The 72,089-nt window shown below is 32.9% G+C and overlaps 3 protein-coding genes across 7 annotated transcripts; 1 reads left to right on the top strand and 2 right to left on the bottom strand.

The window, feature by feature from the left end:
• The first annotated feature begins 7,443 nt into the window (after nucleotides 1–7,443).
• LOC132624814 (uncharacterized) lies at nucleotides 7,444–10,844 on the top strand. 3 transcript variants are annotated; one of them, XM_060339546.1, is made up of 9 exons: nucleotides 7,444–7,674; nucleotides 7,772–7,817; nucleotides 8,218–8,265; nucleotides 8,480–8,523; nucleotides 8,623–8,667; nucleotides 8,788–8,975; nucleotides 9,824–10,106; nucleotides 10,216–10,293; nucleotides 10,486–10,844. In XM_060339546.1, exons 6-9 carry the CDS (start codon nucleotides 8,800–8,802, stop codon nucleotides 10,534–10,536), a joined length of 588 nt encoding a protein of 195 aa, XP_060195529.1. In that variant the 5' UTR covers nucleotides 7,444–7,674; nucleotides 7,772–7,817; nucleotides 8,218–8,265; nucleotides 8,480–8,523; nucleotides 8,623–8,667; nucleotides 8,788–8,799; the 3' UTR covers nucleotides 10,537–10,844. The 3 variants fall into 3 exon arrangements, with proteins under 3 accessions (XP_060195529.1, XP_060195537.1, XP_060195521.1); XM_060339538.1 differs by lacking the exon at nucleotides 8,480–8,523 and having other exon boundaries at nucleotides 7,445–7,674; XM_060339554.1 differs by lacking the exons at nucleotides 8,218–8,265; nucleotides 8,480–8,523.
• Nucleotides 10,845–27,510: 16,666 nt separating this feature from the next.
• Nucleotides 27,511–37,395, bottom strand: LOC132624788 (isocitrate dehydrogenase [NADP]). Of its 3 annotated transcripts, none has more exons than XM_060339522.1 (16): nucleotides 37,243–37,395; nucleotides 35,810–35,853; nucleotides 35,595–35,704; nucleotides 35,351–35,388; nucleotides 35,166–35,243; nucleotides 35,017–35,070; nucleotides 34,819–34,920; nucleotides 34,624–34,715; nucleotides 34,415–34,518; nucleotides 34,243–34,311; nucleotides 34,045–34,160; nucleotides 33,859–33,893; nucleotides 33,529–33,671; nucleotides 33,282–33,404; nucleotides 33,084–33,176; nucleotides 27,511–27,570 (listed from the first exon to the last, which is right to left on the bottom strand). In XM_060339522.1, exons 1-15 carry the CDS (start codon nucleotides 37,289–37,291, stop codon nucleotides 33,086–33,088), a joined length of 1,248 nt encoding a protein of 415 aa, XP_060195505.1. In that variant the 5' UTR covers nucleotides 37,292–37,395; the 3' UTR covers nucleotides 27,511–27,570; nucleotides 33,084–33,085. The 3 variants fall into 3 exon arrangements, with proteins under 3 accessions (XP_060195505.1, XP_060195499.1, XP_060195512.1); XM_060339516.1 differs by lacking the exon at nucleotides 27,511–27,570 and adding an exon at nucleotides 32,699–32,974; XM_060339529.1 differs by lacking the exons at nucleotides 27,511–27,570; nucleotides 37,243–37,395 and adding exons at nucleotides 32,699–32,974; nucleotides 36,002–36,244.
• Nucleotides 37,396–55,007: 17,612 nt separating this feature from the next.
• On the bottom strand, nucleotides 55,008–59,158 carry LOC132624779 (protein neprosin-like). The gene is made up of 7 exons (XM_060339507.1): nucleotides 58,676–59,158; nucleotides 58,079–58,165; nucleotides 57,714–57,971; nucleotides 57,466–57,630; nucleotides 56,866–56,919; nucleotides 56,617–56,763; nucleotides 55,008–55,773 (listed from the first exon to the last, which is right to left on the bottom strand). Exons 1-7 carry the CDS (start codon nucleotides 58,835–58,837, stop codon nucleotides 55,396–55,398), a joined length of 1,251 nt encoding a protein of 416 aa, XP_060195490.1. The 5' UTR covers nucleotides 58,838–59,158; the 3' UTR covers nucleotides 55,008–55,395.
• Between the last annotated feature and the right edge of the window lie 12,931 nt (nucleotides 59,159–72,089).

Genomic DNA, 72,089 nt, shown 5'->3' with positions numbered 1-72,089 from the left:
GGTTCGGTTTGGGTCGGTTATTGGTTAAAACCATAACCAAACCAATTTAATCGGTTTTTAAATGTCTAAAACCATAACCAAACCAAGTAAAATAATAACTACCGGTTTATTGTCGGTTTGGTTCGGTTTTTCGATTTATGACTAGCCGTGACAATTCAAATATTCTCTCTCTACATTCTTCAAATTTCTTATGAAGATTTTTTTTCCTCATGGCCCACAAGGGTGAACTTTGCTGCATATTGAGGGAAAGACACGCTGTTGACAAATCAGGTGGACTAAACTTGCAACGCAGTTTAGATTCAAAAGAACAAGTCAAACAGAGGTTTCAAAATACAAACAACCCTTATGCTTACGACTTATTAGAGTTGGACTTGAATTGTTGGACATATTCTTTTAAGACATGGGCCTTAAAAATAAGTAGACCAAAATTAAATTAATAATTAAAAGGTATAAAATATCTTTAATTATTTATGAAAAGCTAATATTATACATATAAATAATTATAAATTTATGTATATAATTATCGGTTTGGTTCGGTTATTTATTCGGTTATTTTTTACTATAACCATAACCAAACCAAATATTATCGGTGTTTCAAATTTAAAACCAAACCAAACCAAACTAAACTAAATGTCCGTTATTTTATTCGATTTGGTTTTGGTTTTAACCAAAACTGTGAACAGCCCTAGTTTTGAGTGTCTCTGATAAAGACTGTGTGAACAGTTCATGCGCATGCCAGGTGATAATTTTAAATAGAAAAGATGGACAATTAAAAATATGGGAATGTGAGCGATAAGTTCAACAGTATAAGAAAAATTTGTCCTTTAATAGGTCAAGAAAATATCTGTGGTGTAAGAGTTGCAGTCTTACTGATTGGAATTTTGTCTATGAGTTGTCAAATAATTATTAGTGAAGATTAGCGCAAGAACTACCAATATTGTTACTTGGTCGTTTTCTAGATTTGAATGCTTTGAATTTTTACCAAAAATATTGTGGAAATGTCTAATATAAAAATAGAAAAGTCATAATGTATCATCACGCAATACTTTGAAAGCAAACCTTAAATTAAATCGTTGGACTGTAACATCAAATCTTTTTACTAATGAAAATTGGAGTGTTAATATTTATCAAAGACCAATCAAAAAAAATATTGTATCAAACTTAGACAATGAGGGGACCATGTGTTAAAAGCTGGATTGGTATAAATATCTCCATTTCACATCATTCCAGATTAATTATCTTCAATATCGCCTTAATTTTGGGATTTTCAAAAGACTATTTGTCTTATCATACCGGTCAATATTGTTGATTCATATATACAAGTTGTATTGTTATCAGTACAAATACTATCAAATAAAATCACAAAAACAAAAGCTCATTGTTTAATATGAAGTTATTAACACTTACGCTAACTAGGCTTTATTTGTAAAGAATTTCGTTTGAACTATTTTAATGCTATGAAAATCATGACTAAAAGGACCAGGTTTGCTTAAACTTTAAAATTAAATATTTCCCTTCATTTTTTTTCATCTTTATTGGCATGCAATGGTATTCACTAAAAGTTTTAAGCATGTAAACGCCACTTTCATTTATAAAGCTTAATAGAATATGTTTTTTTTTTAATCATAAAATAAAGTAGCATGAGCAATTTAGTAACCCAATTTTCCTCTTCTTTACTTAGAGCAAACCCCTTTGTGCAATTTACTCATAAGGCAACCTTTCAAAAAATACTTTTTTTTTCTTTTGGTTGAACTAAAAATACTGTTGTTTGCTTTATCAAACAAAAGGGTAACGGGTAGTTAGGAAATGACACGAAAGTTGCAATTAATGCTCCAAATTTTTCAAAAAAAGAAGGGCTCCCACTCTACGCAATTATATATGTTTCTTGATGTTTGTTTCCCCTGCCCACTTAAGCATCTAATGTATATAGAGTTCCATGGTTAGTTTACCTAATAAGAATTATTCTTGTTGTCTTTTTATCACTAGTTTACCTAATGATTAATTAGTTTGAAATTACTACTAATTAATGGTTGCGGTGGAAAGGTAATAATCCCTCCTTCCTTAATCAGATGTTTCTGATTTGAGTCCCGAGAATTGAATCATCTTTGCTAGGGAGTGTTTTACTCCCAAATTAAAATTTATTCCCGATGCAACTCCTGATTACTTGGGCCTCAGAGAGAATAACATGTAACAATAATTCTTGATTTCGAGTCCAAATTTGAGCTTGTAACCAAGTGATATTTCATGTTTCATGAACTTATGATATATTTGTTCGAGATCATTCAAGAGATTTCGCAAGCTAAGAGCTATGGAGTTCTAGGATGAGAAAGTAGTCTAATTTTGAATATATCTTTTGGGCGATTTTAGATAAAAATTTACCCAAATATCTTACCACTCTTGTTTAAAATCATGTCATCACATTATCAATGATAATGTTGAGCAAAGGTAAGATGATTGCATATGACAAAGTGTTTTAACATGTTAAACATAATAATTACAATCATGTCAAATTCTGAATGATAACTTTTGATCAAATTAACAGTCATCCTTAATAATTCCTTTTTCAACTTTCTTTTTCATTCCTTTAATTCTATGAAAGATATATTCATGAAAAAAACTTGGTGGGTCAATTTGCTTTCTTTTTGTGTTCAAAGATTAATCTTTTATTTGTTTTCTCTCCTTTTAAAAGTTTCAACAATAAAGGCTTTTCCACTCTCCTCCACTTTTTGTCAATTTACAAATTAAAGTTGGCTCAATTATAAAGTTTTGTGTACTTCCAAGACTAACTTGACCGTTGAAAAATAGAATGCAAACTTACTATCGTGGATTTACTAAATTTTTGTTAAAAAGGAGTTTCTATACATTAGTTAATTTTAGAATTTTATTAAAATGAGAGCAGTTTTCATACTGTCATCAAAATATACACTAAAATTGATATATTTTTTCAACGGAATTCGTTGGAAATGTGCCCGTCGGAAACTCTTTCTTTACTAGATTCTGACAATCGAGGGACAGCACATCACAATCAACGAGTTCTAAAATTTATAAGCAGATCTTGCTGTGACAATTTCGTTAGCATAAGTTCAAAAGTAGTGTAGTTTCTTTTTTCTTCCTACATCACTATGATTGTTGAAAGTTTTCACATTTGGATATATATATATATATATATATATATATATACTAGTTATGTGAGGCCCGGGCTTACTCAAGATATAAAAGTAGATGCTTTAATTAAAGAAATATAATTTGTGTTAGTACAAGTGTACAACAACAACAATCATATACCCATTGTAGTCCCACAAGTGGGTAGTTATATGAAAGCAAAATTTTCATTCCACTCCTTTAATATTTTAACTTCCATTTTGATGAAATTATTTACTTCAAATCAAATGTGGAGCCAGAATTTGACATTTATAACTTATGTATCCTAATTTTCTGAAGTTATTTAGTTCTAAATAAATAATTTATACATAATTAATGAACTTTTAAGACAAATACATAATTTAACTTGTGCAGCGGATGGAGCTGCTCCTCTCTTAATTAGGGATTAGGGGTTCGAACATGAATATGGAAAAAATCTTTGGAGGAAGCGCTCCCCCCGAATAGGCGCGATATAGTGCGAATTATCTGGATTAATTTGGCTCAAATGCGGATATCGAACACCAACCAGAAAACCAAAGAACATGAAAAATGAGGTAGGAGGTTCGATAGCTTTTCAAAAGTAGACCTTAAAAACAAAAAACAAAAAATTGACTTAAATAAATAAGATTAGGACCTAAAAGTAATTAATTAAAAAGTTTTAAAAAAAATTAAAAATTATTGTGAGGACTACAAAAGTCCCCAGGTTCAATAGCTTTTGAAAAATAGACCTTAAAAACAAAAAATAAAAAAATTGACTTAAATAAATAAGATTATAACCTAAAAGTAATTAATTAAAAAGTTTTAAAAAAATTGAGAAATTATTGTGAGGACTACAAAAGTTCCCACATTTGCTCTTATTACTATTAAAATATTGTGAGGACTACAAAAGTCCCCACATTTGCTCTTATATATAATAGTAATATATTCATTCGCATGTTCCTACATATGGAAATTTTAATTTTTGTTCCATGCAATCTGCATGATTAGTTTACCTAACGAGGGACCAAAATTGTGTTTAATTGCAAGTCAAGTTTGTACCAAACACTCCAAATTTCTCCTCTCATGCTGATTTATATCCACAGGTCAATAATATAAAGAGTCAGTTTTACGTAGGATAATGACCCCCTAGCTAAATCTTCCACACCACATTTTTATAATATATTCTTTTTGTAATACAAACCGTAATATTGTATAGAGTTTCGATTTAGTTTCCCCCTCCGATCCTTCATGTTTTTACCTTTTGGATGTTTATGTACATGGTAGGAGCAGTGGTGGATCTAGCATGCTAGGTGGGGGTTCTATTGAACTCCCAACTTTTGACGCGAAACATAAATTTATGGGTAAAAATTTATTAAAACTGCAATAAATAGTAGACATGAACCCATAACTTTTAAAACAGCACGGGTTTACACTGAAAATATTAAGATTGAACCCATAGAGTTTAAATCTTGAATCCGTCTCTAGGTAGGAGTCTATGTCAAACTCCTACCTATGTTGTCATTACAAGACAACATAATTAAAAGTAATACAAACGTCCCTAAAGGCTAACTTTACACATTCATTTTGTTCATCAATATATAGACAATTTTGAGAGAATTACACTAATAACCATTAGGGCTTGATGAACAAATTACCCTGACAGCCCCTCTTCATTTGAAAGTGAATATTATTAAGTTCTTATTATACTTTGCCCGAATATAAAGCCTTATTCACAAAACGTCAACGTTCCAAATCCTATAATAAGGCAAGAGGAGATATGCAACTTATGTTCCATGTAGATACTTTATTGCATAACTAGAAGAACAATATCATATGTACCCGTTAAACGAAGTTTGAGAAACAACCAACTGAAATAATGAATACAACAAAGACCTGCATGCGTATTCATTAAAAGGTCCCCCTATCACTATTATCACCACGTATCTTCTAAGTAGTAGTACTATTTTGTGTTCTTTATTCTCCTTTTTGTGGGGTCTAGGATTTGGTTGGGGGTCCCGTGTGCGTGGGGGTTGGGCACTTTGTGGTTTCATCAGCCAATTCCTGGAAATTGGTTTTCTCTTCTAAGGTATATATAAAACTCGTATAAATTGCACATGGGGTGCTTGTAGGAAACCATTTCCTTGAAATTCTAAATCTTTTCTCTTTGTTGGTAATTCAAGTCGTTTTTAAGATTTTATTTCCCGTAGAGTATCACGCATATGAATTGAGAAACTAACAAAATTGTACATTAGTGGACTAATATTATTGGAGTGATCTATCGGTAGAGATAACTTTCTAATTAATGGGTTGGGCAAAACTAAACTGCATGGGATCAATCCTTCTTTAATGATTCTGATTAATCAATATCGATCATTGGTTCATGAGAAGAAGTTACTAATGATCGGCTAAACCAAGGACAGGTGAATAGAAAGAAATTCAATTCCAAAAAAGTGACTACATTTTTTTTTATCCCACCCCATCCTATGAGGAGGATTAATAGTGTTATTCTCACTTATCTTTTCGCGTGACTTGACCCTTCAACCTACTGGTTGATGATGGAGACGCGCAATCACTAAAACTAGCCTCACTTGTCACAATGACAATACAACATGTGTATAAACTAGTATTATATATATAGTGTACAAACTTATTGATATAATAAGGGTTGAACTTCGATGATGTTCGTGTTCACTCAGCCAAAAACTTACTTTCTTCTCTTGCCTTAGCTTAAGCGAACCGAACACTCTCGCATGATGCCCGTCATCATACATAGGTAAGCTGCTCAATATGATCTTGTTTTTGGGGGCAACTTTTCATCCACAGACCAAAACAATGCATTCCATAAGGACCAAAATAAGAAGGACAATTTGCATTAGTGCCCTTATTTTGGGTAGGTCTTTATTTTTTTCCCATCAAATGAAAGTATTTAACTTTTGTTTTTCACCTAAAACCTCAGGGTTCCGGGTTCGAATTCCTATTCAGGCAAAAATTTTAAAAAAAATTCGCTAGGCAAAGGTTGCCTACATACAAATTATGCCGGATGGGCAGCGTTGTCGGCAAAACTTTACCTTAAGGAAGAGTTTGCAGCAAATTATGCCCGATGGGGCAAAGTTTGCCTGCAAACTATGCCTTAAGATAGAGTTTTGCAGGCAAATTATGCCTTAGCAAACTCTGTTTTGGCCAAAGTTCTGCCTTAAGGCATAATTTTACCTTTAGGCAGAATTCTGCATTTTGCCTTGCGAATCCAAGTTCTACCTAGCGATTTTTTTTTTAATTTTTAACTGAGCAGGGGTTCGAATCTGGAACCTAAGAGTTTTAGGTGAAGGACAAATATTAAAGATCAGTAATTTGAGGGACAAAAATTAAAGACCAGTGCATTTGAAGGGCACTCCGCACAAAAAAAAAAAAGAAATAACATAGCCTTAATACTGGTTTGAGGCTTTGAGCTAAGAAACCCTAAGCCCAAATATCATTTTCTCATAATAAGTAGCCCAAGACCAACAAAACATTTAGGCCCGGCCCATTTTCAAGATTCATCTAATCTTCTGGATTACCATATTTGTTGTCAGCAAAGTTTGAGTGCACGTGAGAGTCACGTGCCTTCTTTATCCGCAGACTCCCAAAAGTCTCCATCGATCACTTGGAGGGAAACTCATCCATCCGTCCATTCAACATTCAACGGCCAAGATTTGCCCCACTTAAATCTACTCAAATTGCCTCACTTAAATCTACTCAAACATTCTATCCGTCTCATATTACTTGTCTACTTTTCACTTTACTCGTCTTTTAAAAAATTATACTTCATCTATTTTAATATATGTGAACCTATTACTATTTAAAGAGTCTTCGAAGTGATTTTTTGATCACATTTTTTCTAAATAATTTAAATTAAAAATTATCATGATTTATAATACCTTTTATGTAACTTTTAAATATATAAATTTTATTTTTACAAACTTAAAAAATCTATGTCTTATTTTTACAAACTTAAAAAATCTATGTCAAAATTTAAAGTTAAAGTTATAAAGTTTGACTTTCATACTCAAAAAATTCACATAAATTGAAATAAAGGGAGCAAATAAAAATGTATTTTTATAACATTATCCTTATCTCTCTAATTAATTATATTCTAATTAATATTAATTATTTTAAAAAATAGTCAATTTTAAGAGGAAGGCAAGAAAAACTTAATTAATTCTTTCTTGATTTTATAAATGTATAAGTATTTTGGGATGAATATTTATAATAATTGTGGACAAGTAATATGAGACGGAGTGAGTATACCCAAAAATAAAAATAAAAGAAATTATTTTACTAAAACCACAAAACTGTGGGAGGGTGCAAAGAAAAGGTAAAGAAAGACAGAAAGAAATCACTCTGAAGAAGAAACTGTGCCTTTTATGATAAAAATTCAAGAACCCCATTTCATTTAAGGGTCAAAAGTTATGATCTTTGGCTATTTATTAGAAAAAATTCAATAAAAGTATCATCTTTTTACAGTTTTTGGAAGTTTTTTGCTGCTAAAGAAGAAGAAGAAGAAAAGCTTATCTCCTTGTAATTTTACTATCTTTTGTTTGTTTAAATCTTTGTGTTTTTTCAGTTCTTGTATAAGAATTTGGTTAATTAGTTTTCAATATTTTTTGCTTTGCAGAGTTTTTTGACATAATCTGGAGGAGTATTTAAGCATAGATCTTGAGGTTAGTCTTTCTTTTCTGCTTTTTGTGCTTTTTTGTTGTTTCAAATCTTTGTTTTATTTAGTTTTTTCTTCAGTTTCTGGTTAAATATCTCAAGTAGCCTAATTTGTTCACTCTTAAGAAGAAACTGTGCCTTTTATGAGGAAAATTCAAGGACCCCATTTCATATTAAGGGAAAAAGATATGATCTTTCGATATTTATTGGAATTTTATTAGGAAAAAATCAATAAAAATCTCATCTTTTTACAGTTTTTGGGAGTTTTTTGCTGCTAAAGATTAAGGATAAGAAGAAAGCTTATCTCTTTGTAATTTTACTATCTTTTATTTGTTTAAATCTTTGTGTTTTTTCAGTTCTTGTATTAGTTTTTGGTTAATTGGTTTTCAATATTTTTTGCTGTTGCAGTATTTTTTTTGACATAATCTGGTGGAGTATCTAAGCATAGATCTTGAGGTTAGTCTTTCTTTTCTACCATTTTTTTTTTGTTGTTTCAAAATCTTTGTTTGTTTAGTTTTTGTTCAATATCTGGTTTATATATCTAGTAGGGTAATGAATATATGGCCTTATTTTACATATCAGGGGAAAAAGAGATGATCTTTGGCTGTTTATTGGAATTTTATTAGGAAAAAATCATTGATTTTTCATTAAAAATCTCTTCTTTTTACAGTTTTTGGGATTCTCTGCTACTAAAGAAGAAAAGCTTATCTCTTTGTAATTTTACGACTCTTGTATTTATTTAAATCTTTGTGTCTTTTCAGTACTTGCATGAAATTTTGGTTAATGGATTTTCAATATTTTTTGCTGTTACAGAGTCTTTTGACATAATCTGGTGGAGTATCTAAGCATAGATCTGAGGTCAGTCTTTCTTTTCTGCTCTTTGTGCTTTTTTGTTTGTTGTTTCAAAGAAATGGTTTGTTTAGTTTTTGTTCAATATCTGGTTTATGGGCTTATTGTTCATTTTTGTGGGTGTTGCAGATAAAGAAAGATATGGATAAGTTACAGTGGGGAAACAGAAAAAGACTAAGGTGTTTCAAGGTTAAAGATTCGAGTTCAAATGGGAAATCTGATGGAGTTGTGAAGAAGAAAATAACATCTAGAGTTGTTGATAATAACAAGGAATCTAGTCTTCTTCCTCCTATGTCTTCTCCTCATCGTCTTAACAGGTAATTAGGATTAAATTTTAATTTTTTTTGTTTTGGCTGTTGATGTATGTGTCAGTTTTGTTTGATTGTTAAGAAAACTTAGAGTGAAGATTGAGAAAGATGCCTCATTTGTGTTAAAGATTTGTTTTTTTTTTATTTAATGTTTTGGTGTTGATGTATGTGTTGTGTTGATAGTGATAGTGTTTTGTTTGATTATTAAGAAAACTTATATTGAAGATTGAAAGATGCCTCATTTGTGTTAAAGATTTGATTTTTATGTCAGATTATGAGTAGTTTTGGTTTCTAAGATGGTGTTGGTAGAGATTTCATGGAAGCTGCCTTGTATATTTCCATATATTTCCAGATTTTGAAGCAAAGAATCATTCTTTGATTGCATAGGGGTTTTAATAAGTCCATTGTATGAGAAATAATTGGTGGGTTCTTTTTGTATATCAAAGGAAATACAGCAAATTATTGCTCAATTTGATGAGGTATCTGCCCTGGATTACGTTAAGGTGATTTTGATTTGATGTCTTACCTGTACATTAGAAGGAAATGAAGTTCATTAGGTTTTGTTGGGGTTCGTTTGTAAACTCATTAGATCTGAAGTTAGAGAAGCATCGATTATTATGGAGACCAAATTGAATTGTTTCTGGTGAAGCTTTTGCTTCGAATTTCAGTGATTGATTTGCAGATTTTCCTAGTTTTGCAAGGGATTTTGAGGTTTTAGCTGTTGTTGTGTTTTACCTTTCTGCACAATATTGCAGTTTCTTGAAGATTCCAAGTCCTGAAACAGGAAAAAAAAAGGATTTGGTTACCCAAAAAGTAAAAGATTGTAATACTAAATTTGGTGGTTCCTGTTTTGGCAGGGATTTGGGTGTGAATAGATCTAACACAAACGAGCATCGTAAGACGTCAGCTTCGTCCCCCGAAAAGGAGGACAGATATTATACGACAAGAGGGTCGGTAGGCGTCGACGATAGTAGCAAGTTATTCATTGATTCAAGGGAGGAAAAGAAAAAGATGGTTTGGCCAAAATTGCTTGTTACATTGTCCAGTAAAGAGAAAGAAGAAGATTTTATGGCCATGAAAGGTTGCAAGCTTCCTCAAAGGCCCAAGAAAAGGGCTAAGTTGATACAAAGAACCATACTTGTAAGTCTCTTTATTCCAAAGTCAGATATGTTATCCAAGACTTGAACTTTTTGTCATTTAAATATTTCTTGATTCCCTCTAAATTGCTACCTATCTTGTTGTGTGCCAGTTGGTGCAACCAGGTACATGGTTGCAAGATTTGTGCCAAGAAAGGTATGAAGTGAGAGAGAAGAAGACCTCTAAGAAGGTACCTTCATTTTGCTCTTTTTGATTCTTTGACCTATATTTGCTCGGACTCTCCAAAAATGTTGTCGTATCCATGTCGGATCTTCCAAAAAGGCACTAGTTTTGGATGATCTGACATGCACACGTCATTTTTGAAGAGTTGGAGCAACATAGTTCTTGGTGTATTTTAATTGAGTAACATATTATGATGCAGAAACCAAGAGGATTGAAAGCTATGGGAAGCATGGAAAGTGATTCAGAATGAAATCTGTTGAAGATAAAGAGTGAGAGACTAGACAAGGACAGAGCCAGAGATGCCAAGATAGATTTTGGGACTTTTTCTGGGATAGTTGCATTTCAAGATGATGGGCAAAAGATAGAAAGATTTGTATTTTCATTTTTTGGGGGCAAGGAGAGAGAAGAGGAGGAAAGAAAATGGTGTATTTTGGCATCTTATTATTATTATATTCTTAATTTTAGCTCATCTTGGAAAAATGAATGCTTTTTTTTTTTGGACTTATTATGATGCATACACTGTATGTGTTCTGTTCAATGATGCTTTCCTTCTTTTGAGCTTTTCCTTTCCCTTTATGTTTTCCTGTTTTTCCTCTTCCTATTTCTTCCCTTCCACTAGTCTTTCTTCTCATTTTTTAGATTTTAAAATCTCTATGAGCACTTACAAAATTTCAATGATTTTGGTATTCATGCCAAAACTTGCGTTTATATATAACTATACTTAACTAATTTGGTTCCTTATTCTATTTAAAGAAATGGCACCTTTATATATTTTGAAAATATTTAATTTTATATTTTAATTTTACCCTTGATGAGACACTGTTATAGTCAAATAATATAAACGTTATGACATGTTTAAAATCATAAGTTTACAAATATCATAATATACTAACGAATCCACTGGGAGGACTCTTTCTAGAAAATTTAAAGAACAATTATAAATATCATCCATTTTATCATGTATATGTGATGGTTGGATTAATAAACTATCCAAGAGTGTGAGAAATATGTGAAAAGATTATTTGGTGGAAGTAATGAACATGCATTAAAGGAATCATCTTAAATTTGTGACTTTATGTTACTTTTTATTCTTTTAACATAAATGTCATTACCTTCCATGTAGTGTAAAATAAAGAGAAATAATGGGGAAAAGGAGTAATGGTTAGGCATGATATATATATAGTTTTGGTAATTACAAAAAAAAAAAAAAAATCAATTGCATTTTACATTTTCTCAGGGTTATTAGTGTAAGAGTCCCTTTTCTGAAATATTTTCTTGTGCGCGTGTGTATTGGGCCAACTGGTTTTTTCTTCAATTTTTGCACGGATTTCACTTCAAAGGCACTGGTCGTTAATTTTTTCCCTTCGCTTAAAAAGGTGGCCGAAAATACCCCAAGATTCTGGGTTCGAACTCCCGCTCAGTAAAAAAAAAAAATCGCAAGGCAAAGCTTTGCAAAATGTCTGCCTTATGCGGCAAAGTTTGTCTTAAGGCTAAAAGGCCACTATTTATAGGCCATTCTTCACTCACTTTTTTCTACATATTTTAAACTATTTCGTCTGTTTATTGATAAATTTGTATGGTCCATACATAGACCATACTTGATCCTCCCATATCATCATTGATATCAATTATTATTTCTTTTCTTTTTCTTTCTAATAAAAGACAAATTAAACTAAGACAAGTTTAAAGGAGTTCAGTTCGTTAAAGAACTGGTCATGGTGACTTATTTCCCAAATAGCCTTTACGAAAAGTATAATAGTATCGCCTTCAACTAAATTATATATACGAATCTTAGGCCTTCCCATAGCTTGTTTAATGAATCTGCCATCATATTAGCCTCCCGATAAATATGACGTTTATGTGGATGATCATCTCTTCAAATAGAAACTTGCAATCATTCAACATATATATATATGAATAATGCATTTGTAAGTATGAGGATTGAGGACATTAGATCTTTTCAATAACTGAGAACTCAAATAAGCTAGTTGATGCAAACCTAGACGATGATTGGCATTATTGTAAGAAACCTCTATCTAAGGTTGTGGTAAATGAAAAGATGGAGAGAACATCAACCTTAATTAGTTTATAGAAACAAATGAATTTGGGAGAGTCTTAAGGACAATCACCTACAAGCTAGCAAGGATAAGGAATTTCAATTGAAGCAACTAATTCAGTCTTTCAAAGTAGCAAGATGGGGTCAAAACCTATAGATGAATACATAAAAGAATTCAAATGAAGTTGTGATAGTCTCACTTCTATACACAAACTGTTAGACGAAGATCAGAGCAATGTTATAAACTTTGCTAAAGGTTTTGAAATTAAAAAAAAAAATATATATATATATATATAAACCTTTGAGGACTTTTATGTTGGGTAACGCTTCATACTCAACCTTCACTCAGATTGTTAATGCACTGAGAGAGGGTACGATATGAGAGAAAAGAGATAGCGAGAAGGATCATGTTGTTCAAGTAATGGCTTTTCAAGCCTAGAAAACATGTATAAGGAATAGGTCAATTCATACCCAGTTAAGTTCAACACATACACCACTTGTGGACAGTTTGAGAGGAAATATGATTTGCAAAATAATCAAAAAACCTCTTAAACACAGACAAATTCATGTCAAATTAATGGGAAAAACAATCACACTTCTATCTCTTGCTTTTATAGGTGGGATTACTCCTCTTGATCTCAACTGGAAACTCACAAGCTCTTTACAGTAACATCAATGAACCATTAGACAACAATCTTTACATGAACTCTAGAGCAAACTTGGATCGACTATCATTGCCAACGTCTAGCTTGAGAGGGATGACAGAAAGAACGTGTAGGATTAGAGTCTAATTAGCTAGGATTAGTATTTAAACATTAACATAGCTTAGAGTTAGTTATATTACTAAGATTTGATAGGGTGAAATCTCAATCTAAATAGAAGAGGCATGGCTATATGTATGATTAAGCCACAACCTCACGTAGAAGCAAGAAGAGAAAACACAAAGAGTTGTATTTGTACATTCAATATTATTCTATAATCTTCTTCAATATATGTGCTGACAATATAAATATTTCTATATATACTATCATTATATGCTGATAATATAAATATTTTCTATATATACGTACTATCATTATAAGTTAATTTATGATGGCAGGTTAATTAACATTTTTATTAGGTTGTCACTCAATATTTATCACAGAGCAATTGTTACGTGTATAGCTACCTTATAAATTACCTGATTGTAATTTTTTTCATATCATCGATGCATAGAGCTTGAACTCATTTTTCTTAGTTACTTTTCACCTCATCTTTGTCCCATCAATAACGTAAATATTATTTTCTTCATTAATATTTCTCTGAGGATTCACTTTTCGAGACAACTTTCCAATCTTTTTCTAAAAGTAAAAAACATAATCTTTTAATTTGTAGTTTGTGAGGAATATAAATATATTATATTTTCTATCTAATCTAGAATAAAAATATTTTTATTATAGCGTTGTAGTATTTCTTTTTCCTAGTGGCTCAAGTTTATCAAATAAGCCGCGAAACGTAATAAATAATCGGACCAGTGGAATAATAATTGAAAAAATTAAACAATAGACAGAAGATATAAGATTTGGTCTGCCCTTTTTCAATAAGTTCATTCTTATTTTATAGTTCGCAATATAAATGAATATATCCAAAAAATTTTTTGTCAGAAATGGATAAATTACAAAATAAACAAAGAGAAGACCTCATAAATCAGATCATTAAACTAACAAATTAAAAAAATGTTAAAAAAAAAGTTTTAGAGCTAGCTAGCATTTATTTTACGAGTAATAGTCATGTATTAGCTATGTTTTATTTGTAATTATACAAAGAATGGTTCAATAATTATATACATAAAGAATAATGTAAATGATTGAGGAAACACTAGTTTGTAATACAAAACGACACGAGCATTTTATTACTAATTCTCATGACAATCAACAGACACATATCCTTCTTTAGAGTATATATTTATTTATTTTTGTCCACACTATTCTTTAATATTAATTGATATAAGCTATAATGTAATTTTCCGCTAACATCTACTTGGAAGAATGAGGAGACCCTCAACGTGGACGTATACAGTATACTATGCACATACCTGGAAAGGCAGATCTAGAGTATTGCTCTCTTCGTTTTATTTTACGTGTCTCAGTTTAACTAGACACGAAATTAAACGATTTTATTTTTATTTTGTGATCTTATATAATATAATTCACACTACCGTGTCAAGCTATATTACATTGAAACTCAATCTTAAAGCGTAAAAAATACCTATGAAGATAAACTTCTCCACAATCATTGATCATTTTGGGGTAAAATAACCAAATAATTTAATGGTTAGTTTCCTATATTATCAAAAATTCATATTGGTGGATATTAGTTTCCATAAATTCATAAGAGTTTTGTTTGGTTAAAGTTCTGTCTTGAAGTTGTAGGTTTCCATCTCGCTAAAAGTTTAATGCAAAAAGAAACTATATATGTAGTTGAATGTTTTTAAACAAGCAGAATACACCGGGTAGCCTATACATGTACTTGTCATAATTTTTTTTAGACACTTGAACTAAAAGTGAATATTTATTGATAATTTGACTTATATATACTCGAATATTACTTATTAGACACACACTTAACTGTATGGTATTTGTGTGTAGCACATCTATATATTTTGAGATCGAGAAAAGCCAAGAAGAATTTTCTCTTTCTCCTTCCTCTTTCAGCCATCAACTCCCCCATCTGCCCTTCCCCACCCCGGCACCTCTCTTTCTCTCCGCCACTAGTGTCACATTCATTCAAGAAAAAAAAAATTGTTTAGTGAGGTGACAGAAGTTGATTCGTTGGGGGTATGAACTCGCACACATACATAATTTAGCTAAATATTAAATACGTGTTCAATAGGTACAATATTGACCATCAGAAAACCCCATCCTTTATTCTCGAACTACATTTGACCTGATTTCTGTCTCAATAGAATACGTGCGTAGGCGCCTCATCGGCTTTCATATCTCTCAAAATTTCTCACAAACATAAAATTATGGATTCTATCATGTGTGATGTCGTGAAACTATACATCTGCCACATGTACCTATCTGTAAAAGTAAGAATATTGTTGAGTAAGGGATATATACATATATTATGGTGAAAATGCTTTTTTGCAAGGCCTACAAATACTACTCTCTTCAAGCTATGCAAATTAAATTAAAATGGCCACGGCGTTTTCAGTATTTAAGTTTGCTTTCGTCTTAGCTACTCTTCTTTTTACTGGTAAGTTACTTAATACTCATATTTTCATAAAATTGTTTGATTGGGTTCCACAGGAAATAGTGTCCATGAGAAAGTATCATCTTCTTTTTTTATTCTAGTCCGGCAGGGGCATGTTTGAAAATCACACTATAATTACCAATTTACTTTTTTCGAGAAAATACGAGATATTTGAAGTCATACAAGTAAAGAGATATATTCATTTCAAAAATAAAATAAAATATTATATATATATATATATATATATATATATATATATATATATATATATATACGAGATTTTGATTGATGATAAAATAGAATCTTGGGTCGCGAACAGTAACTCTGTTGAGGACAAGGAAATGGATATTTTTAACTCAGTTCTCCACCTTAACGATAGAAAATAGAATTGATCAAATTCTATTGAGGGTGACTCATAGTGATCCTTCATCAAAGAATGACTCTAGTTATCTAATGATTGAATAATCAGGAGCAAAATTTTACTATTTACATACTCACAGATGGATGCATCTAGGTGTTCACGTATATATAATTTAAAGAGAGGGTAAATGTAATTTAAAGAAGGAAATTAAAGATAGCATTCATTTTATCATGTATATGTGGTGGTTGGATTAATAACCTATCCAAGAATGTGAGAAAAGATTATTTGGTGAAATTAATGAGCATGCTTTAAAGGGATCATCTTAAATTTGTGACTTTATGTTACTCCCTCCCTCTCATATTAGTTAGTCACATTACTAAAAATATATGTATCAAAATATTCGTCCATTTATAAAATTAAGATAGAATTAATTAAGTTTTTCCTACTTTGCCTTAATTGTTTTTTAAAATAATCAATATTGATTAGAGCACAATTAATTGAAAAGAAAAAAAAGTATATAGTAAAAAACTTTTTTTTTTTAGTTCTTAAAGAGCGTGTAAAGAAAAAAATTGACAAGTAACATGGACAAGGGATTACCTTTTATTCTCTTAACATAAATGTCGTCTACGTTCTACTGCATACAACTGAATAAAAAAAAACTAAATGCATACCCTAATAATAGGTGTGCGTGCTTGTGTTGGGCCAACTGAGTTTTTCTTGTTCTTTGGGCCAACTTGTTTTAAACAGGGCAATTTGCAGGATTATCCTTCCCTGGGGATGGTCAACTTAGGTCCCTCAAATTGGTGGTCTTTAATTTTTATCCTCTGCCTTAAGGTAGAATTTGCACTTTAAGACAGAATTTGCAAAACTGTTCATACAAATGCAACTTCTGCCTTAAGGCCCAAATTCTGCCTTAATACATAGACAGTTTTGCAAATTCTGTCGCCAATTTGAGGGTCAAAACTTAAATACCACCGATTTAAAAAGGAAAAAAAAATTAAAGACCACCCCAAATGAAGGACAATCCGCGCAACAATAACATATACAATTTTGGATGGGGTGGCAGGGAGGGTGTTGTTGCACTTTTGGCCCAATTTTGTGCTTGTATTTAATTTTGGCCCTAAATGCAAATAACTTTTTTCGCGGAGCATAAATTTTATTTTCGCATCATAATATTCCATAAGTTATGACCCGCCCCTTAAAGAACTTATGTCCCGCTAGGCATGAGTTCAATTTTAATGGCCAAAAATTAAAGATCAAATGTGAAGGAAAACCATGCAATTAAATGATTAGGGGGATTCCATGGCCCATTTATAGACTGGCCTCTTTGGCAATTTAACATTTGTGTAAGTAGAGAGTTTATGTCATGCACACTTCGAGAAAAATAAAAAAATTATATTGTCAGGTTAACTTTATCTATTATACCAGCCAATTTATCTTATTTTCAAAAATTTAAACTGCAAATTTGAAGAAGGTTTATATGTAGATATCTATTGAATAACCTGATAGTACTATAAAAATTATTTGCAGTACCTATGTATATAACTTAAACTCATACGTAAATTAATGTTTCATCTTTCTATGTTGTCTTTTCGTTTCCGTGGAGCAGGGGCGGACCCACGTACAAAATACCCGTGCTCGAGCACCCATTAATCCCGACATAAGTCACGTATATTTGTATAGAAACTTTTCAAAATTGGGTTATATTAAGTCATCAGCACCCAATGGACAAAATGGCTGGTGGGTGCTATGGTTGGGGCGTCGAAATAAAGGTCCCCTGGGGAGATGGACGAGGGTTTGATACCTCACTGCTGCATCACTGTTAATTTTTCATTTTTTCTTGCTTTGAAGTCAAATGTTTTCCTTCTTTTACTCCTATACAGGTTCTTCATTCCTTTTCTTATATTTGATTTATGGCTTTTCCTTTTAGTTTTGGTCTCAACTTAGTGATTCCTCCTCCTCCGTTTATACTTTATTTATCTACTTCACATTTAGTTTTGTTAGATTTTTTCTTTTTTTAATGTAATTTCTTGTGACAAAGAAAGAGAGAAAAAAATCATCCTCTTGTTTTTGTTGTGAAATGTTCGCTGGCTAAGAAAATCCTGTTGACACCCAATTTTGTCCCACCTTTTCTCCAAAATACCTATTTTTCGCTTCTAATATTTTGGCAACTTTTAAGAAATAATTATTCGCATTTTTACTATAATTAGCTTTTATTAATACCGGCATTTCATTATCCTGTCATTATCTTTTACTACCGTCATTACTACCATTATTATTATTATTACTATTATTATTATTATTATTATTATTATTATTATTATTATTATTATTATTATTATTATCATCATCATTTTGTTACTATTATTATTATTATTAGGATTATCACAATTATCATTTCAGCATTTTTTACCGTCTTACGCACACGCATCGCATTTATCATCGCATAATTAAATAACAGCATTTACTTACTGTTGAATTTCAAATATTATTGCACTGCTATTATGACGGCATATAATTTATTATCCGAGTATTAATAATTGCACATTTTATATTAAGTAATTTTAATTGGTCTTTTGTTTAAATGTAGTAGCCCAATCAACTCATACTATTTTCAGGCCAATTCATAAAATCGGCCCACATTTATTCCTAGCCCACATTTTCATCCACTCAGTCCATTCTTTTAAACCCAATACCCAGTCCGCTAATCCAAACCAACCCGACCCGACCCGCTGTTTAAGAAAAGGAACCACTAGGGTTCCATTTCTTCTTGAGCCGCACACCCCTCGCCCCTTTCTCTCTGTTCTCCTCTGCTCCCCCACGTTACCTCCATTTCCCTTCTCCCTCCATCCATGCTCCTCTCCGCCCCTCCACTTTCGCCTGTCCCCGCGCCACTGTCACCCCACTCCTTCCTGTTCCCCCACGTCTTCTGCCATTTCCACTACCCTTGTTCCCCACGCTTTTCCCTCTCTCGCTTCCTTCAAACAACTATAAAGAAAGGGGAGAGATTGGAAAGAGGGAGGATTTTCGGATTAGTGAAAACCCCCAAGAACCTGGAGATTTTTCATGAAATTCCCCAAGAACTAAGTTCTCAGCCGCACAAAACCCCCTAAAAATTGAGTCCTTTAGACTGAATTCCACAGAAATTGAAAGCTTGCGTTTTGTCGCTAAAAATCCCTTAAGCAAAAAATTTTAATATTAGCAGTCTTGTTTACTTCTGGATATTGAGTTTAAAAGTGTTCGAGCGGATATCGAAGCCCTGCCCCACTTCGCTGCACCCGAAGAAGGTAATTCTCCATTCCCTTTTTTTATTTCTGCTGTATTTTCTGCTGCCCTGTGTTATTTAGTTATCGTTCTGTGATTCAAGCGTGTTAGGTAAGCTATTTTAGTTTGATAGATAAGCCTGGGCTGGTTTATTTGTGCGATTAAGCATGTTTAAGTATGATAATATAGTTTGGTTTGCTTAAGTATGTGAGCTACACTTCCTTTAGTGGATTTCAGTTTTAACGGTTTAATGCGTGGTCGTGTGTTTATAGGCTAAGTTCGAGTCATGTTTAGCTAGATATGCTTCCGCGTATGGTTAATTCATTTTTATACAGTTTAAACCATGTTCTGTGCAGTTCAGTTTCCTGTTTTAGTTCTAGCATTTTTAGTTATGGTTTATTCATTGAGTTTCAGCATGAATTAATCTTGTTCCATAGTGGCTCTAGCCGAATCTTGGCCTTTTCCTGCGAAGCACGAATAGTTTATGGATTTTCTTAATACTCCATATAAGTTTAAAAAATGAGTTTAGTTTAAGTGGACAAACTTATTCCAAAGATTATGGGTTGTCGATCAGGTATTCAACAGTATGATCTCATGTTAGCCGCTTAAATGGTTTGCCTCCATGTTTCGTGTTAATGTTTTAAGGTAGTTTGAATTGTTAGTTTCTTGCATATTTCGCCGCTAGTCCTTATCCCATTATGTATGTGATTCAAGTATAGTAGTGTAGTTCAGAGCGACTTGAAATTTGATCTTTATTTGTTTGAAGTATTAATCTGTCAGCAAGTAGATCTATGTAGTATGTTCTGTGTCTATCGTTAGCCACATTTATCGATTACATACTAATCTTTTTTCTTTTGTTTTTATGCATGACCACCGCGTGCGAGTCCGAGGAACTCATCTTCTTCCGCATTCGATGTTGGGCCAAAACCCAACGAAACACTCTATCGAGTCAGCCCCATCAGTTGTGTAAAATGATTTTGGGCCGAGGCCCATAACCGCAGCAACAATGCACAACAATTGGCCTGAAATGGGCCGATCCATTTAATTCCTCTCCTCCTCTATTTTATGCTCCGTTGAGCATTTTGCTTTGGTATTGAATGACTAACGCTTTGCCTTGTTTCGTTTTCTTAATATTAGATGAATCCAAGCAGATTAGTGGGGATGATGTTAGTAGTAACGGATAGTTAAATTAAAGGAGAAACCAATAGTTAGTTCCCTAGTTTTAAGTTCTTATGTTAAAATTATTTAAAGTTTTCTTTTATACAAATTATTATATTTTCCCTAAATCTGATTTTAAGTAATATTCTTATATCTTCTTTAAAACCTTAACAACCTTTCCTAGCCCCCTTTTCTTAAAATTATAAGTACCTTCTTTAGCATTAATTAATTAACCTAAGTTTGACCGGATAACCGTAGTTAAACGGATTCTAAAGGATGCCTAACCCCTTCCCTTTAGGATAATATAGAACCCTTACTCAGAATCACATTGGTTAAGCAAACTATTAACAGAGGTTTAGTTTTAACTTTGCCTTAGTTAACCTCTAGGTGTCCTAATTCACCGTTAAATTAATTAGGTGGCGACTCCTTAAAACAAAGCATAATAGGAATCTCCAATATGTTGTACTCCGCTTCAATCAGGTTAAAATGGGGTATAACAAATCCTTCAAGCTAATTCATTTTTTACTAAGAAAAGAACATTTTTTTTTTGGAATAATAATATAAATTGCGTTTTCTCATTCACTTTTTTAAAACTATCATGTTTAATAGTTGTGCATTTACACTATGTGATTTGTACTAACTTTATATTAAAAAAGTGAGCACCCACGAGCTTAAATTTCTGGATCCGCCAGGAGTCAAATGAATATAACTGATATGGTCGTTCAGAGTCAGTTGAATGACGGAGGGAGTATATAGTAGTAGTAATTATATGTTCTACATGCATGTAGCTCAGTACTTGGACTCAAGTAAATGTCACTGCAAGAAAAAAGATTTGCGAATAACCTTTTTTGTAGCCATAGTATTTATTATTATTGTAAAAAGGTAATTTGGCAACAAACTTTTTATGTGCAATAACTTTTTTATTGTTGACAAATGTACTTTTTGCAACAATAATCAGTACTACGACAATAACATTAAATTGTTTGGCAACAAAAAAAGTTCATTTGCCAATAATAAAACTAAGTTTTTATCATATATTGATTTTTGCCAACAATATTATTTTTGTTGTTAAAGAGTTATTGCCATTTCTGTACTTTCTTGTAGTATGTTACGAGAGACATATATGATGAATGCGAACAAGACTATAACCAAATTCTTATCTGAATGGTGGAGTAACTGGTGCTACACAATGAAATTACGATGAAGACTGCAGTGACGGTTGGGCTTAAATAATACTATGTGATGGAATAAGTTGCATGGTACCTTCAACCTCGCATGCAATATTATATTGCAAGCTTAAATAAGAGTTCTAAATTAAAATCGTATATGGTTTTTGTGAATCTTTCGAATTAAATACTAGCTGTCTATATATTAAGCTAGAATATATAGTGTAAAATCGTTATCAGCATGATATGTAACTTTTTATGATCAGAGAAATCAAAGTACTATATAGTAGTATGTATTATCTATAAACTAGTGAATTTATCCGCGCTTCGCGCGAATTTGCCTTTCAAATATTAAACTTCTTAGCTTTTTATTTTTCAAAGTTAAATAAATTAAATTATAACCAATTATATTATAAGCGCTTAATATATATATTTTTATGTGATTTCCGTCACTTAAGAGTTTTAAGTCTTGAATAATTACTTGTATAGTCTAAGTACAAGTGAAACAATTTTTTTGTTTTTCTTAAAATAAAGTAAAGAAATAAAGTATTCAACAAAAACCAATCTATTTTTGTGCATATATATTCAAACTTTAAAATATTTAACTATCTAATTATATGAATCTCTTATGTAATTCTTAGCTTATTCTTTTCCCATTTTTAACCTTTATATCTATTTTTCTTTTTCCTTTTTGACCTTTTTACTTCCCTACACAATCACTCATTTTTTAAAAATAAAAAATCAAATTTAATTTTCTTTCTCTTTTAACTTCCTAACAATAAAAATAAGAAACCGAAATATATTATTCTCAAATCTGAACATGAACTATAAGAAACTATATTAAATAAATATTGCATAAATATATATCATAAAATATCGATAACCATGGATATTATTACGCATTATTTATTCAATTTAATTAGAGAATATGAAATAACCGATACAGTTAGAAACAGAAAAAGAATAAACAATTTAATTGGTGAACAAATCATTAGGAATACGAAAAGAACCCAACAAAATATGAGAAATTAGTTTAATGACTTTTCTTCTTGATCATTAAATATTAATATAACAAATTTTCTTAAAATTCTAATATTAATCCGGAGGTCTTCTTCGTGTTGGTAGCCGCTTCCTTCTTTTAAAAATTTTTGATTTACCATAAGCTTATGTCTTTTTAATTGCTATGCAATTGTGACTTATGTTTGGTTGATGATTATTGAGATTCACACATTAATATTAGGCAAATCATCATTTATTGTTAAGAAATTAGATTTTCCCTCTTTTTTTCATATATTAAGTTTCAAAATAGATTTAAAATTACATTGTGTCAATTTTTGAACAGATCTAATTAATCATATCCACAACATATCTAATCGGAAAAAATTGTTCTTTGTAAAAGAAATTATAGCAAACTAAGAAGTAGAAAAAATTATGAATTTAAAGAGTATATAATTACCTTAGAAGAAATGCATCCAATGTTGAGGTAGATACCATCGAGCCTGCTCCTCGATGTAGATGGCATAGCACAAATAATTTAGCAAATGTTGAGTAAGATTAATTATGAGAGTCAAAAGAGTAAAATTTTCAACCAAAATGTTGCATACCTTTCACGTGAATCTCACAAAACAAATTGTGATTATGTAAAATAAAAAGTAAAATACACTGACCATGCCAAGTAAAGATCAACATTCTTCCTTTGACTTCCCTATCTTAGTGAACATAATATACATAATCTTATCTCAATCTAACACAAAATAATAACAAATCAAATAATTTATTGAAACGACTACATACACTTTGCCATACATTAATAATAATATAGAACGAACTTATTACAAAATTAAACTTGGGAAAGGCCTAAACATTCACGTGATCAAACTGCTGAAGAAGAAGAACAAAAAAATGACTACTAAACTTCATATTGCACTTCTTGTTTTCTCTTTTGGCAGCCATGCAGCTCCCTCTTACTCACTCTTGTCCGAAAACCTCTCCGTTTTTACCCTCAGACACAATCTTTTCCTTCTTCAATATATCACAATCCAACACCTCAATCTTCTCCACAATTTCAAATCAAGAAAACATTAAAATATAAAATGTTGCGTTTGAGATGGTGTCATAGAAGGCAGTGCCACCCCTTTTGGGCGTGAAGCCAAATGAATGAAAAATGTGAGGAGAAACTAAAATGAAAGAATATAAAAAGCATAGACATTAAACTGTATTAATTGCTCAATTTAATTGAAGATTAAAATGGTTGTTGAATGTTGACCCATGAACCAAAAACAAAAAGAGCAAAACGGATGAAATGAAAAGGCATAGACTTGAATATGTATTAAATGTTCAGTTTAATTAGAAAAATAAAAATGATTGTGGATGTTTTAAATAAGCTAAATTAATAGGATGAAGGAGGAAAAAATTGCAAAAAAAAAGAGAAAAAAAATAAATAGGTTTCTTGGCTTTAGAGAGTGTCACATTACCGTTTTTATGCCTAGCTTTATATTATATATAGATGTGTGTGTAATATTGGTTGGGCTAGATATTGTGAAATGTTTTATTATGACCGGTACTCTATTCTGCACTTGATCATGACTACTATAGCATGTTTTATTTGAAATGATTCATTTTCTTCACCACGTTACCTTCATCCTCTTTCTCCGCCAGTGGAGTGTCCGGTGAGGTGGCAGAAGCTGGTTGGTTGTGGGTATGAACCCGCACGCATACATATTTTAGCTACCTATTAAAAGGTTTTCTTTCTTAAATTTGTCAGTACGTATATTTCATTTAGATGTTTGGACTAAAATTTATTGTAATTGAGCATCTGAACACATAATAAAATGTCACACTAGAAAAAGAGGGTTTTCCCACGGACGTTCAGTGAAAAATTTGAACTATAAAACATGATTTTCCCACCTCATTTCCACTGAACCAGCTCATTGGAAAAACGGATGGGGGTAAATAGGTTCCCATTGAAACGTTGGAAAAGTTCCTAATTTTTCCATGTGAAACACGATGATTTAAGTTTTTTCCGCCGACATTCAGTGGGAAATCCGGGGGAAAATGGAGATTTTTCAGTAGTGCGTTCATATTAGACACTTTCAGTTCAAATTTTAATTTGTTTTGCATGTGTTATCAAATGTCTATTAGCTAGGTAGTTAAGTTAACCGCATAGAAGAGATGATATATTCTAATTATTTAATTTATTTACATAATGGATGCTTGAGAACACACGAATTTTTTTAAAAAAAATTGAAACAAGAATGTCTAATGAGGACACCTTATTATTATGTGTTCAGATGCTAAATTAGAACGAATTTTAATTCGACTGTCTAAATAAAATTTGTTAACAAGTTTAGGGTTTGGCGATTAAGCCTATTAAGAACGTGTTCAATAGGCACAACATCGGCCACCCGCTAGTTAACATAAAATTATGGATTCTATCATGTGTGATGTTGTTGAAATTTTACCTCTACCACATGGACCAATCCGTAAAATTAAGAATATTGTTTGAGTAAGGGATATATATACATATGATAAAATGCTTTTTTCCGAGTGCCTATAAATACTACGTACTCTCTTTTAGCAGTGCAAATTAAATTAAAATGGCTACAGCATTTTCAGTATTTAAGTTTGTTTTCATCTTTGCTGCTCTTCTTTTTACTAGTAAGTCAATTACTACTCAATTTTCATTAAATCGTTTTTTGTAGTGTCCATGAACTGGAACACACCTTTCTGTTTTCTGTAGTCTCTACAAATTAGGGCGTGTTTGGGAGTTACAGCATAATTACTAGGTAGTATAATTATTATAGCAGTAATTACACAACCAAGTAATTATATTATTTTGTAATTATAATAATCTGTTTCATAACATAATTACAATATGATTCTCAATATATGTTTGATCTTCTTTTATTTTAAATAAAAATTAATTATAAACAAAAAAAAAACTATTAAATGCTATCAATAGAATCATTTTTCGAGAAAAATATGGGTCATCTAGTCATATAAGTAAAGAAACAAAAAACGGGAGTGACAAAATTGAATCTTGAGTCGTGAATAGTAATTCGATTGAGGATGAAGAAAGATAATTTTTGATTCAGCTCTCCACTTAATTTAACGATAAAAATAATGATTGCTTAAATTATTGAATTTGATTCTTGGTGATCATTGATCAAAAAATGATTCTGATTATCAAATGATTAGACCATTGGGACCAAATTTTAAATTTTACTATCTACACGCTCACCGGTCGATGCATGTAGGTGTTCATGTATATATCCCATGTAATATGTATTGTCATACCAATGTTAATTAATTTTATTCAAATATTTTCAGGTCAATGGACTTGGTGTCCAAAAACTTATGTAATGGCGGCTCGAGAGATTTCTTATGATGTAAAAACGGTGGAACAAAGAATATTCCCTAATAGACTTATTACGTGTGGAGGGAAATGTGAAAATGATTGTAATGATGGCTGGATTTGCACTAGCTGTGGCTTTAATAAGTATGGTGAGGGCCCAATGTGTACAAGGGACCCGTTCTAATCGTAAAACAATGATATATATATATATATATGTATGTATAGACACTATTAAATACGTCTATAATAACTTCATTAAATGTCTAATTGGCATAGGGGCGGAGCCAAGTGTAGTTGAGGGGGTTCAACCCCCTCGGCAGAAAATTACAATGTATATTGAAGGTTAAAATTATTTTTATGTATATATGATAGGTGTTGAACCCCTTAGCTTCTTGTATATTTACCTCTTTATATTTTTGAACCCTCTTACTGAAAATCCTAGCTCCGCCACTGATTGGCATATATATAGTATTGATCTAAATCAAATTTTTGAAAACGTCTTGCTCTAGCTCTAGAGGCTAGTACGTTTTCCTGGTGTTTTTGGAACAAACAACTGTTCTAATATTTGTATTTACCCTTTTCTAGGGATGGTTTTAAATGGTATGGACACTATTGCATAATCAGTAAATACTTAGTGTTTAACTGAAGTTAATTAAGTAGCCACTACATCTAATGAAAGGTTTAATTGGTAATCCTTTCATTGCATAACTAAGTGACTCTTTTAGCTCGTGCACACCCCTTAAGAAATTACTTACTCTTAGAATATTAGGAGTATTTTTACCAACTTACCCCTAATTATATTTTAAGTTAACATTGGGTATTGATCTAAATCAAATTTTTGAAAACGTCTTGCTCTGGCTCTAGAGGCTAGTACGTTTTTCTGTGTTTTTGGAACAAACAACTGTTCTAATATTTGTATTTACCCTTTTCAAGGGATGGTTTTAAATGGTATGGATACTATTGCATAATCAGTAAATACTTACTGTTTAACTGAAGTTAATTAATTAGCCACTACATCTTATGAAAGGGTTTAATCGGTAATATAAAAGCGAATTCAGGATTTAATTGGAAGTAACGTGCATCATTACCTTCAATGTAAACGTGACTAGTCATAAATACCGATATTAGGTGTAATATTCGGTTGATTCGATCTATTTTGAGATTCGGTTACCAACTTTTTTTCATTTATAAATAACCAAATCAATAAATGAACCCAAGGAACCAAATTAATCAAGTGGTAGTATATCAATGAGTTCGATCAAGCCCTTAGAATTGAAATAAAATCAGTAGCGGATTGAATTTTGATAATCTTCACTAATTAATGAATGGAGAGTTCGCTTTAAAACCATCCGCTCTGCACCCACCCGGGTACAGGCTTCAACAAGAATCTTACAAAGGTATAAAATGTTAAGACAGTTTTGCGCATAGCCTCAATCTCATAAGGCTAAAGCATTTACTTTTGTAGCCATGAAGAGCAAGATTAGAAAATTTGCATATATACCAAAAAGAAAAGCAGCAATTAATGAAGAGGGGCTTCTTCTTTTTAGCAAATTGATAAAAATAATAAGCTAAGTGTACAACTGCAAATTAGTAAACAACTTGCAGCATCATCAGGCTCTAACACCTCTTATTTCTCTTCAATATCCCTCAAACTCCCAGAGAAAAAAGACTGTCCTCTTGTCCACCCAGACCTATAACCAAACAAGATGAAAGAAAGACCGATGACGATTACATCAACGATAACAAGTTGAAAATAATAAAGTTACTAATAACCTAGCTAGATATAATTAAGCCAAAGCTATAGTCGAAAAAATATTGTACGTAATCCAAATGTAAAGATGATCAAAACATGTACAACTTTCAGAAGTCTTGCTTTGAGCTCATTGGCCACAGAAATGCTCTCTTGAGAGCCTAGTGGTGCTCCCCGGAAAAGAAAGGTTTGAACAGAATATTCTATATATTAGAAACTCTGGTCTCAACCTGTTTGTTTGCTGGCTTTCAATTTTTATTTAAGGACTTTCCGGCTTTTTGCAGATTCTAATGCAGTGTGTCCCGATATCCTTTATGGAAAAACACGTTTCCATTATAAGAGCTTATGTCTAATTTGAGCTTTGTTTGAGCAAAACAAGTAGGTGTGTAGGCTTTGTCAAATCAGTATATGATCAAGGTCTCATGAATCATACTAATTCCAATAGCCCTCGAAATGATGGACTGCTCCAGTTTCAAGCACTTAAAGTAAAGTACCATTATTTACCTCCAACCACTGAGGTAAAAGGTGGTACTGGGTTATCTTTTGTCTGACATACATTTATGTAGTCTAATATATGATCATTTTCTTTGCAAGTTTTCTTACTAATCTATCAGAAAATTAAAGTGGTTTTTTGCTGAATTGCTGTAATTTGTTTGAAACTGACAACAATAATAAAATTTTGCTGCCAACGAATTAATTATAAGGAAATATATATCGGGTCTAAGATAGCGAAATTCCTTATCGGGTAAGTTCCGACCCGTATGAAAGGACGTAACGATTTGGGTACTGTCTCGAAGAAAGGCTAACAATGATATTGTGTTGGGCCCGTGCTGGCACCAACAATTCTCACCTAGTATTTAAGAACAGAATAAGTTTTATCATGCGATAGGTTATCATATAATTAACGACATTAGAATAACCATGTTGTTGTAGCAACCGAAAAGGACAAAAAAAAATCCATATATCACAAAAATTCAAATTTTATGAGTGTGGGTGGGTATATCACAAAATTTCAAATTGAAATATCCATGTTGTTAGAAGAGTGGATGCAGTAATATATATCCACCACCCACTAAACAGAAAATTATGGATTCTATCATGTGTGATGTTGTTGAAACTCTACATCTACCACATGGACCATTTCATAGAATTAAGAATATTGTTAAGTGCCATATATATACAGATAACGAAGATACTTTTTTATAAGGCCTATAAATACTATTCTCGTTTATATAGCAGCGAAATTAAAATGGCTACGGGGTCTTCACCATTTATGTTGGTTTTCGTCTTCGCTACTCTTCTTTTCACTAGTAAGTTAATTACTACTCTCTTCTTTCATTTTTCATAAAATTGTTTGAAGTGTATAAGAAAAACAAAATTATCTTTATGATTTTAAACACCTCTTGAAAGCGAAGTGTACAACTGCAAATTGGCAAATAGTGATCATTTATCAAAAAATGATTCTAGTTATCAAATGATTTAATAATGAGGAGCAAAATTTTACTATTGCACACTCACTGGTCGATGCATCTAGGTGTTCACGTATATATACTATGCATTGTCATACTTATGTTAAATTAGTCTTATTCAAATAATTTCAGGTCAATGGACTTGGTGTCCAAAAACCTATGTAATGGCGGCTCGAGAGATTTCTTCTGATTTACAAGTGGTGGAACAAAGAATATTTCCTAATTCTATTATTACTTGTGGAGGGAAATGTTCCAGTTCCGGTGAAAATAATTGTAGTGATAGCTGGTTTTGCAATAAATGTGGCTATAATAAGTTTGGTGTTGGCCCTATGTGTACAATAAAGTTGAACTAATTGTAAAACAATGTTAAAATATATGCCTATAATAACATAGTAATAACATTAAAAGTAGTAACATGCTATATATATAGCATTCATCTATATATCAAAATATATTAAACTCCTGTTCTGCTTCTAGAGGCTAGTAAGTTTTTCTTGTGTTTTTGGTACAAACTGTTGCGATATATACCATTAACCATGTGTTTGGATATAGTATTTATTATAGAATAATTATTTATTCATTGTTTAATAAAGAATTAAATAGATCATATATTAGTATGTTTGTCCTTTACTTATATAGTAGATGATTTAGTGTATAGAGTTTAGCCTATACATGTAAGATTAAATCGTCGGTTCTTATAAGTATAAAATTTATGTTCACAATCTAAGATGGAAATTGGACAATGTCATCGGTATGATTGTAGCCCAAGATTAATATAATGTATCTTCATTATGGGAACGATATAGTTCCGTCTTCTTGTGCTAGTACATTTTGTATGTATTGAATGGACCAAGTAGAGATAAGTGTTTTTGTACTGAATATATAAAACAAATTCTCTAGTTCATTAAATGTACTTATACTCTTAATCTTGATATAATTATTATGATTAATGTGATTTGTTCATTATTTTGATTTATTAAAAGGTACGGCTCAATTGCGAGTCTATGTATTCCTGGTGAATTGGATAATGGCAAATTACATTTGTGAAATAATAATTAGTTGATAGAATCCATGTCTCGACTTTGAGATTGATGATACCCCTTTATGAATGCTTATAAGTCTCATGTGAAAACCCTGCAGGTGGATTTTGTATCTGTCACATGATATAAGTTAAGCGGAAATATAAAGGATTCAATTAGTCAATGAATTAAATTGTCAGTAATTTAATTTAATTGATTGGTATCTGTAATCTTAACATGGGGAGTTAAATAGGATTTAATGAAAGATTTCGAAATTAAACCGAGGAGTGCCGTTACGATTTTTTAGTGGAATAAGTCATAATTTATTATGGTAGGATTAATTCAGATATTTCGAATTAATTTCATAATAGGAAGCCTCGTTAATTAAATTTTGTGGTCCCTGCTGTACCCGAATAATAAAGAATTAAATGAAATATTATTTCTTGGTGGAAAATAAAGACCAAGCAGGTTTTGGAAAAGGGTAAAAAAAAAAACCCCTAAAACATGTACTTATAAAATAGGATTATTCCATAAGGAGGTGAAGGGTTTTACAAGTTTCATACACTTTTTCCATTGAAATTCGCCCACACGGATTTCACAAATTCTGGTATTATTCGGATTACACAGCAGAAGACTGTGGAACTGAAGGATGACGATCTCGTGGATGGTGTTTGTTCGTGATTGAAGATTCGATTCTTGATTGCGGTCACGCTTCAAGAGATAAGTATTAATTTTACGTTTGATTAATATCTTGAATATTTTGATTATGTGTTGTCTATATTACATGCAAATTCGATCCTGACTATTTACTTTCACTGCGTATGCCTGATTTCCATCAGAAACAACTGTTTTAATATTTGTATGCATCCATTCCAAGGGATGGTTTTAGATGGTATGGACACTGTTGTAAAAATAAGTAAATATTTACTGTTTAAGCGAAGTTATTAATAGCCACTACACCTTATGAAAGGGTTCAACCGGTAATATAAAAGCGAAGTCAGGATTTCATTAGAAGTAACACGCATCATTACCTTTAATGTGAACCTGACTAGTCATAAGTAGGGGTGTACATGGACCGGGTTGGTTCGGATTTTTTAAACATCAAACCAAACCAATTGCGTCGGGTTTTAAAATTTATATACCAAACCAAACCAATAAAATTCGGGTTTTTCAACCTCGGGTTTTCTCGGATTGTTCGGGTTGTTCGGTTTTCTCGGATTTTTCGAATTTTTTTTCGGAATAGTCTTGATACAAAACATATAACTTTTACTTTAAATATTTCTTTAGTCCTAGTAAGATACAATTATGTAATTAAAGTGTTTCTTAAGAAAATAACACAAAATGTGAGAAGAGTGATGACATTGTATTAAAATATTCAACAAAAGCTAATATAATCGGTTAAAATAAATATTGCTAATTAACAAGCCATAAAAGAAAATGACCATAATCTAAAAATACTAAGTCATGATAAAATAAGTATTAATTATATGATAAAGAAAAAAACTTAAGTTATGTATTTTTACTCTCTAAATCAATTATGCAAAACTAAAGGATAGATATCCAACATTATTGTCATTTCTAGTGGTAAATTGAATTTCTTTTGTTAGGATTAGTGTTGAGTTGGTTTTGGTTTGGACTTTATTTGAGTTACTAACATCCATAGGATATAAAACTTATTGACATTCAAAATTCTAAGTTCAAGCTTGAATAATATGATAATAGATAAAAAATTACGAAAAAATTTAAGAAATATTTATAAATTACTTTACAAATAAATATTTTTATGTATAAAATATTTTAAAAATTGAATACATGTAATGTCGGGTTGGTTTGGTTCGGTTTGACTTTTTTTAGTTAAAACCAAACCAAACCAATTATGGTCGGGTTTTTTTTTCCCAATACCAAACCAAGTCAAACCAAACCACTAGTCGGATTTTTTTCTCGGTTTGACTCGATTTATCGGTTTGGTGCGATTTGTCGGTTTACTTTGTACACCCCTAGTCAGAAGTACCGATAAGTCCGTTCCTATACCTACTATTTATGTATTTATAAAAAATAACCAAATCAATCAACGAACCCAAGGAACCAAACTAATCAAGTGGTTGAGTTCTTAGAATTGGAATAAAATCAGTAGCAGATTGCAAATTTTTGGTGATCTTCTCTAAGAAATTATGAAAAATCCACTTTAAAATAATCCGCTCTACACCCAATCCCAAATATAAGTTTGAAAAGGAATCACACATGGGTATAAAACAATAACAGACTGTTTCGCTTATAGGGTCAATCTCAAAGGCTATAGAACATTTACTTTTATAGTCTCATCAGAATTTTAACTTTTTTTTTTAATATATATCCATGGCGTCCGGGCGAGCTTGCGCGCACACCTCGACTAGTTCCACGGATACTTGCTACCTCCTACTAGCAACTAGCAACAGGTACAAGTTATTCTATCCACCAGGACTTAGACGGATGGAAAGAAATCACCTACTCCATCTGACCAAGCCTCTTGCACAGTACTTCAAAGTTTCCAGCCATGAAGAGCAAGATTAGATCATTTGCGTACCAAAAAGAAAAACAGCACTTAATGAAGAGGGGCTTCTTTTAGCCAAATGATAAAAAAACAATAAGCTAAGTGTACAACTGCAAATTGGCATATAACTTGCAGCAATATCAGCAATACAAATTCAGATTTAAATGGTTCAAATATAGTGCCTGGAGGCTGGAGGGTAACTCCCCAACCTGCAAGATAAAAACCTCTTGAAATTGAGTATACCAATAAGGCCCTAAATCCTTTTATTCTCTTCAGTATCCCTCAAACTGCCCGAGAAAAAAGACTTGTCATCTTGTCCACCCAAACCTATAACCAAACAAAACAAAAGAAAAACCGGTAATGATTACACCAACGATAACAAGTTGAATAAATATAGTTACTGTAACAAAATGTAGAAGCCAAAACGTTTACATACATTTAGGCCTTTGCTTTCAGCAGTCTTGCTTTGAGCTCATCGGCCACAGCGTCAATGAACTCTTCGGTGTTCAGGTAATGCTCTCTTGAAAGCCTATTCAAAGAAAAAAAGATTTACAAGGGATGAGAAAGAAAGCTCCATTAACAAAAACAAATGAGAGAGGAAATTATGAAAGAACTAAAAGACAATAAGGCTCACTTGGACCCATGGATGATGAGTGCAAGATCTTTGGTCATCTTTCCAGATTCCACTGCACCAATGCATGCTGCCTCTAGTTTCTCAGTAAAGTCCAAGAGCCTTTCATTGTTGTCCAACTTTGCCCTGTTCACAAACAATTTATTAAGTAATCATAATCAACCGAAACTTTTTTGAAACTTTCCAAACAGCAAATTGCACTTGTGATATCAGGCTAACGCTCAGCAGATCGAGAACTATAGTAACCTACCTGTGTGCAAGTCCACGAGTCCAGGCAAAGATCGAGGCAATGCTGTTTGTGCTGGTTTCACCACCTTTCTGGTGAACCCTGTAGTGGCGAGTAACAGTTCCATGAGCTGCTTCAGCCTCAATGGTCTTCCCATCAGGACACACCTGAACCATATATTCAGAAGATGTCAGAATCCAAAACAGCAATTTATATTAGCAATAAAAAAAATGATCCAAAGGATCCAGACGCGTAGTCATATATTCCCAAGAAAGATATAGAAATAAGATAACTTAAAAGCGGGCCTGTTAAGGAGTTGGTTGAAGCAAAAAATGCTATAGAAAATAAACATACCAGGACAGATGTCATCAACCCAAGGGATCCAAAACCTGTTCCAAGAGAAAAGGGACATTATTATTAACCTCTAGGACTATAAATTATAGGGAGAGAGACAGGAATACTTGATTCAGCTATCTTGTGTATATTCTACAGGGATCTGTTGAAATGACAGCCTTAAAGCTACAAACACATGTCAAATACCTTGTGCTAAGAAATCACTTTGTACATCACCATCATAATTCTTGCAGGCCCATACATAACCACCTTCACTCTTTAAAGCATAAGCAACCATATCGTCGATAAGACGGTGTTCGTACCTATGAAATATCACTAAAGAGTCAATGTTGTTGTACTTGTGATAGTAGAACCATGCTTACCAAGTGAACTGTGGAAACTCACCAAATTCCAGCTTCCTCATACTTGGACTTCCAATTTGCTTCATAAACTTCTTGGAAGATGTCCTTGAACCTTTATAAGAGTATTAATGGTAGCTCAGAGAAACAGAATATATACGAACACCACAAGTGAAGGCCAAACAGAAAACAGAAAGATCAACAGTTTGGCTGCTCACCTCCCATCATATTTCTTCAGAATGGTATTCTTTGTACTAAGATAGAGGGGCCATTTCTTTTGGTATGCCATGTTCATTGACGCCTCAGCAAATGCGCGAACAGACTGCATCACATCAAGAAAGTGAAGGCAAAAGAACTTAAAATATATAAGTCTGCAGCAATTTAATATTCCAAATTTGAAAAGGAAACCAAACTTTTGTAAGCAAACCTCGTCTGTGTTGTACATGGATAAAGCTACTCCACCAGCACCAGTAAAGTTGTAAACTTCAAATTCAGTCTTCTCGTCTGATCCTTCTGGCACTGATAAAGTATTAAAAACAACATTTCAGTAAACATATTCTAAGCGAGTAAGCATTGCTATCTAATAGGATCACATCAAGTAAAGCAACCAACAAAAATTTACCAAACACCAATTTGAGTTTTCCAGCTCCTTTAATAACTGTATCAGTAGCTCGGTATTGATCTCCAAACGCATGTCTACCAATGCATATTGGTTTAGTCCAGCCTGGTTTAAGAAGCATATTTTGCTCAATGACACTACTAAATTAACTTGAGGGAATGTCAATACGCAAAAGCAGAAAGCACAAGAAATCTGGGATACCTGGGACAAGTCGGGGAATATTTTTGCACATAATTGGTTCTCTAAAGACCGTTCCTGCAGTCAATGCCAATGAGTGCAATGAACTATAACAAGCAAGCTATAACTAGGAAACAATATGATCCAGAAATGAGAAAGAAATGCAGGTGTACCATTTAGGATGTTTCTGATTGTCCCATTTGGGCTCCTCCACATGGATTTCAAGTTAAACTCCGTCATACGGGTCTCATCTGCAAAATAGCACTTTCTAAGAATGACAGCTTAACACAAAGGACTTACTTTTGCTGAAAATATGAGCAACCGAGCTCAGCAAAAAGGAGCACCGAAATATAAGTACCTGGAGTAATGGTTGCACACTTAATAGCTACGTTGTACCTGCAGTTAGACCATACAATAGACATTAAGAAACCAGAATAAGGCTGAAAAGTTACACATAATGGACATGAGAGATCCCGTAATCTAAAGAAATTAATAAATACATGTGCATAGAGGAACGGATAGCAAATGAATTTGCTCCAACAAATGGATATTCTTCCCCGATAATTGTAAACTAGGAATTAAAGATGGAAAAAAAAACGTACTTTTGAGTGGCTTCCGCACTTTCAACTGTAACTTTATCATCTGTGGCATCACGGTGGGGAAGGCCAAGGTCAAAGTATTTTATATCCAACTCCAGAAAGGGAAGGATGAGCTAAAGCAAGCAATGAAGCTTCATATGTTAGTAGCTTACAATTTTATTATTAGAAGATAATGAGAAACCCGTACTGATCAGAAACAAGCCGAGAAAACTTGTTACCTTATCCTTGATTGATTTCCAAATAACTCGTGTCATTTCATCTCCTGAATCACATAATCAAGAAGAAGATAATAAGAGAAAAGAATTATAGTCTTTTACAGTCAAGGTCACATGAATATTTTAGGAATAGAAGCAAGATAAGTCATAATACTACATGATACCACAAGAATATAAAATCTAATCAACTTTTACTTCTTCTCAGCAAACTCTAAAAGGGGCAAATGATACGTTTGTATTTTTTCAATGACCGAGAAATCCGTGTTTCAACTTCGAAATCCGGACAGATTTAGAGGTTCGATCTATGATTAATCATTCATGAACATTAAGAGATAATTGGACATGACATGACGCTGTTAGGATCAAACATCCATGACACAGCTTTTTATGCAAAAAGTTGAATTTTTATATGTAACTGTATTTTATGTTGCACTGCTCTACGAATTCAAATTCGTTTAGCAATTAAAATTTAAGAAAAAAGAAAAGGCTGTCCTTTTCCTAAGTAAACTAACAGTTACTTTAACATAACCAAAGCTAAATTGTTTTCTGAAATGATGTGTCCAGTCAATGTTATATTAGATCACAAAGTACAGACTTACTATCAAGTAAGACAAAATTTTAAAAATGCCTTTCAAATGGTCAATTTTGAACAAATTCAAAATGGTGAGAATACTTCAAATTTAGAAAATTAGACCGTTTTCCATTTTTAAGCATTCCCACATCAAAAAAATGTTTAGAAGAGTATACTAAAAGCCCGTTTGGATTGGCTTATAAATTGGTCAAACCAGCTTATAAACCATTTTTAACTTATTTGGGTGTTTGGTAAAAATAGAAAACAGCTTAAATTAAGTTAAAAAGTACTTAAAATAAGCCTAAACCAAGAAGTTGCTCAACCCCAACTTCTTTTATTTTTGTGGCTTAAAAACCATTTTGGTTTGACCAACAACTTCACCCTTTTATCCCTTATATTTTCTATTAATTTCAATACTACCCTTACTTTTAAAACCCTTTAAGCACTTTTATCCAAACACGTAATTGTTTACTTATAAAAATAACTTTCAGGCTCTAAGGATCTGTGTGGTTGGAGAATTATTTATCAATTAGTAGAAAATGTGATTCATACACATGAATACTAACATCGATTTTGAAAAGTTCCTAACCAAACAGGCCCTAAGTAATTTTGAACAAACATAAGCAAAACGAGTCAGTAGATATATATTTTCCCATGTTGTTAAAGGTTGGATCTTTTTAATCAAGAAGCTCAAAATCAATGATTGAATGGATGATCATTAGTTATATCTCTGATCTAACAAAATATATATGTTAATCAGTAGGATCTAACAAAGCCCTGGTTACAATAACAGATCCTTTTATTTAATTAGTCTAACATAAAAACAGATCTAGATATCAAGAAATGGCAGAGAAAGAGATCTAACCGTCCATCTCAACGATGGGGTTTTGAACGTTGATTTTCTCGAATGCCATTTTTGCAATTTGACAGATGAAAAAGAGAGATCGCCGCCGAATAGAGAAAAGTTGGTGAAAGAAGATGCAGAGTATGAAACAGCTGCTACACTATGCTTAAGTATTTATTTATATATATATTTTGAGACTTGGTTGAGCTAAGGACAATTCTTATTTTTATTTTTTTGAGGTTGTTATAAAATAAAACTATTAAGTAAATACACAGAGGAAATATGTAGAGAGAATATGTAGAGGGATATCAGATTATATTACTTCTGCTCTTTTAACATTGCATCTGTGCATCCTATTTATAGGAGCAACAGGACATGGGATATTTTGAGATATTTTGGGATATTTTGGGATATTTATAACTTAATGGATATCCACTACTTAGGATATTTATAACACTCCCCCTTGGATGTCTATTAATAGATGATGTACCTCGTTAAAACCTTATTAAAAAAAAACCCTGTGGGAAAAAGTCCTAATGAAGGAAAAAGAGTGCACATATCTAGAAATACGCTTTGAGAGCTGCCTCATTAAAAACCTTACCAAGAAAACCCAATGAGACAAAACTTGGTTAAGGAAAAAAGAGTACAACGCGTATTTCACTCCCCCTGACGAAGACCAAGATTCAGATGTCGGAGTCTTCGCATTCCAATCTTGAATATCATCTTCTCAAGAGTTGAAGTTGGCAAAGATTTAGTGAACAAATCTGCAGGATTGTCACTTGAACGGATTTGTTGCACATCAATATCACCATTCTTCTGGAGATCATGTGTGAAAAATAACTTTGGTGAAACGTGCTTTGTTCTATCTCCTTTTATGAAACCTCCTTTTAATTGAGCTATGCATGCAGCATTATCTTCATATAATACTGTGGGTATTTTTGTATCACACTTCAAGCCACATCTTTCTCTGATGAAATGTATCACTGATCTCAACCACACACATTCTCTACTTGCTTCATGAATAGCGATTATCTCAGCATGATTTGAAGAAGTAGCAACAATGGACTGCTTGGTCGATCTCCATGATATAGCAGTACCTCCGCATGTAAACAGATAGCCCGTTTGAGATCGAGCTTTATGTGGATCAGATAAATAATTTGCATCTGCATAACCAACAAGATCTGTACTACCTTTGTTAGTATAAAACAGACCCATATCGCTAGTTCCCTTCAGATATCGCAATATATGCTTAATCTCGTTCTAATACCTCCGTGTAGGAGAAGAGCTATATCTTGCTAGCAAATTAACAGAAAATGCTATGTCAGGTCTTGTAGCATTAGCAAGATACATAAGTGCACCTATTGCACTAAGATATAGTACTTCAGGACCAAGTAGCTCTTCGTTTTCTTCCTGAGGTCGGAACGGATCTTTGTTCACTTCAAGTGAGCGAACAACCATAGGAGTACTTAAAGGATGCGCATTGTCCATGTAAAACTGATTTAAAACTTTCTCAGTATAGGCAGATTGATGTATAAAGATCACTTTTGCGAAATGTTCAATTTGCAGACCAAGACAGAGTTTTGTCTTTCCGAGATCTTTCATCTCAAATTCTTTCTTCAACTATTCAATCGCCTTTTGGAGCTCTTCTGGAGTTCCAATGAGGTTTATGTCATCAACATAAACAGCAAGTATAATGAACCCTGATTTTGTTTTCTTAATAAAAACACATGGACAAATGGCATCATTTATATATCCTTCATTTATCAAGTACTCACTTAGGCGATTATACCACATACGCCCTGATTGTTTTAAACCATATAATGATCTTTGTAATCTGATTAAATACATTTCCCGAGACTTTAAACCAAATGCTTCAGGCATTTTATATCCTTCAGGAATTTTCATTTAAATTTCATCAAGTAAGCCACATAGGCCGTGACAGCATCCATCAGTATAAATAATGTGACATCTTCTGTTGTTTGGACTGCTGGCCCAATAAACATTACGTTTACCAAGATGGATCATTTTACTTGGTAATTATTCTACGTCAACATGCTTTAAGAGACGTAGAAATCAAATCCTCACAACCTTATACAATATTGTGCGCTATATTGTATATTGTCGACAAGATATCATGTTGTATCGGTTCGCAATTCGACATAACTTACTGAGATCTCATCACTTCATTATTTTCAGGTACCTGAACCTCCCATAAGGTTTATGAAGTGTTATGTCGTAGCTCTTCAAGAGCACATTGCCTTCTTATTATGATCATTTGCTCCTCCCTTTTTCAAGGATTATTATATTTGGAACCGATTGGTCTACCATGCTCCATGCACGCTGTATATTTTGTCCTTCAGGGACATTAAGAGCATTTTGCAGATGAAATATGAAATAGTTGGGTCAGCAAATGCTTCCAACATTTGACTTGAATTATCTGAGGATCATACTGATGATAATTCACAACATATTTCTTAGCTGCTTATTCTCTCCCCCTTATTTTAGTGACATATGTCCCAATTTTCTTTGGGAAAATCCATCTGTGTGCATCATGGTATATCCATTAATCATGTACCGCACATCAAATGCTAAAAGATGAAAATATCTAGTTCCTGACCCTGAACCAAATATGAGGGGAGAATTTATCAAAATTTATTGATTTGAAGCATACAAGTGCTGTTGTATGCAATATATCATATCTCAGACCAACATCTGAAACTCTGTTCTCATAAGCAATGGTTTAGCTGTATTATGGAGGCATCCAATGCCAAACCAACTTAGATATAAACCAGCATTATCAAGATGATTGTCTTGATTACATATTCTGAAAATTGTGCTTCCAACTCAATTATTTTGAGCAAGCAACTTTGTAAATGTCAAACTGCCAGTTGACAATAAACATACATGTGACTGTCTTAAATAGATGCATCTATTTAAGACATCACATTGCAGGTGAAGGGGCCCACATTCACTTTTTATATTTTTCAGAATTTTGAGGATTCAGTCCCAACATTAGCTGGTGTAATCAATTTATCATGAGAACAAGCAACACAAACAAATTCTTGAAGAATCTTCTAGTTCTTCAATATGTTTTTAATACTCAATTAGCACATCATATTTAAATCAGGACGATCAAAATGGTCTTGTCAACTGATAAAATTATCTGTACCCGTAAACTTCAAGTTTACTATGACGAGTGTTATTTCTTTTAATAAACTTCTGGTTTACTATTGCATGAAATTTTATGTCAAAACTTCTGGTTTATTGTGACATGCGATCTCATCATGCTCGGGTAACGCTTTACACACGTGTCCCTACCCGTAATAAGTTGGAGATATTCAATCTTCCAATCATCTGTAGTCTCAATATGATGATCATTTTTCTCGCTAGTAAACTTCAGGTTTACTATAATTTATTTTCCGATCGAAATAATTATGATCTGAGATGAATGGTACTATCATATATAAGCTCTTCGAGAGACATCAATTTGTTCACCTTAATCATATATTATTTGGACACTGCTAGTGTCATGATACTTGTAAATAAATAATTAGCTCTTCTGGAGCCTTTGATCATTAATTTCTATTACCAAATATTTCTTAAATACTTCTGGTACCATTAAAGCAAATTTCGACACTACTGGTGTCACGAAATAAACATTGAATTCTAAACTTCAATATTTCAAACATCTCCTTCAGGGAGATTCATCATTAACTGAGTATTTTGTATCTAAGCTCAAACACATAATAATCAAATCTTTCATAAAGAAATATATTAATTGTTATTTCCTTCAAGGAAATCAATAACAACTAACCATAATGTATTAACGTGGTTATAGGAGAAAGCATTCTACTCTACTTCCTTTTGCCTTAGAAATATGTTTCGACGTACGACAGGTACATGTAGCAATGTCTGAATTTCATACCACCAGAATATAACATCTACATTCCTTGTATTTTATCCCTCCAGGAGATAAGTTGTGGTATTTGTTCATTCACTTCGGGGAATGAAACCTGATTATTTAAATGTGCTTGAAATACGACGCTCATCAATAACTCGTTATTTTGCTCAAACACAAGAAAACATTGCTTCAAAGTATTTCTCAGATATTTTGGTAATTCTTTCTGCTTCAGGAGTAAAGTTTCAGAGTTTTACTGCTTCAGGAGTAAAGTTTCAAGTTTTACCACTTCAGGAGTAAAGTTTAAAGGTTGACTAATTCAGGAGTAAATTTCTGAATTCTACTACTTCGGGAGTAGATTTCAGAGTTGTTTCAGGAGTAGAATTAAAAACCTTACTACTTCAGGAGTAAAATACATAGGCTTACTACTTCTGGAGTAGAATTCAAAGTTTGCTACTCGTGGAGCAAAATTATGAGTTTAGTACTTCGGGAGAAAAGCATATAATATTCAGAATATTTCTTCTCAATTATTCTACCTCTTCTGGAGATGGATCATGATATTTTCACAATCAAATGCACGTTTATATTTATAGGCTTTACCACATATTATCACATTCACTTCAGGGATTGGATCTATATTTATAACATTTATCAAAAGTTTTAATTCTTCAGGAATAAAACATAATTATCTGAACGCGCCTTAAGCATATCAAATCGTGATAGCTTATAGCCTCTTTTAAGATATTGCTACTTCAGGAGCAAATCGAGGCATACATTTAATGTGGAGAATTTTTCTCTAACACATCTTCAATCATAAACACAATAAGCCCGTAAAAATATTACCACTTCTGGTGTTCACGGATATAAACTCATTTAATCATTTCATATTTGCGAACTAACCTTCCAGTAGAATATTGGCATAAGGCCTTCAGCAACTTTGGTTTCAAGATATTTTGGCAAAAAGAGGCCGAAGTGTTATATTCCATAGTAATATTTAAAAAAATAAAGGCCATGTTTCTTACTACGTTGATGGTGAGCTTCTCCCAAAAATCAGTTTAAAATTTTCGTAGTTGTTAAAGTCAACAACAATCAACCATCAAAACAAAGATAGAAAAATACTTGGAACATGTTACCTGAACTGTTTAGACTAAATAAGTACTGCAAGTCCTTTACTTTATCTCCAGTGAGGCAACGACTTGTACTCAGTGTAATTCCAAGAATTGCACCTTCGAGGCTTTCAAAGTATTTGCTCAAGATGGCTGAGGCTCGTGCTGATAACGTGTTATAAAATAAAACTATTAAGTAAATACACAGAGGAAATATGTAGAGAGAATATGTAGAGGGATATCAGATTATATTACTTCTGCTCTTTTAACATTGCATCTGTGCATCCTATTTATAGGAGCAACAGGACATGGGATATTTTGAGATATTTTGGGATATTTTGGGATATTTATAACTTAATGGATATCCACTACTTAGGATATTTATAACAGAGGTGTTCTTTTTAGAATATTTTTAATGAAATTTCCTTCTTTTGTTTTTTTTTTTAAGTAATAGTGATTCTTTATTCAAGATTCATCCGCAGCGTGACATCAGGTAGGAGTCATTCTCGTAAATTAAACGTGAGACATTTGATTAAGGTTAAAAAGATTATGTCCATAAAAATTTAATTCATTTGCTTTGCGCTTATTCTAAGCTTGCGTTTAGTCATAGATTTTGTGAAATTTTAAGAGATAGATTTTGTGAAATTTGAAGAGAAGAAAAAAAGAGTTTTTGAAATTGTTTTAGAAAAATAGATTTTGGAATTTGAAATTCTATTTGGTCATGCATTGATAAAAATTGAAGTTTTGTGAGTGAAAACTGGAACAGTTTTTGGAACTTGAAAATTTGTCTTCAAAAACTAATCAAATTTCACGGACCAACGTTATTTTCAAAAAGGAATTAAAAAAAAATTCAAAATTTATGACTAAATGGGTGCTTAATTAGAAAAATTCTTTGAATCTTGCATCAAATAATGTCGATTTTTGAGTTTGTTAGTAATAATTAGTGGTAGATTTGGATTGATGATTTGTTTTGTGATTGTTTTTAATTAAATACCTTTCTTGCTTTATTGATGATGGGCACGTAGAATGGCCTAAATCTGATAAACAAGGCAGGGGAATAATCAGCAAGATTTTTTCTTTAAAAGAAGTTCGAAATTTTAACATGATTTCATATCTAATACTATAGAGTACATTTAAATTTTGAATTGTTAAATTATGGTTATTCATGTTTCGGTATTTTTTTTTCAGTTTATTGTAATATTGCACTACGTTTGAGGAGAACCTTTATGAGAATATATATACACTGCCAGGTTTTTAAAAAATAAGTATCATAATTTTATATTACAATATCAATTATGAATTTAGAACAAATAGTAAATAACATGTTATAACATAAACTGGCACCGATACAATATTCCTAAATAGTTTAATTTCTTTATCATTTGCTTTCATGAAACTTGATATATCGTTCTAGAAAAGGTCGCAAAGTTCATTTTAGACTAAAAACTACTTCTGTGTGGATATACAAACCTTTGAAAGGCAACTTCAAAATATCCATTCTGTCTTTTTCTTTCTATTTTTTAATTTATTTTTGGTGTTCTCATTGATTGACAAGTTTACAAGTAGAAGCAAATTGGGATTTTATAATAGGATTTACAAGTGAACCTCATATATTACTCTTTTCATCTTAATTTATATGTTAAAATTTGATTAGGCACAAATGTTAGAAAAATAAAGTAGATTTTTTAATCTTCTAAGTCTTATAAACTAAAGATGTACGTGTAATGTATTAAAATATCTTTTTAAACTTGTTTTGTTACCCATGCCGTTTAGAATAGTAAATTTAAAGATTTAATACTAAACATAAAAAGAGATATTTTTTTTTTTCATTAAAAGAAAAACTAAGACACTTAAATTGAAACGTAGAAAATATTAATCATGAAGATTGCAATACTAAGTTACATATATATAAAATATAAACAAAAAAAAAAAAGTATACTATCAGATTATCTTTACTAGCTATAGTGGCTCATTTGTCATATTTGCAATATTGCAAATTTCACTTTTTAAGAAGGTTACCTATAAAGATTTTTCTACTCACTTAACAAGAAAATATATAAAACTATAACTCTATTTTCTAAAGTTTTGTACCTACAAGACCGTCAAGTACCCATTTAATCCGTAAAAAAACTCTGGCGGAGATTTTGTTGCCCTTTTCTAAATATGAACAAGGATCATAAAGTTCTTGTCCAGTTGTCCTCATAGATATTAATTGGTCCCCATATACACACCTATGCTTTATATATGCAAATTAACTAATGTCCCTTTCTAGCTCGTCCATCACTCATTTTTCGATAAATGTTGGTATGTGAAGGAACGTAGGTGTAATTTCGTGATTGGTTTGTCAGAAATATTTGAGGATAATTAAAGTACAAGTTCAAGACTGCAAATTTCAGAGTTGGAAATATCTTATCTCCTATATTTTTCGAAAGCATAACATGCGAGGCATGAAAATGATAGGAATGGACGAGGGACCATACGATATAATGCCAGTATATATGTATATAACTAGAGATGGCTATGGGTTTCATGTGAAGCCAAAATCAGCAATATATATACAAATAAATTAGTCAATTGAAATTTGGAAGATTTTAAGATGGAACCTACTATAAAAGGTAATCATATGTTTGAAGCAAGATGATAAAACGACGACCACGATTGTGATTTGTGATAATATCAAGCTAACGACAATTATAATAATAGCCAAACTTTGTGCAACTGCTCTAGTGTATAGGAATAGTTAAATAATGTAGAGTTAGGTGATTTGCTATTTACTTAAACATCTACTATGCTTCTTTCATTTTTTTGGTACATATCTCTATCATGGGAATTGAGGACGGGAGCCATACTATTCTCCGCAGAAATAATTGAAAAAAGGTATATCATCAGCTATATATCTTCTTCATCTCTCGGGTCCGAGCATTGAGCGTAGAAATATCCTAATAAGGAGTATGATAGACTATGTAATAAGTCTACGTAAATATAGTAAATATTCTCTTCCTTATGTATAGTAATTAGGTCCTATAATTTAGCCTAGTATTATGCTGCTAGTGAGATACCTACTTTGTATATAATGACTTTCATACATCAATACAGATCAGGGAGTGATTTCCTACATGGTATCAGACTAGGTTTCTCCTAAAAACCCTAGCATCCAAAACCCTAGCCGTCCACCTCCCTCTCTCCTAACCCTAGCCGTAGCCGCCGCCCCTCCTTTCTCCTCCCTCTTCTCTCTTCAATGGCGGACAACAAAAATTTCCATTCTGCTTTAACCGTCACGAATGTGAAATCTTTAATTCCAATCACTCTAGACATGGAAGTCGGCCATTATTACGAATGGGCGACACTATTCAAAGTTCTAGCCCGTGTCCACTCCGTACTTGAGCACATCATATCACCAACTGACACCACTGAACTCACCGCGTACAACGCAACTTAGGCGGCTAATCTTCCGCTCTAGAAACGGCTAGATGCGGTGGTCCTTCAATGGATATATGCCACCATATCCCATGATATTCTAACCTCTATTCTCGTGGCGGATGATGTTGCGGAGAAGGCTTGGAATCGAGTTGCTCAACTTTTCCAAGACAATAAGCACTCAAGGGCAGCGTACCTTGAAACCGAGTTCACCACCACAAAAATGGTCGACTTCGGCTCAGTTATGGACTATTATAATAGGCTCAAGTCTCTCGCGGATCAGCTTGCCAACGTGGGGTCGACGGTGTCCGACCAACGTCTAGTCTTGCGCCTCCTTGCAGGCTTACCGGAGACATATGCACACTTTGTCACCACCATCCAGCAGAAGGATGTGCTGCCCTCTTTCTCTGAAGTGTGCTCCAGACTCAAGCTCGAAGACGCCGCAGCCAAGGAACGTGCCCGCGATTCTAGTCCCGCGGCTCTGCTTGTTGATAATGATACTCCCTCCCCGCCACCTGGCGGCAACACTAATTCAACTAACCGTCGTGATAATAATCGTGGCAGGAATTCCAACAGGAACAAGTGAAAGGGGAACAACAACAATACCAACCGCGGGAAATCCGGCTGCGGCGGTGGCGGACAGACCAGCCACGGTCAGTGGCCGACGGGACAGCCACCGGCAGGGGGCTACTATTGGCCAGCCTGGCCGCCCTAGCAGTGGCCACTGCCCCCCTGCCCGTATCCGACCAGACCGTGGCAGCAGCGTCCCACCACACCGCGGCCCGGCAGCGGCATTCTCGGTGCGGGTCCACGGCCTCAGCAGGCCTATTCCATGCATGGTCCGACGTATTCTGGGTACACTCCAACAGACGTGGAGGCAGCCATGCACACTCTGTCCATGCATCAGCCGGATGATAATTAGTACATGAACACCAGAGCGACCTCCCACATGACTGCCAACTCAGGTACTCTCACGTCTTATTTTAATTTGAGCAATAATTCTGGAATCATTGTTGGTAATGGTAGCACTATTCCAATTCGTGGCTATGGTCATACATCTCTACCCCCCCCACCTAATCCCCAATTACGTCTCCAACATGTCTTGCATGCTACAAATCGCATTAAAAACCTTATTTCCGTACGTAAATTCACTAAGGACAATAATGTTTCTGTTGAGTTTTATCCTCTTGGGTTTTCTGTGAAGGATTCACCGACAGGGAGCCGCCTAATGAGATGTGAGAGCACTGGGGAATTGTATTCTATCACTTCCACAAAACAGACCACTCCACCATCCACCTTCATTGCCGCATCACCTAGCTTGTGGCATTCCCGACTCGGCCATCCGGGAAATGCTATCCTTAGTTCTCTTCGTAGTAATGCCTTAATTGAATGTAATAGGGCCCGAGCTTATTTTTGTACCTCTTGTCCTTTGGGGAAACATGTTAAATTGCCATTTTATGATTCATTGTCATCTACTACTATGCCATTTGATATCATTCATAGTGATTTATGGACATCTCCTGTTTTAAGTTCTAATGGGCACCGCTATTATGTTTTCTTTCTTGATGATTATAGCAACTTTCTTTGGACTTTTCCAATTTCTAACAAGTCCCAAGTCTATTCCACTTCTCTATCTTTTAAGGCATTAATACGGACTCAATTCGAAAGAGACATTAAAAACATTCAATGTGACAATGAGCGGGAGTTCGCTAATGGGCATTTTCAATCTTTTTGCGCCTCCAATGGTTTAAATTTCCAATTTTCTTGCCCCCATACCTCTCCTCAAAACAGGAAAGCGGAAAGAAAAATTAAATCCATTAACAACATAGTGCGCACTCTTCTTGTCCACTCCTCCATGCCCCCCTCCTTTTGGCATCATGCTCTCCAAATGGCCACATACCTCCTTAATGTCCTTCCCACCAAAGTCCTTGGGTATAAATCACCAACGCAAGTTCTCTATCAACGAACCCCCTCTTATTCTCATCTTCGGGTTTTTGGGTGTCTATGCTATCCACTTTTCCCATCTACAACTATTCATAAGTTGCAAGCAAGATCCACCCCGTGTGTATTTTTGGGCTATCCGTTGAATCATAGAGGATATAAATGTTATGATTTATCCACCAACAAAATCATCATATCAAGGCATGTTATCTTTGAGGAAACTCAATTTCCCTTCTCAAAGTTGCACTCCCCAACCCAAACTTCTTATGATTTTTTGGACCATGGGATTTCTCCATACACCCTGCATTTTCTGTCGCAGCCTACTCCACCCGTCGTTCCCTCGGTACAACCCGACCCCCCCACTGCCCAGCAGCTCCTCCCCCCTCCTGCTCCACCCGTGACTGCTCAGCAGCCCTCCTCCCCCCCCACTGCCCCACCCGTGCCTGCCCAGCAGCCCACCCGCATGGTCACCAGAAGCCAACATGGGATTTTCAAGCCCAAACAACCATTTAACTTAAACACTGCCACCATCTCGCCTATCCCACGAAATCCTATAAGTGATTTAAATGACCACAATTGGAAAGCTTCCATGGTTGATGAATATAATGCTCTAATTAAAAATAAGACGTGGGAGTTGGTTCCACGTCCCATTGATGTGAATTTGATTCGTTCTATGTGGATTTTTTCGTCATAAAAAGAAATCTGATGGTTCTTTTGAGAGGCACAAAGCCCGTCTTGTCTGTGATGACAGGTCTCAACAGGTTGGAGTTGACTGCGACGAGACTTTCAGTCCGGTTGTCAAACCGGCTACTATTCGCGCTGTCTTAAACATTGCACTCGCACACTCTTGGCCCATTCATCAGTTGGACGTCAAGAATGCCTTCTTACATGGTAATCTTAATGAGACTGTTTATATGCATCAGCCTATTGGGTTTAAGGATCCAAAGCATCCCCATCATGTCTGTCTTTTGAAGAAATTGTTGTACGGACTTAAGCAAGCTCCCCGTGCATGGTTCCAACCCTTTGCAGACTATGTCTCTACTATTGGTTTTTCACATAGTCGATCTGATCACTCTCTCTTTATTTATTGTCGGGGTTCTGACACTGCTTACATTCTGCTATATGTTGATGATATTATTCTCACAGCTTCTTCAGATGCCCTCAGAAAATCCATCATGTCTCTGCTTAGTGCCGAATTTTCTATGAAGGATTTGGGTCCTTTAAGTTATTTTCTGGGTATTGCTGTTACCCGGACTTCACACGGCATGTTTCTCTCTCAGAAAAATTATGCAGCAGATATTATAGAGCGTGCAGGCATGACTGCCTGTAAGCCGAGTAAAACACTGGTCGACACCAAAGCCAAACTTAGTGCCATGGCCGGACCTTTTTGTGATGATCCCACACAATATCCCAAGTTGGTCGGCGCTTTGCAGTACCTTACATTCACAAGACCAGATATCTCTTATGCGGTTCAGCAAGTATGCCTTCACATGCATGATCCAAAGGTTGCACATATGCATGCTCTTAAACGCATAATCCGATACATTCAATGTACTATTGAGTTTGGTCTCCATCTGTACAAATCCTCCATTGCCTCTCTGGTTTATTATACAGATGCAGATTGGGGTGGTTGTCCAGACACTCGCCGATCCACATCCGGTTACTGTTTTTTCCTTGGCGATAATCTCCTCTCATGGTCATCGAAACGGCAACCTACTATGTCTAAGTCCAGTGCCGAGACCGAATACCGTGGCGTCGCTAATGTCGTCTCTGAGTCCTGTTGGCTTCGCAACCTTCTGTTGGAGCTCCGTTGTCCCATCCGGACAGCTACATTGGTTTATTGTGATAATGTTAGTGCTATATACCTATCAGGTAACCCAGTTCAGCACCAACGCACTAAACATATTGAGATGGACATACATTTCGTACGTGAGAAAGTTGCCTGTGGAGAAGTCCGTGTTCTTCACGTCCCGTCCCGTTACCAGATCGCAAACATCTTCACTAAAGGTCTTCCGCGCGTGCTCTTTGTTGATTTCAGGGACAGTCTAAGCGTACGACAACCTCCCGCTTCGACTGCGGGGGTGTGATAGACTATGTAATAAGTCTACGTAAATATTGTAAATATTCTCTTCCTTATGTATAGTAATTAAGTCCTATAATTTAGCCTAGTATTATGCTGCTAGTGAGATACCTATTTTGTATATAATGACTTTCATACATCAATACAGATCAGGGATTGATTTCCTACAGTATTTTTCTTTATGCAGCATCTTCATCTCTCGGGTCCGAGCATTGAGCATAAAAATTTCCTAATAAGGAGTATTTTTCTTTATGCAACATGTATTCAGATTAGTCGGGGCCTCGATGCAGCCATTGGACAACCAATGGGAAAATAAATAATGAAAACGACGGGAAAAAGAAAGGTGAACTGAATCTTAATATGACGTAGGATTTTCCGAACCTACAGCAATAAAAAAACTCCAGACAGACTAATTAGTATTCACACTTATTTTTGTTAGGCTTCTAGAAGTTGGTCTTGGACCATTTGTACTAAAAGCCGCCTGTGCATACGTAACAGTTTTACATTAATTATGAGGTTGCTAATTTAATTTCTTGTCCTACCTCACACAATGTCGTGAGTTTATAGGCGTACAGCACCATAATTAGTTTTAATTAATATATAGTTCCAAATATTTTTCATAATAACAATAATTATGTCTCACTCTCAAACTAGTTAGAACTGATTAATATGAGGATTCATCAGGAATTATATTAGCTATCAATTTAGCGCAATTTTCCTCCTTTATTTGAACTTAGGACCGACAATGTGAGCAAGCTCATACATATGGAGATCTTAGTCTTAAGATTATGATAGGTTTAAACGTTTCAATCCCATGTGAGAAGATTCGACCTCAAATATTTTAGACTGCCTTTTCCAGCAAATAGTATCCATTCCCAAAGCATTACATAGACGAAAATAATTATAAAAGTTTGGTGGTATTATATTTATATCATGATGCTCAATTTCCATTTATAACCTGAAAATGAAAGTGAAAAAATAAACATTAAATGCAAAACATAAGTCACATATCGTGTTTCGTCCCAATAAAACAATATAGTAGCAATATAATTATAATGGTGATGATCATTGGTATAAGTCTACGTTCATTTTGATCGTGGGATGTTGAGGATAATTTTTGTATAATCAATTATTGATCAGATTGGTTGACTGAATATTCTTTCGACTTTCGTAAAATACATCTTACACATTTACCTAATATATAGTCAAATGTCTTACTAGCGATCGATTATATCATAAAACGTCACTTCATAATCATATTAGTTATATAGAATATTTTAAGAACACGAAATTTTGTTGCGTTTGTGTTACATGCATATTATAGGTGCAGTCCTTGTTCTTACCTACCTCTTATACGTAGTTATATTGCATGTATATGAATGGGTTATACGCTGTCTATAGTTCAATATATTTCATTGTGTATGACACTCACATTAAACTTTTAAAATGAGCTGACCGTTGAACTAAGAGACTAATCTGAAAATGGAAAAGTAAATTAGAATGTTGGCAAATGAAAAAGGAAATTATTATGGGCCTTCAGGGCCCAGTCTGTAAGCCCGAATTTTCACAATGCCTATCGCTCTTTTATCTTGGGCTTTTTTGTTAATCCCATCAAGGCTAATTTACACAAATATCCTGTTTCTGGTCACCATTTAGATTTTGATCCTGTTTTCAATTGTTGTGCAAGTATAGTCCTTAATAAATTACCATTCCAAGCAATGTTACACTATTGTCTAATGTTTGCTCATATATATCTTAAAGACAAAACATTATACTGTCGTCTAATGTTTGTAATAAGTTACAAAATAGTAGAAATAGTCTAACGTTTTCTCATAAAAATTTTAGTTTGAAAAAACAGATCTTCAAACTGTGGTTTAAAAGGTCCATAAGTTACGAGAAAAATAAAAAGATGGTCATTTACTAAATACAGTCTCAAAAAGGGACAAAAGGTGAAAAATTATGGAAAATTTGCAAGATTGTCCTTCACTGGGGGGTGGTCTTTAATTTTTGTCCTTTGCTAAAAGTCTCTTGGTTTCGGGTTCGAATCCCCGCTCAGTCAAAAATTAAAAAAAATCGTAAGGTAGAGTTTGGATTCGCAAGGCAGAGTTTTGGACTGAAGGTAAAATTCTGCCTTAAGATAAAGTTTTGAATGGGTAGAATTTTGCAAAATTCTGCCTTGAGAATCCGAATATTTGTCTTGCGAAAATTCCTTCTTTTTTTTTCACTGAGCTTGGTTCAAACCCAGAACCTTGGGATATTAGGCGAAGGCCAAAAATTAAAGACCACCCCAAATGAAGGACAATTCGCGCCAAAAAAATAATAATATGTTTCTTCACTAATTCTCTTAATGTTGGGGTTAACACTAGTGAGGCCCAAAGCTCATGGAGTGGCCAGTTCACTGTTCTTTCCTACTAAATGATTATGAATTTGTGATAATTGATGCCTTCAGAGAATTTTAGTGAATTAGCCTATCTAACTGTATTTTGAATTATCCTATCTAATTTTGATCATTTCAAGTACTAATTATTACGTATCAGTAACATTAGTACGAAATCATTAAAAGTAACCACTAACTGAATCAATTCTCGACTATTAGTGCAAAGCAATAGTTTTTCCCATGATAACTCACATTTACTCTAATTCAAAGATTGAGTAAATATCAATCAATCTTTAGTATGAATCTTGACTTTGGAACTTCTTTACTTTAATTATGTGAAGAAGAAACAAAGAACGAAACCAACAACTTGAGCATTATTAGTTTACTTTGTTAGGGAAACTAACTGAATTTTGGCAAAGCTAATTTAAAACCGTTCATAAGCTAAATTGCTTCACAAAATTTCATTTGATTGATCCCATCTTCTCATACTACCAAATCTTCTTCATAGCAGTTACATTTATTCGCCAAAAAAAAAAAAAAATCACATTCATTTGTCTCTCTAGATATGAACTTATGAATCAAACAAAGAATGAAACCATCATTTATAGTATATTTTACTTAAGAATTGAAGTCTGATAGTATATCTTCCACTATTTTTGATCCAATACACAGAACATCGGTAAAATGAACTATTACATTTGCCCTTTCAATGATGTTGGAAAACATCATGGAACTATAAATTTTGTGTTCCATCAACCATATTTTATTTATAGATGTTTTGGCGGCAAACCACCTTATCTTGATCAGAAAAAATAAGAGACAAATTCACGAACTTTGATCTTCTATTTTTTGGGGACAAGCATAGCTTATGTTAATCGTGTATATATTAACAATCTCCTTGATTTACTAATATTTCAATGTACATGTTTGAACTGTTCTTAGATGGTCAATTCCTATAGTAAAGGGCCTGATTTACCCCTCTACTTTGGGAAAAAGTTCATATTTACCCCTCGTTATACTATCAGGTCATTTATACCCCTACCGTTACAATAGTTGAAATATTTGCCCCTATTTTTAACGGAGGGGTAAATATGAACCTTTTCCAAAGTAGAGGGGTAAATCAGGCCCTAAAAAATAAAACACCCTAAAGTTTCCAAATAAAACTTACTTCGGGTACCTTTTCAACCCCTAAAATGACTATCCGAACGTCTACATATCCTTGATGTATTGAGCCTACATTATTGTACGCAGAAAAAATATCAGGTTCTATATAAAATATTGACGTTTCGGAGTCTTGACACACCACTAATCATTGGTCAAAGTATGAAAAAAAAACTAAATTTTTTCAACCAAAACTTACTTCGGGTACCTTTTCAACCCCTAAAATGACGATCCGAACGTCTACGAATCCTTGATGTATTGAACCTACATTATTGTACGCAGAAAAAAATATCAGGTTCTATATAAAATATTGACGTTTCGGAGTCTTGACACACCACTAATCATTGGTCAAAGTATGAATAAAAAACAAAAATTGGCCAACTTTATTTTTTGCAACACTTAGTGTTATTTTCCATACTTTGACTAATAATTAGTCGTGTGTCAAGGCTCCAAAACGTCAATATTTTATATAGTACCTGATATTTTTTTCTGCGTACAATAATGTAGGCTCAATACATCAAGGATTCGTAGACGTTCGGATCGTCATTTTAGGGGTTGAAAAGGTACCCGAAGTAAGTTTTGGTTGAAAAAATTTAGTTTTTTTTTTCATAATTTTTCCAATGATTAGTGGTGTGTCAAGACTCCGAAACGTCAATATTTTATATAGAACCTGATATTTTTTCTGCGTACAATAATGTAGGCTCAATACATCAAGGATATGTAGACGTTCGGATAGTCATTTTAGGGGTTGAAAAGGTACCCGAAGTAAGTTTTGTTTGAAAACTTTAGGGTGTTTTATTTTTTAGGGCCTGATTTACCCCTCTACTTTGGAAAATGTTCATATTTACCCCTCCGTTAAAAATAGGGGCAAATATTTCAACTATTGTAACGGTAGGGGTATAAATGGCCTGATAGTATAACGAGGGGTAAATATGAACCTTTTCCCAAAGTAGAGGGGTAAATCAGGCTCTTTTCCCTTTTGACAAATCAATAGTAGGGAAATTGAAGCGCGATAGCAGGTACTTTTATATGGGCTCAAATCTCAACATAAGTTGACTCAGGCACCACGGTAATCGGTATTTGGAGCATGGACTATTAGTTTGGATTAATATTTTCCTTCGGCCACAATGAGAATTACTTTTATATAGGTTGCATTTTACTTAATTCACGTCTTTTTCCATGGGAGGATGTAGGTTTCAACAGATCCATACCTATATTTACTGAGTATAATCACATTAGTATTTCAACTTTACTTACTTAAAATTATGACTTCATCTTTAACTTCACTCTCTGATATTAGTATATTTAGTACCATGGAAGTTCTGATATTATTCCAAGTCTAATTTTTCTCTACTGATAGCCTTTGACACATTCTTGAAAAGTGCATCATCATTATTATACTCATAACATGTATCACAGCCTTATATACCACAAAATTATTCTACCAAAAAGAGAAGCAATTTCAAAAAAGAATTCACAAAATGAAGCAACTTTACAATCAACTTTTCATACATGGGTACCTCTAAGCAGTTTAAATAGAAAATGAAAAAAATATAAACACGACACTTTTAGGACAGATAAACATGTTGGACACAGTGTGATTAGTGGGAGTGACAATGGTGGGGTTCTTTAGAAAAAGTTAAATGGACCACCCACAGATGATAAAATATAATGTGATCCACTAACACCCCATCCCAATTGCCTTTTTCTATCCACTCATTCACATTCTTGATTTTTTGCCAATAAATAATACTACGAAATAAGTCACATTCTGAAGTACCCTTTGAACAAACAACAAATCAAGACTCGGTTGCAAATTGGATACATTTAATTATCCATTGAGTGACAGTACTCCAAAGAGTGGAGTACATAAACAAATAGTAAAATACAAAGAAGATGACAAAAGGCCTTTTGTTTCTTTCAAACCTTTTTTGAGAAACTAGGCCACACTTCCCCAGTCGCTTACATGGGTGAACCTTTCAAGATGAAAAAGCAAAAGGGTCAAAACTTCCCACTACATAAAAAAGTTCACATTTTTACTTCTAACTCAAACCTAAAAAACCATAAAAAAAATTTAAAAAAAAAAAAAAAGGTATACAAGAAAGAGATAAAAAGAGCATTAGACTAGATTAAATTTTACAAGGGTGGGACTATTATCAATAATAGGATCTTCTTTTGACATTTTTTTCTAGCTTTATTGGCAATTGGGATTTCTACCAGGGCCTCCATAGTAAAAGTGATGGCCCCAATCTTCATTACTTCCTGTTTGGACATCATAACAGTTGGATTGTTCAGTGAAAGTGCCAAGATCTTTTGGAGATTTAAGATTATTTGAGCTGTCAACAACTTGAATATTTCTGAAATAACTTGACTTGCCAAAACCTTCTTCTGGAAATCTACCACTTCCCATTTGTGTAGCTGTATGTTTACCATCTGGCCGTGAATTTACCACTTCTCCACCCCATTCTATCATGGATGCACTCTCAGCCAAATAGGAGAACAAGAAAGATGGCCAATATCCTAACACATAGTCATTTCCAAATTGCATCCACCAATGTCCTTCTTTTGGATCCTACAATAAATATCCAATATAAAAAGTATTAGAACAAATATACAAAGAAGTTATTTTTTGTGTGTTTTAGGCACAAGAATGCACAGATCAATACAATTGGAACAGTGAAGTGTGTGAGTTCTGTGTCTGAATAATAAAGACTTAGTTTGAGAAAATGAAACTAGTCCCTTGTGTTTGAGAGGGTAGATTCAAAATAGTCCCTTAAGCATGCACTTAATAAATCCTTCAAGTTTGCCAAAAGTTAAACATTTCCCGTCTCCATAAAACATTTGAGAATCTCTTAGATTTGTAGGAAACAGTGGACAAAAAAGACATAACTCTAAACATCAAGAGAGTTCCATCAAATCCTAAAATGTGCAACACAAAAAACTACACTAGACACTAAAAAGATAGCAGAAATTACACTTCTAAAAGTTGCAACAAGACTTCTAGAAATAAATTTAAAATAGCAAAAACTACAAAAAAAATTGTACCTCTAAATGTAAGTTCCCGCTAATTTTCTTTTCTTTTTCATAGTTCCCGTCAAAACGATAGAGACTAAAAATGTTAGCTATTGACAAACTTAAAGGACCAAAACTGTTCTCAGTGCATACTTAAAGGACCATTTTGTCATTTTCTCCAAGAATGCACATATCAATACAATTGGAACAGTGAAGTATGGGAATTCTGTGTTTCAAAATAATAAAGATTTATTTTTTCCAAGAAAGTTGCTATAATTATGCATTCAGCAGTACAATAATTCACTTTTTTATGCACTTTATGAGATGCTGACTGCTGGTGCCCACAATTTGACAAAGAAGGGATAATTAATATAGGTTGAAACTCTTGAGAGTGGATTTTTACCTTCCAGATAAGAATATTGATATCATATTGGGAATTTCTATAGGCTGAAACAGGTGAAATGCTTGCTCCCATAGCTATTGCACTGCTTACTTGAATGAAACCTGAGCAAAGAAGGTTGTAGCAGCCTGTTGCTTGATATGCATCACTCTGCAAAATATTTTCACCAAAAAGAGTAAGAAAAAAGATCATAAAGTTCAAATGAAAAATGAGAAGAGTTAATGAATTACTTTAAACAGGTAAGAAACTTACAGTCCAGTAAGTGAAGAGTCTTGTGTTATTGTCACCATAGAGGTCAGGGCTAACCTGCCAACATTCACGTGTATGCTTACTGTTAGACTCAATAATACTAACTCAAAATACTTTTGACATGTGAAGGTGAACAGTTTGGTGTCATTGTCCAGATAAAATCATTAAAACTGTCCCTTATGTTTGGAGTAGGTTCAAAATAGTCCCTAAATTATATTTTGAACAGTTTTGGTCCTTTGAGTTTTTTTACAAGTTTAACATATCAAATATTTTAGGAAATCTGTTTAGAGTATTAGATTTGACAGGAACTATTGAAAAAAAAGGATTTAGCGGAAACTCACATTTGGAGGTACAATTTTTTTGTGAATTTGATGGACCTTTCCTAGTGTTTTTGTTAAATAATTTTTCTATAGTATCCACCAAATCTATATATTTGACAGAGTTTGGCAAACTTAAAAGGACCAAAACTGTTCAGAACATACTTTGGACTATTTTGAACCTAACCCTTTTTGTCATTTTCTCTCATTGTCCCTCACTGTAACTTTTTAACTCCAAATAGTTCAAATGTACTAGCTGATAGATCTTTTCACATAATTAATATACCTGCCAACCAGCTTCAATGCTGTTTAGATCTTCACCAAAAGATCCACCAAGAAGCCAAAGCTGAGACAAGCTGAACTCATTTGACTGTTGTACCTTAGGTTCCCACACATTAATAGTTGCCTTAGCTCCATAATACTTGTCTCCTTCAACATAAGCTATTGCATGCTGCACAATACACACAAAAACTATCAGAATGTGGACTCTAACAAGCTCCAATTAAATCAACAAATGGTAGAAATTTTAGGCACCTGATGGCCACTTTCATTGGTAAGGTCAGGATCTGTAGACCTGGGCTTAGGAAAGGCTCTATGCTTCTTCTTACCATACCTTTTGACAGAACTTGCCCTTAAAACATCATCTTTTTTTGTTCTCCTTACAGGAATAGTGTCCTCAGGACATCTTCCATTCATATGCCACAATTGAGTAATGGGATTAGTACTTTCTTTAGACTTTGTGGACGTTTTTTCCTCATCATAAAGCCCTTCTGGATGGTAGCTAGGTCTCATCTAACCATTTGTAAAAAAATTAAAAAATAAACACCCTTTAGAATATTACAAAAGAAAGTGAGGAGAAAATACTGAAAAAGTGTTTGTATTAAAAGCAAAATATGGACCTGGATTTTGTGATCTTTGAGGAATGGGTGGTCAAAAGCTGGTTGCTGAGAGATGTGTACACAGTCAATGATATCCCCATCTGCACTCTGTAAAATCATTACATTCACAACATTAAAAATCTAATCTTAGTCAAATATCTTTCATTCAACAAAGGAAATTGGTTTCTACTTCAGAAATGGCATTATTACTCTTACTAATTTTGAATGACTTCCAAGAACAAGGGAAAAAACACACAAAATAGAGCAAAAAACAAGAGAACACTTGCCCCAATATAACAGAACACTGCAATAGCTATTCAAGTACCAAATTATTACCTGAAAAAATGACTGAAAAATGGACAAGGAAAGAATCTCACACCAGCAAAAAGTAAGTGCACAAGCTTGGAAAAACACTCAGAACACCATTTTTCTCAAGAAAAAACTTTAAAATTATTACTGTTGTCATCACAAAAAAGATGGTTTAAAAGCTTAAATGAAGTACCCCAATGCTTTTAATGGCAGGTTTAATACCATTTTTTCTCAAGCAACAACTTAAAAACTCAAAAAGATTGATTTTTTTTTTACTGTTGACATCACAAAAGAGATGGTTTTAAGTACCTCAATGCTTTTAATGGGAGTTTTATTAACCCTTTTCAAGTGTTTCTCAACCTCAAGCTTCTGTCTTGAAACAGAAAGCCTAGCAGCACAAGATAATGAGAGCAAGTAAACCAACATGAACACTGTAGCAAAAACTCCTCTTTTCCTGCTAAAATGCGCCATTGTTGTTGTTAAGCTTGAGCTAGCCACCTCAAACCAAGAAAATAAGCAACACCCACGTCAAGAAATGAACAAAAAATGGCCACCCAAGTCAAGAAATGAACTAAAAATGGCCACCCAAGTCAAGAAATGAGTTAAAATGGCCTACACCATAGCCAAGAAAGAAAGGGCTCTTAAACTGCACCCACATCCACTGTTTATCCTACGCACCCCCTTAAAGAAGAATAAACTAGTATAATAACTCAAATGTTTGAGGATAGTGAGAAGCTCTAAAAGCTTTTTGCTTTGATTGTTTCCTCTCTCTCTCTCTCCTCCTTCCGCTATATCGAAAAATCCAATAAAAATGCAGAGTTAGGTCTGTCTTTTTCTGTTTATTTAATTATTTTCTTTTCAATTATTATTACTCCCTTCCACCTCATATTATCGTCGTGATTTTCTTTTACATATCCTTAAAAAAAAAAAAAACTCTCTTTGATTTAAAATAAAGGTTCACCTAGCCTTTTTCATACCTCTTAAAATAACATTAACTCATATTAGAAAACACTAACTCTTAAAAAAGCATAGGCATTTTGACTAAGTTACTCTTAATTCATAAGATTTATGCTTTTTTATAGTCTAATAGGGGCAGATTTAAAAAAATAAAGTTAATTTATTTTTATTAGGTAAGTGAAAACTTATTTTTTACCCAAAAAAAAGATGAAGTGAATACTTATTTTGAACTAATGGGTGGATTAATTAGGACTGAGTTTTCTCAACTATTTTACCCTTTGTTGATATATGAGCAATTATAATTGAAATGTTTGTAGTATTCAAAAATAATTATTATTAAGGGTAGCAGAAAAAATAATTTAAGATAATTTTTTATTTTTTTTTAGAAAGGATGACAGATAATTTGAGAAGTAAGGAGTAGTTTTTTATATTTTTGTTCATCTCTTATTTTGGTGAACACGAGGGGTAAAAAAAGGACGGTGGAAAGCGAGGGGGTGGAGAAAATGCAGCACAACTAATGTCCTTTGCTTTTCAAGTGGGGACAACTCTATGATAAACTCTGAAATTACCTTTTTGCCCTTTTGTGTTCAAAGTTTTTAACCGTTATCCTCTCGAATTCGCCCTCCATTTACCATCTCGAGGCAATAGTGTATACCAACCATAAAACTTTTTCGTTTTCTTTGGGTAGAGATTTTTAGCTCAATAGCTCTTTTAGTTACATTATTACATTTCTTTAAATTGGCAGGAAATAGATTTATGTATAGTCTTTTTTTTTTTTTTTTTGAAATTGTAACTGGTAGTAAAATGTTATTTCTCTTATGGATAGTGTCTAAGTTAACTAAGTAGGCATTTGGCCATGCCATGGTTTCAAACCAGCGTTTCGATATACATTTTCAGTCATGGTTTGAAACTATGGTTTCAAATCCCAAATTATGCGGGATTTGAAACCATGGTTTCAACTTTTTTAAATATAAAATTTAACTCATAGGTTTATATTTTATAAAAAAGATTTATAAGTTGGTAGATATTTTTAACAATTACCCTCATCACTCATTTACCAATCTCATTAACTTCCACCAACCTTTATTTATGTCCACCAACCTTTAATTTATGTGGGAAGATTATATTAAAGAGTAGTTACATTAATATTCATGTTAAATTTTTGTTTTTTATTGAACTAGAGTTTGATTAATTGATGTTGCATTTTTTAGAAAGGCCTTCTAATAGTGTATTAATTTTGTTATAAACTATGATTTGCTCATTTGGTAAGATTATATAAGAATTGAGAATGTTTTGATAGTTTTCACAATTTGTGGGGTTTTTATGTCTATAAGAAAAAATACAACTTAAAATGTTCAAATTGTATGTCCAAACATGATTTGATATTTCAAACTATGTCCAAATGGGGCCTAAGATATGATAGCAGTGCTACCAAAGGATGTGGTACAATGGATGACACTGATCATTCCTTAATCAGAGGTCTCGAGTTCTAGTCGTAAATATAAAAAAATCCTCCGTCGAATTGGCCCTAAGTTGCACGAATCTGAAATAGTCCGACTTCAATGTGGGTACTGAACACCGAATGAGAAATTAAAAAAAGAGTTAGGCATAATACATAAACGGGCCCTCAAACTTGGTATCAATTGATAAGTATACCCTCCAACTTTCTGTGTGCACAAATAGGCACCTCAACTTGTATAGTTGAACACGTAAACACAAATGCTGACATGATACATAAATTTTGGAGCTGTCTAGATGATCATTTTGTAAGTTAGAATGTTCAACTGACAAAGTGGAGAGAAGTTGATGTGCCTACCTGTGCACACTTAAAATTGAAGGACATACTTGCTAGCTTAGGTCAATTTTGAGGGTATGTTTATGTATAATGCCAGGGTATGTTCATGTATTATGCCAGAAAATTATGACAAAAGTAAGATGATAATTCCTTTTTTACCCAAAAAAAAAAAAAAGTTATATGAGAATTCCTCACTTGTCTTCAACACTTGGTTGAACAAATAATCTAGCTTTTATTGTGTAAATGTACATATACATCTATCAAGTTTTTTAAGTAACTAAATGCATCCCATATTATATTGTTAGATTTGTTTGCAAACATTAGATCTAATTCAATTCAAAACTTAGCTCATAAGATAAATATCATCCGAAATTATATAAGACACATAAATCAATGTGAGACTTAACGCTTTTCGTTTGCACGCATAATATTAGACATTTGATACGAAGAAATGAACTTTTGACATAACTCAACCTCAAAAGTTAATCATCAAATGAGAATGTCTAAAGTCATATAAAGAGGCACATATTTTCTATTTACATGGAAATCATGAAAAAATAATAGTCTTTTGTTATTATTCGCGAATCCCTCTAATTTACAAATTATTCCTCACTATATTTGCTTATGCATTGCTTTTTCGCATGGCATCTTTTGCCATTGAGTCGTGAGAATGAAGATGAATTATAAGTCAATTTGGTCCATAAAAGTTTTTCCTTTTTTGCTTCTTTTCCCTTTCTTCTTTCTTGAGGGAAAAAAAGATGAGTAAAGTCAAGTGCGTTTAGTTTTTTTTAGAGCATAATCAACTAACTTTATTCCACGTTCACCCTAATTAATGGGCACTTATTGAAAATTATTGTAATAATAATATTCCTTAAAAAGTTCCTTCTTTTTCAGAAAATTTTAGTTGATGCTTTATTAGTAGTAAAATAATTATTAAAATAATAATGCACGTAATACCAGCTTCTGGATTGGTCCTTATTTAATTTAAATTAAACTATGGAGGAGATCTGACTCATCTTCCATGTGAATTCTTCATAACTTGCTACAATTGATTCAAAAAATGTGGGCTCTTTTTTGCATTTAAAATGCATTTTAAATTGACACACACGACAGAGAGCGTGATAATGAGGAGAGGTTAAAGCGAAGGAACGAATATATTTTCAAGTTATATCTTACACGAATCTCACATTGAATTAGGAGAAAATAATAACTAGTTCTTATGGTACGCACACTTTTGAGCCTAATAATGACATTGTTCAAAATAAAAATTTGTGAGATCAGTTGAAGTTAAGACCGACAATACATTTCATGTGCCTAGGCTGTGACATTTAATTTCTTCTTAACATAATTTAAAATAATAATAATAATAATAATAATATATATATATATATATATATATATATATATATATATATATATATATATGAGTGGAATCCAATGAAAAATGTGTCATCAATCAATTAATTATTTTAGTCAGAGAATCCACTGCCAACGTGGAGTCTCATCCACGATAATGTTTCTTTGTTTTTCCACTGGACAAAGATTCTATGCTTTTGATATTCCAGTACTAGTAAACTTATAATAATATTCCATAAACACTTAAATTAATCATCTTTTTTATATTTCTTCTTCCCAACAAACTTACAATTAGTACAATAAATTAAACTAAACGATTATACTCCTGACGTGACAGTGGTCAAATGGTGTTTTATGTGTAACAATAGTTCGTCAATATTGGTAAGAGCACAATTTCCAAGTTTATGATTTTGCAGAATATTTGTATTTATTCGTATAACTATGGAAGAAGAAGACAAGTTTTGCATATGTATTTGACAAAGAAACAGGATTAGAACTTAGAAGAACTTAAGAAAAATTAATGCATTTGAACTTGCAAGTAATTGGAGCACTTCTTGTAATTATCTAGTCAGAAGTTTGGAAATCTCTTTTTAATTGCATTTTAAAATCTCTTTTTTCGGCATCACTTTTTTTTTTTCTAATATGTTAAGGGAAGAAGTCTTTGCTTAATAAGCATTTTCTTTTTCACTTCAATACGTAAAAAATATTAGAAAATGGAATCTCATTTGTGCCTAAATCCATACTATGCAAATTAGATTAATTCATCATAACTATAAAACGGCTCATTTCCTTTTGTCCCTAAAAAGAGCAATGCTCATGTATAGTAATATGACACTGAGTTAAGATAATGGCTAATTAAAGGGAAAGTTTTGCATTGCAACAAATAAAAGTATGGATCAAGATTTAGTGAAAGCTCATAAAGACTTGCCTAAAAGTTTAATCCTTCATTAGCTTGTGAAATAGGAGCGTGTCGTTTCTAGAAGTGGGAAACTTGAATCATAGCAAAAAAGATACTCAAAATCTTAGAATTCGATCCTAAACGTGCCTTTGCTTTCAAGACTTATTTCAAAATGTGTTAGTATTACTATTACTGATGAATATGGTGAAATGACTGAGAATTCATAGCTTTTAATCAAAAGTTTCAGATGAGTTTTGAAAAATATAAAACTTTTGGAATTAATGAGAATCAATAGGGTCTAGGGAGGATAAAGTGTATGCATATCCCTACCTTAAAAGATAGAGAAACTGTTTTCGATAGACTCTCGATATTAGTACGAATGACTATATCTTCTTTTATTTTCCTTACGTGGTGTGAATTCGAATTAATGGAATCAATGAGTTTCTAATTTGTTGATTCTTATAACTTTGAATTTAATCCGATTAATAAATTCCGAATATTGAATAATCAGAAAAAAAAAAAAAAAAAAAACATGTGCCATTGCGCCTATACTATATCGAGGGTCATTTTGTAATTTCATTAGAATAACTACATAGTCCTTTTTATCATGATTAGAGTAACTATATTCACTGGTAAAAGTACTGGGTCAGAGATAATGACCGTTGCCGTTACTTTTCAATACTAACGCCGTTAAACAGGCATTGTATTGGTCGTCCTTTGTGTGGGTCTTACACGTGCAACGTCCGTCATGTAAAAGCTAAGCTACATGTCAATGCACGAATCACCATGCATGATTCTGAAAAAGAAAAATTTACGGTGATTTGGTGTTTAACCCAATTGGCTAAAAGAGAATCCAATGGTAAATATATAATCATGGAGGGATATGTCAGATAGGTGTAGACACAACACCATAATTGTATTGACTGAAGCAGCATATTTTCCTATACAATTTTAAGTTGAAATTTTAAAAAGCATAAAATTACTACTATTATTGGCATGAGATACGTGAATAAAGTTCAATATTATAAATAACTATAACGAAAAAAGAAGTTACATAAAAAGTGTAGTTGAAGCTCTTAATATATAGTGTGACTGTGAGGTTTTTTTTTAGCGAAAACGTGCTGGCTTGTTTCAAAATGGATAATAGCATGCAGATGCGGACCTACATGGAAGGGTCGGAGTGCACGGGCACTTCCACCCTTTGAAGAAAATTATATATATGTGTGTATATATCTAGAAAAATTAATATATATTTAACTGTGTATTCTAACAAACGAAAGTGTCTTTGAGGCACGTTGATTGCAACTGCTGCTTCCCTTACATGTCACCCCGGATCGAGCCCAAATGTCACTTTTAATGATTTTTTTGACCCTATTTTTAAGAAAACAATGAGCGTTAAATGAGATCGCTCAGATTTAAACTTGCACTGTCACCGCATGTTGCACAGCCTTAGCCACTAAACTATCTCTTTCATTCGTTTCATTGTGTTAAAAATTTATTTATTACACATATTTGACCTATATACTTTTATTTTCGCCACTACTACGTTGTTAGTGACCGGTCCGACACGGTATTATCCCTCAGTCGTCATGAAAATTTTTGTTGGCATTTATGTAAAGATAATAGTGCCCCCGCTGTCTTAAAATCCTGAGTCCGTCTCTGATAGCACGCGCTATGTTAAGACTATCTTTGGGATGTTTGAGCCAAATAACAGGTAGTAGAGCTAATTGGTTTTGTTGTACGAGTGTATATGAAGATGCCAAATTGATGTTGTGGGCTCGACTTAGTGTCTTTGCTCGTCCACGGACCGATTTACTACCTTTACATGTAGCTTTGGTGTGTCGCATATTCGGAAATGAAGCAGTAGGATTTGGTGGCCATAATACTCGGTTACATAATTGAATGACAAACGATTAGAAATTTTAAAGTTTATGAATTTTTACAACAATCAATTTGACAATAAGAATAAAATAACTGAGTTTTTCACATTTAAATATTTAATAAATTTTGTAATATATATAAATATTTAATAAATTTTGCAATATATATACAAAATCTGTATAAAAATTATTCGATTATTGTGAACCATGCATTACTCTCTAGATCTGCCACTAATAATTGACATGGTCAATGCCTATATGATATAGAATTTGATGTACGTACGTTTCCTTCAAAAATATATGAATTCGTTATTCTAGAAAGAAATGTGTTACAGCAATTTTTAACTATTGATTCACGCTAATTTATTGATAATTTTTTCCACCTCATTTTAGTGAGTTAGAAAAATACATGTTCATTGAATCATTGTCCTTAATCCTCTTAGTGGTCGTTTGGTTGCTAGTCAAAATAGTCCCGGGATTACAATCCCGGGACTAATTTATCCCATCAATTGGTATTATTTTATACCATCTGAAAGATGGTATAAAATAATCCCAGTATAAGTGGGTTAAGAAGGTATAAGTTGAGTTATTCCAGCACTAATTTTTATACCACGTTTGGTGCAAGGTATAAAATAATCCCGGAATAAATCTATACCTTATACCAAACGTGATATAAAAATTAGTACTGGTATAACCCATTTTATACCTCAAACCAAACGACCACTTATAGATGCAATTATTTTGACACTTTTGAATATAGGGGGAGGGTCCCAATACATTTAGGCATCACAATTGCTCCTTTTTGACATAACACTCATATGTGGCCCTTCATGTTATTTTTGCACTAAAATGGAACCATCCCATAAAGATGAACCAACCAATTAAAATGTTAATCGGTTTTACATCATTTCTGATCAAGATCTCAAAGAGAGTGAGATAATTTCAACTTTGATCTTGTGTTTGATTTTATTTCAGGAACGTGATTTATAAGTCACATTTCAGGAATATTATTTACAAGTCACGTTTTAGGAAAACGTTATAAATCGTAATCAGGAATACAATTTATAAATCACATTCTTGTTTATAAGTCACATTTCAAGAATGTGATTTATAAGTGACACGTCTCAGGAATGTTTTTTACAAGTTTTAGGAAGATATAGAGGTCGTGTTTTAGGAATATGATTTATAAGTGTTGGGATATGTGTGAACCATGTGTTTAGATATAATATTTATTATAAAACAATTATTTATTCAATTATAATAAAATTTTAAATAGATTATGTATTCATCGATGTGTCTGTTTACTTATATAGTAGTGTATAGAGTTTTAATTTATACACAGAAGATTAAATAACCGGTTCTTATAAGTATAAATTTTATGTTCATAATCTAAGATGAAAATTGGACAAAGCATCAGCATGACTATAGCATAAGATTAAATATTCTTGATTATGAGAACAGAATAGTTCCGATCTCTTGTGCTATTACATTTTATATGTATAGAATAAACCTAGAAGAGGTAAGTATCTTATACTGACTTAATAAAATAATTATCTTGACGTCCATAAAATGTACTTATACTCTTAATCTTGATAGAGTTGTTATTGTAACTGGGTATATTGTTTATTGTTTGGTTTATTAAAAGGCATGTTGTGGGTCAATATGCCTGATAAATTGGATGATTACAATATACATCGGCGAAATATATAATAGTTAGTCGATGTAATTCATATCTCGATCTAGAAATTGATGATACACCTTTATGAAAAGCTTATAAGTTTTCATGTGTAAACCATGCAGCCGGAGTTTATACTCAGCACGTGAAATAAGTTAAGCGAAAGTCTAAAAGAAATAGCCAATAAATTAAATTAAATTTCATTGATTATGATTAAGTAACTGAATCTTAACATGAGAAGTTAAATAAGGTTTAATGGAATGAGAATTTCAAAAATTAACCCGAGGAGTGTAATTACGAACTTTTAGTGGAATAATTCATAATTTATTATGGATTAATTCAGATATTTCAAATTAATTTCATAATAGAAAGAAGACTGCGGAATTGGAGGATGATTGCGTGGACAATTTTGCTCATACTTGGAGGTTAGTTTTGTGGTTGTAGTCACGCTTAAAAAGATAAATATCTATTTTATGTTGAAATAAATTCTATGATTATATGTTGTCCATATTACATGCAAGTGATTCTGGCTATGTGCTTGTTTATGCATGTATTCTAACCTTAAGTAGGCGTTTGGCCATGCCATGATTTGAAACCATGATTTCAAACCAGCGTTTGGACATGCATTTGAAACCATGGTTTCAAACGCCAAATCATCCAAAAAGGCAAGATTTGGGGTTTGAAAACATGGTTTTAACTTTTTTAAATATAAAATTTAACCCATAAGTTTATATTTTGTAAAAAAAAAAACCCCCATAAATTGGTAGATATTTTTAACAATTACCCCAATCAATCATTTATCAATCTCATTAACTTCCACCAAATTTTATTTATGTCTACCAACCTTTTAATTTTGTAAAAAAAAAGACCCATATTTTAATTTTATTTATTGAACTAAAATTTGATCAATTGATGTTGTATTTTTAGAAAGGTCTTCTAGTATTAATTTTGAGTCGGTTGTTATGAATTAGCGTATTAATTTTGTTATGAACTATGACTTTCTCATTTGGTAAGATTGTATAAGAATTGAGAATGTTTTGATAGTTTTTACAACTTGTGGAATTTTTATGTCTATAAGAGAAAGTACTCCTTAAAATATCCAAATTGCATGTTCAAACATGATTTTAAATCATGGTTTCAAACCATGTTCAAACGGGGCCTAAGTTTGCATTTGAAAAAATGTGATGTAGAATGAAGTTGTGTTTGACGTGTGCAATTTTGCATAGGCCGCCGACACTATTAATTCATAAACCTAATTTCCTGGGTGCGATTATAAGTAAACCTCTACATATGCCGCTGAGACTAGGGCTGGGCATAAATACCGAAAATCGAAAAATCGAACCGAACCGAACCGAAGTAGTTTGGTTCGGTGTTTGGTGTCCATCGTCAAAAAACCAAAACCGAAATAGCCGAACCGAAAAATCGAACGCACACTGAAATTTAATACATTACCCAAAAAATTAAAATAGTCCAGACCCATTAAGTTTAAAGCAAAAAAAACCCAATTGTAATAAGTCCTCTTTTGCATTTGTATCCCTAATTTTCTACTTCAATTGAAAAAATCAAATATCCTTAATAAAGAAAGGTAACTAGGATGTCTCTTTAGGATTAATGTATGTCTTTTTATGTGTTTTCTTAATTATTCTTACGGTATGTATATAGCACCTAATAATCCTATGTCATGATTATAGTTTTCTGTTCTTGTGTATCCTGTTTGTTTGATTTTGATTTCAATTTATCAGTTTTATGTTTTATTGCTTTTGAGAATATGAATTAGTGTAAATGGAATCGCTTCTAATATTATATTAAAAAAGTCGAATTGAAAAAACCGAAACTGAACCGAACCGAACTTTAAAAAACCGAAACTGCATGAACCGAACTAGTTTGGTTCGGTGTTTGGTGTCCACCTTCAAAAAATCAAACCCGAAATAGCCAAACCGAACCGAAAAATCGAACGTCCACCCCTAGCCGAGACTATTAAAAATTGAACCAAAATAAATTTAAACTAGTTTAGCATACTAATGACTGTTGCATCACATCGCACGACATATGACATGTGAAGTGTCTTAGACAGAGGAGAGTGGTGGCATTCTACATGAACTTGCAATCACTATTTTTTATTCTTCTTCTTCTTCGTCTTTTCCTTGTTTGATTAATTAAACTTTCTGGAGATTAATAAAAACGACGCTTCCACTCTTTCTATCCCAAGATTATCGGTCAAAAAGCTTTACATTTTTTCCAAACTTCTTTCAGAGTGCTTTTGTTTTAATATTTCGAAATGTAAATTTTTTCTTTTGGTATAAATTTGAGATCACTTAATCGCTAGTCAAATTGACCCTTGAAAGTGCCATATGATAGACATGATTTTGCGCTTAACATTATTGTAGTTTCTTTAGATATACAACGCTGCTCGATATTTCTTTTACTTTTTTTTTTCTGTTAGATTTATGGCTCCAATCCTGTGATGCCTCCGACGGAGGACGGGTCAGGGAACGACCAGCAAACTTCTGAAATGGGTGCACATGACATCTTAGATAAGCTCACATTGGAAAGGGAGAAAAATGTGAAATGATATATGATATGTGCACATTTTTGAGCTCGATTATGGCATAACTTTAAAGATAAATCCGTACGGCATGTTGGATTAAAACAGACAATACGTTTCATGAGCTCAAAACTTCCACAAATTAACTCCAAAATAATTTGAAGTTAAAAGAAAAAAGATGCGACTTGGCTGGATGATATGATTTGCTAGGATCGGAAGAGAGGACTTTTGAATTAGAGAAAGATCTAGATATAAGATTATTAAGTTTTAATTTCAACAATTATGAGATGCAGATGCCAAATGAAATGAAAAAAGTTGGAGATATAGAACTTAGTGGAAGCTGGGGGGACAATGTTCTTCATGCTTTAATTAATTGATTTGCTATAAAATTAGAAATGATTTATCTTTTTTCTCTTCTCCTTTTTTCCAGAAGCAACTTTTGTGGTTTAATTGGCTTTGTAATATAAAATTATCGGGAATCAAATTGCGTGGAATCAAAGTGGAATAGTACAATTCATCAGTCTTTTTTCCTAGTTGTTCATTCAATCATAATATTAATTTTAACTCCCTTTTATAATGATCATGTGTAGTTGTTTATAAGAGATTAGTGGAATAATATGTCACAAAAGTGCTTTTTCCACAATGAAACCTTTAGGCTTCATGTCCAGAAGAAGCGAATTCAATAAGCTTTCTTTGAAGTTTGAATGAGAAGCTATATATTCTCTCTTTTATTAGTCCAATATACTAAAAAATTAATTTTCATTTTACTTGTCATTTTAGCAAATCAAGAGAGATCTATTTATTTTTTCAAATTTTATCCTTATCACTAAGTAAATATTTCCCAAACTTATTGGAATACTAGTAGTCAAATTGAAAGTTGCATTGCTTGTTTAATAAGACAACATAAATGAAATAAACACTAATTGTTAAATGAAATTAAGTAAATAATTTCTTAAAGGATGTGTTGATACACATTGGACTAGTATAGGAGAACGTATGAAGTATTCTTATAACTAGCATATATTAAGTACGAAGTTTTTCTCTTTTATATAAGTAGAGTACTTAATCGTTTACATCGATATATGCTCCTACATTTTAATTTTATGACCAGCTTGGGAAATTAATTAGTATCTCATTTTCCCTATAATTATAACTTTCTTTACAAAAAATTAATAGTTGAGGAATTGAAATTTTTTGTTACTAACTGTGATTGGAAAAATAGTTCTTTTTTGGAAATACCGAAAAAAGTTGGTGCATGCATTGCAATTTGCACGCATAAATCATAGTCGACGTATGAATATAGATTTCAAAGAGAGGATAATCTTCAACAGTTTGTCACAATATGTTATCGTATCATCAACTTTAAGCATAGAGAGGAGACGTACAAAAAGTTTTTTATTTTCTGGTACGAGTACAAGAAACTTTTGGCAAAAACTGAATACAAACTTACAAAAGAATCACTTTTTACCATATGTGTTCTCTCAATCATGGAAAATATATTGGGACAAGAAATGGTAAACTCGTGATCCATTATTGTCTTCATTGTTTGAATACGTATCACATAGTAATTTCTGTCATTTTGTGTGTGTGTATGGGACAAGAATATGGAACAAATGCTGGTAAACAAAGTGATGATATCTACTTCTGTCAATTGTTTGGATTTTGGATACAAGAGGTAATTAAAAAAATAGTGATGCAGTTATAAACTTATAATTATAGTTCTAATCACCTAACTAAAGAAGAAAGTCCACTGTATGTTTGTCTGATCACTCAATTTGCCCCAAAAAGTTTAGGGAATAGGAGATATACAAGCAAACTGGAGAAGACACAACAAGAAGAAGATGTTAGTCATATATTATAAATTTCTTTTTAAGGAAATGTTAGGTACTAGTAAACAATTCCTAGATGCTTTTAAGTCAAAGAATTAATAAGTTATTTTCTCATGATTAAGTTCTCGCTTAATCTCTTCTTTGTTCTGTAGCCAAGATAGAAAGATGATAACTTAGGGTAGAAATCCCTGAAATTAGTCAAGGTATGCGCAAGTTAAGCCAGACATCACGATTATATATATATATATATATATATATATACACGAAATTTCTATTGTATTGTTTGAAGTAATAAATTGGAACCCGTTATTTTTTAAATTATGTAAAGGTATGAACCAACAAGATTTCAAAGGGAAAAAAAGAAGGAAGAAAAAGGAGCATTCACATGTATGGTTAGGAGCTGGGGAACCAATGAGAGTGGGCTCCTGTCGTACACTACTCAATAAATTTTGGTGATTTTAATTGTTTTTGAATTATAGGAGCCGACATTTTGTGTGAAAATTGAAATACTCGTGTCGGTAATCGGTGTCATTAGGTTAAGGAATAATTTAAATTGAAATATAGTCAGATTTTTGAATTTAAGATGTATATACACAGACTTTATAAACGAATCCTAGTGATATGATTTGTTTATCTTACATATGGGTAATTATTAGAATTTAGAAATCTTAAGTTCTATGCACCACGCCAGTCGATGTTTAGGTTTTTTTTACACAATCAAGTTAAATTGACATATAACAACTAGTAAATCTTCATATCAAGCCTTGTACAATAAACTATAAAATAGA

Source organism: Lycium barbarum, chromosome 2 (assembly GCF_019175385.1).
Source record: "Lycium barbarum isolate Lr01 chromosome 2, ASM1917538v2, whole genome shotgun sequence".
Taxonomy (NCBI): domain Eukaryota; kingdom Viridiplantae; phylum Streptophyta; class Magnoliopsida; order Solanales; family Solanaceae; genus Lycium; species Lycium barbarum.
This window is presented reverse-complemented; position numbering and strand designations above follow the sequence as displayed.

What these genes read in the sequence shown, in the direction of transcription:
- LOC132624814 (XM_060339554.1), top strand. Translation starts at nt 8,800, where the DNA reads ATGGATAAGTTACAGTGGGGAAACAGAAAAAGACTAAGGTGTTTCAAG. An exon ending in TGATACAAAGAACCATACTT is followed by an intron (nt 10,107 to 10,215) that starts GTAAGTCTCTTT and finishes GTTGTGTGCCAG; the next exon opens with TTGGTGCAACCAGGTACATG. An exon ending in AGAAGAAGACCTCTAAGAAG is followed by an intron (nt 10,294 to 10,485) that starts GTACCTTCATTT and finishes ATTATGATGCAG; the next exon opens with AAACCAAGAGGATTGAAAGC.
- LOC132624779 (XM_060339507.1), bottom strand. Translation starts at nt 58,837, where the DNA reads ATGGCGCATTTTAGCAGGAAAAGAGGAGTTTTTGCTACAGTGTTCATG. An exon ending in CTCCCATTAAAAGCATTGAG is followed by an intron (nt 58,166 to 58,675) that starts GTACTTAAAACC and finishes ATGATTTTACAG; the next exon opens with AGTGCAGATGGGGATATCAT. An exon ending in CCAATGAAAGTGGCCATCAG is followed by an intron (nt 57,631 to 57,713) that starts GTGCCTAAAATT and finishes TGTATTGTGCAG; the next exon opens with CATGCAATAGCTTATGTTGA.
- LOC132624788 (XM_060339522.1), bottom strand. Translation starts at nt 37,291, where the DNA reads ATGGCATTCGAGAAAATCAACGTTCAAAACCCCATCGTTGAGATGGAC. An exon ending in AAGTGATTTCTTAGCACAAG is followed by an intron (nt 33,894 to 34,044) that starts GTATTTGACATG and finishes CTCTTGGAACAG; the next exon opens with GTTTTGGATCCCTTGGGTTG. An exon ending in ACTCGTGGACTTGCACACAG is followed by an intron (nt 33,405 to 33,528) that starts GTAGGTTACTAT and finishes GTTTGTGAACAG; the next exon opens with GGCAAAGTTGGACAACAATG.